This window comes from Schistocerca gregaria, chromosome 10, assembly GCF_023897955.1.
Source record: "Schistocerca gregaria isolate iqSchGreg1 chromosome 10, iqSchGreg1.2, whole genome shotgun sequence".
NCBI lineage: Eukaryota > Metazoa > Arthropoda > Insecta > Orthoptera > Acrididae > Schistocerca > Schistocerca gregaria.
The window spans coordinates 32,233,648-32,305,736 of record NC_064929.1 but is presented as its reverse complement, the minus strand read 5'-3'; the positions used below and the strand labels follow the sequence as shown (position 1 = coordinate 32,305,736).

At 47.9% G+C, this 72,089-nt stretch overlaps 11 non-coding genes across 11 annotated transcripts; all 11 read right to left on the bottom strand.

The window, feature by feature from the left end:
* Nucleotides 1-21,071: 21,071 nt before the first annotated feature.
* Trnat-agu (transfer RNA threonine (anticodon AGU)) lies at nucleotides 21,072-21,144 on the bottom strand. Its single transcript has one exon. It is a non-coding gene; the product is annotated as a tRNA-Thr (tRNA).
* Nucleotides 21,145-42,893: 21,749 nt separating this feature from the next.
* Nucleotides 42,894-42,966, bottom strand: Trnat-agu (transfer RNA threonine (anticodon AGU)). The gene has a single exon. It is a non-coding gene; the product is annotated as a tRNA-Thr (tRNA).
* Nucleotides 42,967-43,795: 829 nt separating this feature from the next.
* On the bottom strand, nucleotides 43,796-43,867 carry Trnat-agu (transfer RNA threonine (anticodon AGU)). The gene has a single exon. It is a non-coding gene; the product is annotated as a tRNA-Thr (tRNA).
* Nucleotides 43,868-44,204: 337 nt separating this feature from the next.
* Trnak-cuu (transfer RNA lysine (anticodon CUU)) lies at nucleotides 44,205-44,277 on the bottom strand. The gene has a single exon. It is a non-coding gene; the product is annotated as a tRNA-Lys (tRNA).
* A 2,544-nt stretch (nucleotides 44,278-46,821) lies between these two features.
* On the bottom strand, nucleotides 46,822-46,893 carry Trnat-agu (transfer RNA threonine (anticodon AGU)). The gene has a single exon. It is a non-coding gene; the product is annotated as a tRNA-Thr (tRNA).
* Nucleotides 46,894-47,230: 337 nt separating this feature from the next.
* Trnak-cuu (transfer RNA lysine (anticodon CUU)) lies at nucleotides 47,231-47,303 on the bottom strand. Its single transcript has one exon. It is a non-coding gene; the product is annotated as a tRNA-Lys (tRNA).
* Nucleotides 47,304-49,847: 2,544 nt separating this feature from the next.
* On the bottom strand, nucleotides 49,848-49,919 carry Trnat-agu (transfer RNA threonine (anticodon AGU)). Its single transcript has one exon. It is a non-coding gene; the product is annotated as a tRNA-Thr (tRNA).
* Nucleotides 49,920-50,256: 337 nt separating this feature from the next.
* Trnak-cuu (transfer RNA lysine (anticodon CUU)) lies at nucleotides 50,257-50,329 on the bottom strand. The gene has a single exon. It is a non-coding gene; the product is annotated as a tRNA-Lys (tRNA).
* Nucleotides 50,330-58,876: 8,547 nt separating this feature from the next.
* On the bottom strand, nucleotides 58,877-58,948 carry Trnat-agu (transfer RNA threonine (anticodon AGU)). Its single transcript has one exon. It is a non-coding gene; the product is annotated as a tRNA-Thr (tRNA).
* A 7,477-nt stretch (nucleotides 58,949-66,425) lies between these two features.
* Nucleotides 66,426-66,497, bottom strand: Trnat-agu (transfer RNA threonine (anticodon AGU)). The gene has a single exon. It is a non-coding gene; the product is annotated as a tRNA-Thr (tRNA).
* Nucleotides 66,498-66,833: 336 nt separating this feature from the next.
* Trnak-cuu (transfer RNA lysine (anticodon CUU)) lies at nucleotides 66,834-66,906 on the bottom strand. The gene has a single exon. It is a non-coding gene; the product is annotated as a tRNA-Lys (tRNA).
* Nucleotides 66,907-72,089: the final 5,183 nt, after the last annotated feature.

The following is a 72,089-nucleotide window of genomic DNA, read 5'->3' as shown; positions in this document are numbered from 1 at the left end:
CTCTACCAACTGAGCTACGCCCCATGCACGACCAAACTGCGCTATTCCCCATTCTTTGCGACTCTGATGCGCACGGACACGATGGTTGGTTGGTTTGTAGCGGTGAAGGGAGCAGAGTACAAAGGCGCGGACACGTTCATATACACAAAAGTTAAAAGTAGTTTCGATGCTCTGGTATTACAAATGCAAATTCCGTCTGTTTTTAACGTCTTAAATTGAAAGAGCCGTCACAAATTGCTCCGTTTTCACTCCTTGTCGACAATCATACAGCACCTGAGGTAACAAACACATCTCGAGCCCCATTGTGCACTCCATTATTCATGCCAACTCAGTGCCTCGCTCTTTACTACTGTGTACTAATCTTGTCGTCCAACTGCAAAACACTGGGCCACAACAAGTTTCCGCGTCTCCATTGCACTGCGCATACTACAAAACGCTCCCCAAACTTGGCACTCACCCACGCAGCCGACTTTTCCGACTTTCCACGACGCTCACGCAACGCTCACGCTAGTGACAGCATTATTTATAGTTCGACGTCGCGCCAAAGCGAATGAGCACATTTCGCCTACGGCTTAGGCCGCCCTCCTACTACGGCTGCTCGGTGTCTGCAGGCAGCGAGGGTCTGCTAGCTTCCTGTGTTCGCACCTATGTCATCTGTGCTTGCTTGTCAGAGACAGACTATCGCTAAACATACAACTCACTCCATGAATTGATTGCTACGGCATCCGTTATCAGCAGTCACAACTAGCAACACCAGTAGCAGCCGACTGCACGCAAAGAATAGGAATGTGCAGTGGGATTTACGTGAACTCGGCGCAAGGCAGATCTTTCCGACATAGGCTTGAGAATCTTACGGGAACACTTGTACTGTTTCTAAATAAAGTGGTGGCGTGGGAGGAGGGTGCTTCCCGCGCACTAATAACAGCACGCTTGCCAATTGTGGATGCTAATCATTCGCTTGTATCTTCCTAGACACATCTGCAGGCTGAGAATTATTCCACTTGCATGGCAAGGTGCGCATGTAGGTGTGTTACAAATTCTGGAGGCACTGGGTATTGATCCCAGTACCTCTCGCACACTAAGCGAGCGCTCTGCCATCTGAGCTACGCCCGCCCCCCACGCTACATACAGCCATATAGACGACACAGACCCTTGCACTCCCATTATTCAGCAGACAAACACTACTCTCTATGTATCCATTAGGGTGTACTTCAGGTTTCGTGCATTCTGTATCGAATCGTATTTGGCCACAATGAAAGTGGCACGTATAACGTTGAAAATAGAGTTCGGACACCGCTCTGAGTAAGACGAACGTGTTGTCCACCCTCTAGACTTCAATGAGGTTAAGCCGTGATACCTAAGACAGATCTGCACTCGATGACACCTCGATAACAGCCCGTCCCCACACTTACATCTTGCTCTCCTTACGTCAGTATACATCATATCAGTCTGTGACGCTGGCTTTGCAACATCTTGCGTGCCTTTAGGTTCGCCGCGAACAACACTTACAATGCACTGACCACAAAAATTGGAGGCGCCGCGGCTTGAACCCTGCACCTTACAAATACGAAGCGAACGCTCTACCAACTGAGCTACGCCCCAGGCACGACCAAACTGCGCTATTCCCCATTCTTTGCGACTCTGATGCGCACGGACACGATGGTTGGTTGGTTTGTAGCGGTGAAGGGAGCAGAGTACAAAGGCGCGGACTCGTTCATATACACAAAAGTTCCAAGTAGTTTCGATGCTCTGGTATTACAAATGCAAATTCCGTCTGTTTTTAACGTCTTAAATTGAAAGAGCCGTTACAAATTGCTCCGTTTTCACTCCTTGTCGACAATCATACAGCACCTGAGGTAACAAACACATCTCGAGCCCCATTGTGCACTCCATTATTCATGCCAACTCAGTGCCTCGCTCTTTACTACTGTGTACTAATCTTGTCGTCCAACTGCAAAACACTGGGCCACAACAAGTTTCCGCGTCTCCATTGCACTGCGCATACTACAAAACGCTCCCCAAACTTGGCACTCACCCACGCAGCCGACTTTTCCGACTTTCCACGAAGCTCACGCAACGCTCACGCTAGTGACAGCATTATTTATAGTTCGACGTCGCGCCAAAGCGAATGAGCACATTTCGCCTACGGCTTAGGCCGCCCTCATAGAGTGGATGCTCGGTGTCTGCAGGCAGCGAGGGTCTGCTAGCTTCCTGTGTTCGCACCTATGTCACCTGTGCTTGCTTGTCAGAGACAGACTATCGCAAAACATACAACTCACTCCATGAATTGATTGCTACGGCATCTGTTATCAGCAGTCACAACTAGCAACACCAGTAGCAGCCGACTGCACGCAAAGAATAGGAATGTGCAGTGGGATTTACGTGAACTCGGCGCAAGACAGATCTTTCCGACATAGGCTTGAGAATCTTACGGGAACACTTGTACTGATTCTAAATAAAGTGGTGGCGATGGAGGAGGGTGCTCCCCGCGCACTAATAACAGCACGCTTGCCAATTGTGGATGCTAATCATTCGCTTGTATCTTCCTAGACACATCTGCAGGCTGAGAATTATCCAACTTGCATGGCAAGGTGCGCATGTAGGTGTGTTAAAAATTCTGGAGGCAATGGGTAATGATCCCAGTACCTCTCGCATACTAAGCGAGCGCTCTACCATCTGAGCTACGCCCGCCCCCCACGCTACATACAGCCATATAGACGACACAGACCCTTGCACTCCCATTATTCAGCAGACAAACACTACTCTCTATGTATCCATTAGGGTGTACTTCAGGTTTCGTGCATTCTGTATCGAATCGTAGTTGGCCACAATGAAAGTGGCACGTATAACGTTGAAAATAGAGTTCGGACACCGCTCTGAGTAAGACGAACGTGTTGTCCACCCTGCAGACTTCAATGAGGTTAAGCCGTGATACCTAAGACAGATCTGCACTCGGTGACACCTCGATAACAGCCGGTCCCCACACTTACATCTTGCTCTCCTTATGTCAGTATACATCATATCAGTCTGTGACGCTGGCTTTGCAACATCTTGCGTGCCTCTAGGTTCGCCGCGACCAACACTTACAATGCACTGACCACAAAAAATGGAGGCGCCGCGGATTGAACCGTGGACCTTTCACATGTGAAGCGAACGCTCTACCAACTGAGCTACGCCCCAGGCACGACCAAACTGCGCTATTCCCCATTCTTTGCGACTCTGATGCGCACGGACACGATGGTTGGTTGGTTTGTAGCGGTGAAGGGAGGAGAGTACAAAGGCGCGGACACGTTCATATACACAAAAGTTCCAAGTAGTTTCGATGCTCTGGTATTACAAATGCAAATTCCGTCTGTTTTTAACGTCTTAAATTGAAAGAGCCGTCACAAATTGCTCCGTTTTCACTCCTTGTCGACAATCATACAGCACCTGAGGTAACAAACACATCTCGAGCCCCATTGTGCACTCCATTATTCATGCCAGCTCAGTGCCTCGCTCTTTACTACTGTGTACTAATCTTGTCGTCCAACTGCAAAACACTGGGCCACAACAAGTTTCCGCGTCTCCATTGCACAGCGCATACTACAAAACGCTCCCCAAACTTGGCACTCACCCACGCAGCCGACTTTTCCGACTTTCCACGCCGCTCACGCTAGTGACAGCATTATTTATAGTTCGACGTCGCGCCAAAGCGAATGAGCACATTTCGCCTACGGCTTAGGCAGCCCTCCTAGAGTGGCTGCTCGGTGTCTGCAGGCAGCGAGGGTCTGCTAGCTTCCTGTGTTCGCACCTATGTCATCTGTGCTTGCTTGTCAGAGACAGACTATCGCAAAACATACAACTCACTCCATGAATTGATTGCTACGGCATCTGTTATCAGCAGTCACAACTAGCAACACCAGTAGCAGCCGACTGCACGCAAAGAATAGGAATGTGCAGTGGGATTTACGTGAACTCGGCGCAAGGCAGATCTTTCCGACATAGGCTTGAGAATCTTACGAGAACACTTCTACTGTTTCTAAATAAAGTGTAGGCGGGGGAGGAGGGTGCTTCCCGCGCACTAATAACAGCACGCTTGCCAATTGTGAATGCTAATCATTCGCTTGTATCTTCCTAGACACATCTGCAAGCTGAGAATTATTCCACTTGCATGGCAAGGTGCGTATGTAGGTGTGTTAAAAATTCTGGAGGCACTGGGTATTGATACTAAGCGAGCGCTCTACCATCTGAGCTACGCCCGCCCCCCACGCTACATACTGCCATATAGACGAAACTGACCCTTGCACTCCCATTATTCAGCAGACAAACACTACTCTCTATGTATCCATTAGGGTGTACTTCAGGTTTCGTGCATTCTGTATCGAATCGTAGTTGGCCACAATGAAAGTGGCACGTATAACGTTGAAAATAGAGTTCGGACACCGCTCTGAGTAAGACGAACGTGTTGTCCACCCTCTAGACTTCAATGAGGTTAAGCCGTGATACCTAAGACAGATCTGCACTCGATGACACCTCGATAACAGCCGGTCCCCACACTTACATCTTGCTCTCCTTACGTCAGTATACATCATATCAGTCTGTGACGCTGGCTTTGCAACATCTTGCGTGCCTTTAGGTTCGCCGCGACCAACACTTACCTTGCACTGACCACAAAAAATGGAGGCGCCACGGCTTGAACCCTGCACCTTTCACATGCGAAGCGAACGCTCTACCAACTGAGCTACGCCCCATGCACGACCAAACTGCGCTATTCCCCATTCTTTGCGACTCTGATGCGCACGGACACGATGGTTGGTTGGTTTGTAGCGGTGAAGGGAGCAGAGTACAAAGGCGCGGACACGTTCATATACACAAAAGTTAAAAGTAGTTTCGATGCTCTGGTATTACAAATGCAAATTCCGTCTGTTTTTAACGTCTTAAATTGAAAGAGCCGTCACAAATTGCTCCGTTTTCACTCCTTGTCGACAATCATACAGCACCTGAGGTAACAAACACATCTCGAGCCCCATTGTGCACTCCATTATTCATGCCAACTCAGTGCCTCGCTCTTTACTACTGTGTACTAATCTTGTCGTCCAACTGCAAAACACTGGGCCACAACAAGTTTCCGCGTCTCCATTGCACTGCGCATACTACAAAACGCTCCCCAAACTTGGCACTCACCCACGCAGCCGACTTTTCCGACTTTCCACGACGCTCACGCAACGCTCACGCTAGTGACAGCATTATTTATAGTTCGACGTCGCGCCAAAGCGAATGAGCACATTTCGCCTACGGCTTAGGCCGCCCTCCTACTACGGCTGCTCGGTGTCTGCAGGCAGCGAGGGTCTGCTAGCTTCCTGTGTTCGCACCTATGTCATCTGTGCTTGCTTGTCAGAGACAGACTATCGCTAAACATACAACTCACTCCATGAATTGATTGCTACGGCATCCGTTATCAGCAGTCACAACTAGCAACACCAGTAGCAGCCGACTGCACGCAAAGAATAGGAATGTGCAGTGGGATTTACGTGAACTCGGCGCAAGGCAGATCTTTCCGACATAGGCTTGAGAATCTTACGGGAACACTTGTACTGTTTCTAAATAAAGTGGTGGCGTGGGAGGAGGGTGCTTCCCGCGCACTAATAACAGCACGCTTGCCAATTGTGGATGCTAATCATTCGCTTGTATCTTCCTAGACACATCTGCAGGCTGAGAATTATTCCACTTGCATGGCAAGGTGCGCATGTAGGTGTGTTACAAATTCTGGAGGCACTGGGTATTGATCCCAGTACCTCTCGCACACTAAGCGAGCGCTCTGCCATCTGAGCTACGCCCGCCCCCCACGCTACATACAGCCATATAGACGACACAGACCCTTGCACTCCCATTATTCAGCAGACAAACACTACTCTCTATGTATCCATTAGGGTGTACTTCAGGTTTCGTGCATTCTGTATCGAATCGTATTTGGCCACAATGAAAGTGGCACGTATAACGTTGAAAATAGAGTTCGGACACCGCTCTGAGTAAGACGAACGTGTTGTCCACCCTCTAGACTTCAATGAGGTTAAGCCGTGATACCTAAGACAGATCTGCACTCGATGACACCTCGATAACAGCCGGTCCCCACACTTACATCTTGCTCTCCTTACGTCAGTATACATCATATCAGTCTGTGACGCTGGCTTTGCAACATCTTGCGTGCCTTTAGGTTCGCCGCGACCAACACTTACAATGCACTGACCACAAAAATTGGAGGCGCCGCGGCTTGAACCCTGCACCTTACAAATACGAAGCGAACGCTCTACCAACTGAGCTACGCCCCAGGCACGACCAAACTGCGCTATTCCCCATTCTTTGCGACTCTGATGCGCACGGACACGATGGTTGGTTGGTTTGTAGCGGTGAAGGGAGCAGAGTACAAAGGCGCGGACTCGTTCATATACACAAAAGTTCCAAGTAGTTTCGATGCTCTGGTATTACAAATGCAAATTCCGTCTGTTTTTAACGTCTTAAATTGAAAGAGCCGTCACAAATTGCTCCGTTTTCACTCCTTGTCGACAATCATACAGCACCTGAGGTAACAAACACATCTCGAGCCCCATTGTGCACTCCATTATTCATGCCAACTCAGTGCCTCGCTCTTTACTACTGTGTACTAATCTTGTCGTCCAACTGCAAAACACTGGGCCACAACAAGTTTCCGCGTCTCCATTGCACTGCGCATACTACAAAACGCTCCCCAAACTTGGCACTCACCCACGCAGCCGACTTTTCCGACTTTCCACGACGCTCACGCAACGCTCACGCTAGTGACAGCATTATTTATAGTTCGACGTCGCGCGAAAGCGAATGAGCACATTTCGCCTACGGCTTAGGCCGCCCTCATAGAGTGGATGCTCGGTGTCTGCAGGCAGCGAGGGTCTGCTAGCTTCCTGTGTTCGCACCTATGTCACCTGTGCTTGCTTCTCAGAGACAGACTATCGCAAAACATACAACTCACTCCATGAATTGATTGCTACGGCATCTGTTATCAGCAGTCACAACTAGCAACACCAGTAGCAGCCGACTGCACGCAAAGAATAGGAATGTGCAGTGGGATTTACGTGAACTCGGCGCAAGACAGATCTTTCCGACATAGGCTTGAGAATCTTACGGGAACACTTGTACTGATTCTAAATAAAGTGGTGGCGATGGAGGAGGGTGCTCCCCGCGCACTAATAACAGCACGCTTGCCAATTGTGGATGCTAATCATTCGCTTGTATCTTCCTAGACACATCTGCAGGCTGAGAATTATCCAACTTGCATGGCAAGGTGCGCATGTAGGTGTGTTAAAAACTCTGGAGGCAATGGGTAATGATCCCAGTACCTCTCGCATACTAAGCGAGCGCTCTACCATCTGAGCTACGCCCGCCCCCCACGCTACATACAGCCATATAGACGACACAGACCCTTGCACTCCCATTATTCAGCAGACAAACACTACTCTCTATGTATCCATTAGGGTGTACTTCAGGTTTCGTGCATTCTGTATCGAATCGTAGTTGGCCACAATGAAAGTGGCACGTATAACGTTGAAAATAGAGTTCGGACACCGCTCTGAGTAAGACGAACGTGTTGTCCACCCTGCAGACTTCAATGAGGTTAAGCCGTGATACCTAAGACAGATCTGCACTCGGTGACACCTCGATAACAGCCGGTCCCCACACTTACATCTTGCTCTCCTTATGTCAGTATACATCATATCAGTCTGTGACGCTGGCTTTGCAACATCTTGCGTGCCTCTAGGTTCGCCGCGACCAACACTTACAATGCACTGACCACAAAAAATGCAGGCGCCGCGGATTGAACCGTGGACCTTTCACATGTGAAGCGAACGCTCTACCAACTGAGCTACGCCCCAGGCACGACCAAACTGCGCTATTCCCCATTCTTTGCGACTCTGATGCGCACGGACACGATGGTTGGTTGGTTTGTAGCGGTTAAGGGAGGAGAGTACAAAGGCGCGGACACGTTCATATACACAAAAGTTCCAAGTAGTTTCGATGCTCTGGTATTACAAATGCAAATTCCGTCTGTTTTTAACGTCTTAAATTGAAAGAGCCGTCACAAATTACTCCGTTTTCACTCCTTGTCGACAATCATACAGCACCTGAGGTAACAAACACATCTCGAGCCCCATTGTGCACTCCATTATTCATGCCAGCTCAGTGCCTCGCTCTTTACTACTGTGTACTAATCTTGTCGTCCAACTGCAAAACACTGGGCCACAACAAGTTTCCGCGTCTCCATTGCACAGCGCATACTACAAAACGCTCCCCAAACTTGGCACTCACCCACGCAGCCGACTTTTCCGACTTTCCACGCCGCTCACGCTAGTGACAGCATTATTTATAGTTCGACGTCGCGCCAAAGCGAATGAGCACATTTCGCCTACGGCTTAGGCAGCCCTCCCAGAGTGGCTGCTCGGTGTCTGCAGGCAGCGAGGGTCTGCTAGCTTCCTGTGTTCGCACCTATGTCATCTGTGCTTGCTTGTCAGAGACAGACTATCGCAAAACATACAACTCACTCCATGAATTGATTGCTACGGCATCTGTTATCAGCAGTCACAACTAGCAACACCAGTAGCAGCCGACTGCACGCAAAGAATAGGAATGTGCAGTGGGATTTACGTGAACTCGGCGCAAGGCAGATCTTTCCGACATAGGCTTGAGAATCTTACGAGAACACTTCTACTGTTTCTAAATAAAGTGTAGGCGGGGGAGGAGGGTGCTTCCCGCGCACTAATAACAGCACGCTTGCCAATTGTGAATGCTAATCATTCGCTTGTATCTTCCTAGACACATCTGCAAGCTGAGAATTATTCCACTTGCATGGCAAGGTGCGTATGTAGGTGTGTTAAAAATTCTGGAGGCACTGGGTATTGATTCCAGTACCTCTCGCATACTAAGCGAGCGCTCTACCATCTGAGCTACGCCCGCCCCCCACGCTACATACAGCCATATAGACGAAACTGACCCTTGCACTCCCATTATTCAGCAGACAAACACTACTCTCTATGTATCCATTAGGGTGTACTTCAGGTTTCGTGCATTCTGTATCGAATCGTAGTTGGCCACAATGAAAGTGGCACGTATAACGTTGAAAATAGAGTTCGGACACCGCTCTGAGTAAGACGAACGTGTTGTCCACCCTCTAGACTTCAATGAGGTTAAGCCGTGATACCTAAGACAGATCTGCACTCGATGACACCTCGATAACAGCCGGTCCCCACACTTACATCTTGCTCTCCTTACGTCAGTATACATCATATCAGTCTGTGACGCTGGCTTTGCAACATCTTGCGTGCCTTTAGGTTCGCCGCGACCAACACTTACCTTGCACTGACCACAAAAAATGGAGGCGCCGTGGCTTGAACCCTGCACCTTTCACATGCGAAGCGAACGCTCTACCAACTGAGCTACGCCCCAGGCACGACCAAACTGCGCTATTCCCCATTCTTTGCGACTCTGATGCGCACGGACACGATGGTTGGTTGGTTTGTAGCGGTGAAGGGAGCAGAGTACAAAGGCGCGGACACGTTCATATACACAAAAGTTAAAAGTAGTTTCGATGCTCTGGTATTACAAATGCAAATTCCGTCTGTTTTTAACGTCATAAATTGAAAGAGCCGTCACAAATTGCTCCGTTTTCACTCCTTGTCGACAATCATACAGCACCTGAGGTAACAAACACATCTCGAGCCCCATTGTGCACTCCATTATTCATGCCAACTCAGTGCCTCGCTCTTTACTACTGTGTACTAATCTTGTCGTCCAACTGCAAAACACTGGGCCACAACAAGTTTCCGCGTCTCCATTGCACTGCGCATACTACAAAACGCTCCCCAAACTTGGCACTCACCCACGCAGCCGACTTTTCCGACTTTCCACGACGCTCACGCTAGTGACAGCATTATTTATAGTTCGACGTCGCGCCAAAGCGAATGAGCACATTTCGCCTACGGCTTAGGCCGCCCTCCTACTACGGCTGCTCGGTGTCTGCAGGCAGCGAGGGTCTGCTAGCTTCCTGTGTTCGCACCTATGTCACCTGTGCTTGCTTGTCAGAGACAGACTATCGCAAAACATACAACTCACTCCATGAATTGATTGCTACGGCATCTGTTATCAGCAGTCACAACTAGCAACACCAGTAGCAGCCGACTGCACGCAAAGAATAGGAATGTGCAGTGGGATTTACGTGAACTCGGCGCAAGACAGATCTTTCCGACATAGGCTTGAGAATCTTACGGGAACACTTGTACTGATTCTAAATAAAGTGGTGGCGATGGAGGAGGGTGCTCCCCGCGCACTAATAACAGCACGCTTGCCAATTGTGGATGCTAATCATTCGCTTGTATCTTCCTAGACACATCTGCAGGCTGAGAATTATCCAACTTGCATGGCAAGGTGCGCATGTAGGTGTGTTAAAAATTCTGGAGGCAATGGGTAATGATCCCAGTACCTCTCGCATACTAAGCGAGCGCTCTACCATCTGAGCTACGCCCGCCCCCCACGCTACATACAGCCATATAGACGACACAGACCCTTGCACTCCCATTATTCAGCAGACAAACACTACTCTCTATGTATCCATTAGGGTGTACTTCAGGTTTCGTGCATTCTGTATCGAATCGTAGTTGGCCACAATGAAAGTGGCACGTATAACGTTGAAAATAGAGTTCGGACACCGCTCTGAGTAAGACGAACGTGTTGTCCACCCTGCAGACTTCAATGAGGTTAAGCCGTGATACCTAAGACAGATCTGCACTCGGTGACACCTCGATAACAGCCGGTCCCCACACTTACATCTTGCTCTCCTTATGTCAGTATACATCATATCAGTCTGTGACGCTGGCTTTGCAACATCTTGCGTGCCTCTAGGTTCGCCGCGACCAACACTTACAATGCACTGACCACAAAAAATGCAGGCGCCGCGGATTGAACCGTGGACCTTTCACATGTGAAGCGAACGCTCTACCAACTGAGCTACGCCCCAGGCACGACCAAACTGCGCTATTCCCCATTCTTTGCGACTCTGATGCGCACGGACACGATGGTTGGTTGGTTTGTAGCGGTGAAGGGAGGAGAGTACAAAGGCGCGGACACGTTCATATACACAAAAGTTCCAAGTAGTTTCGATGCTCTGGTATTACAAATGCAAATTCCGTCTGTTTTTAACGTCTTAAATTGAAAGAGCCGTCACAAATTGCTCCGTTTTCACTCCTTGTCGACAATCATACAGCACCTGAGGTAACAAACACATCTCGAGCCCCATTGTGCACTCCATTATTCATGCCAACTCAGTGCCTCGCTCTTTACTACTGTGTACTAATCTTGTCGTCCAACTGCAAAACACTGGGCCACAACAAGTTTCCGCGTCTCCATTGCACTGCGCATACTACAAAACGCTCCCCAAACTTGGCACTCACCCACGCAGCCGACTTTTCCGACTTTCCACGACGCTCAAGCCAGTGACAGCATTATTTATAGATCGACGTCGCGCCAAAGCGAATGAGCACATTTCGCCTACGGCTTGGGCCGCCCTCCTAGTGTGGCTGCTCGGTGTCTGCAGGCAGCGAGGGTCTGCTAGCTTCCTGTGTTCGCACCTATGTCACCTGTGCTTGCTTGTCAGACACAGACTATCGCAAAACATACAACTCACTCCATGAATTGATTGCTACGGCATCTGTTATCAGCAGTCACAACTAGCAACACCAGTAGCAGCCGACTGCACGCAAAGAATAGGAATGTGCAGTGGGATTTACGTGAACTCGGCGCAAGGCAGATCTTTCCGACATAGGCTTGAGAATCTTACGGGAACACTTGTACTGTTTCTAAATGAAGTGTAGGCGTGGGAGGAGGGTGCTTCCCGCTCACTAATAACAGCACGCTTGCCAATTGTGGATGCTAATCATTCGCTTGTATCTTCCTAGACACATCTGCTGGCTGTGAATTATTCCACTTGCATGGCAAGGTGCGCATGTAGGTGTGTTAAAAATTCTGGAGGCACTGGGTATTGATCCCAGTACCTCTCGGATACTAAGCGAGCGCTCTACCATCTGAGCTTCGCCCGCCCCCCGAAGAGTAATGTTGCTACATACAGCCATATAGACGACACAGACCCTTGCACTCCCATTATTCAGCAGACAAACACTATTCTCTATGTATCCGTTAGGGTGTCTTTCAGGTTTCGTGCATTCTGTATCGAATCGTAGTTGGCCACAATGAAAGTGGCACGTATAACATAGAAAATAGAGTTCGGACACCGCTCTGAGTAAGACGAACGTTTTGTCCACCCTCTAGACTTCAATGAGGTTAAGCCGTGATACCTAAGACAGATCTGCACTCGATGACACCTCGATAACAGCCGGTCCCCACACTTACATCTTGCTCTCCTTACGTCAGTATACATCATATCAGTCTGTGACGCTGGCTTTGCAACATCTTGCGTGCCTTTAGGTTCGCCGCGACCAACACTTACCATGCACTGACCACAAAAAATGGAGGCGCCGCGGCTTGAACCCTTCACCTTTCACATGCGAAGCGAACGCTCTACCAACTGAGCTACGCCACATGCACGACGAAACTGCGCTATTCCCCATTCTTTGCGACTCTGATGCGCACGGACACGATGGTTGGTTGGTTTGTAGCGGTGAAGGAAGCAGAGTACAAAGGCGCGGACACGTTCATATACACAAAAGTTCCAAGTAGTTTCGATGCTCTGGTATTACAAATGCAAATTACGTCTTTTTTTAACGTCTTAAATTGAAAGAGCCGTCACAAATTGCTCCGTTTTCACTCCTTGTCGACAATCATACAGCACCTGAGGTAACAAACACATCTCGAGCCCCATTGTGCACTCCATTATTCATGCCAACTCAGTGCCTCGCTCTTTACTACTGTGTACCAATCTTGTCGTCCAACAGCAAAACACTGGGCCACAACAAGTTTCCGCATCTCCATTGCACTGCGCATACTACGAAACGCTCCCCGAACTTGGCACTCACCCACGCAGCCGACTTTTCCGACTTTCCCCGACGCTCACGCTAGTGACAGCATTATTTATAGTTCGACGTCGCGCCAAAGCGAATGAGCACATTTCGCCTACGGCTTAGGCCGCCCTCCTAGTGTGGCTGCTCGGTGTCTCCAGGCAGCAAGGGTCTGCAAGCTTCCTGTGTTCGCACCTATGTCACTTGTGCTTGCTTGTCAGAGACAGAATATCGCAAAACATACAACTCACTCCATGAATTGATTGCTACGGCATCTGTTATCAGCAGTCACAACTAGCAACACCAGTAGCAGACGACTGCACGCAAAGAATAAGAATGTGCAGTGGGATTTACGTGAACTCGGCGCAAGGCAGATCTATCCGACATAGGCTTGAGAATCTTACGGGAACACTTGTACTGCTTCTAAATTAAGTGTAGGCGTGGGAGGAGGGTGCTTCCCGCGCACTAATAACAGCACCTCTCGCATACTAGGCGAGCGCTCTGCCATCTGAGCTACGCCCGCCCCCCCGAAGACTAATGGTGCTACATACAGCCATATAGACGACACAGACCCTTGCACTCCCATTATTCAGCAGACAAACACTACTCTCTATGTATCCGTTAGGATGTCTTTCAGGTTTCGTGCATTCTGTATCGAATCGTAGTTAGCCACAATGAAAGTGGCACGTATAACGTCGAAAATAGAGTTCGGACACCGCTCTGAGTAAGACGAACGTGTTGTCCACCCTCTAGACTTCAATGAGGTTTAGCCGTGATACCTAAGACAGATCTGCACTCGATGACACCTCGATAACAGCCGGTCCCCACACTTACATCTTGCTCTTCTTACGTCAGTATACATCATATCAGTCTGTGGCGCTGGCTTTGCAACATCTTGCGTGCCTTTAGGTTCGCCTCGACCAACACTTACCATGCACTGACCACAAAAAATGGAGGGGCCGCGGCTTGAGGCCTGGACCTTTCACATGCGAAGCGAACGCTCTACCAACTGAGCTACGCCACATGCACGACGAAACTGCGCTATTCCCCATTCTTTGCGACTCTGATGCGCACTGACACGATGGTTGGTTGGTTTGTAGCGGTGAAGGGAGCAGAGTACAAAGGCGCGGACACGTTCATATACACAAAAGTTCCAAGTAGTTTCGATGCTCTGGTATTACAAATGCAAATTCCGTCTGTTTTTAACGTCTTAAATTGAAAGAGCCGTTACAAATTGCTCCGTTTTCACTCCTTGTCGACAATCTACATCTACATCTACATCTACATCCGTACTCCGCAAGCCACCTGACGGTGTGTGGCGGAGGGTACCCTGAGTACCTCTATCGGTTCTCCCTTCTATTCCAGTCTCGTATTGTACGTGGAAAGAAGGACTGTCGGTATGCTTCTGTGTGGGCTCTAATCTCTCTGATTTTATCCTCATGGTCTCTTCGCGAGATATACGTAGGAGGGAGCAATATACTGCTTGACTCTTCGGTGAAGGTATGTTCTCGAAACTTCAACAAAAGCCCGTACCGAGCTACTGAGCGTCTTTCCTGCAGAGTCTTCCACTGGAGTTTATCTATCATCTCCGTAACGCTTTCGCAATTACTAAATGATCCTGTAACGAAGCGCGCTGCTCTCCGTTGGATCTTCTCTATCTCTTCTATCAACCCTACCTGGTGCGGATCCCACACTGCTGAGCAGTATTCAAGCATTGGGCGAACAAGCGTACTGTAACCTACTTCCTTTGTTGTCGGATTGCATTTCCTTAGGATTCTTCCAATGAATCTCAGTCTGTCATCTGCTTTACCGACGATCAACTTTATATGATCATTCCATTTTAAATCACTCCTAATGCGTACTCCCAGATAATTTATGGAATTAACTGCTTCCAGTTGCTGACCTGCTATTTTGTAGCTAAATGATAAGGGACCTATCTTTCTATGTATTCGCATCACAGTACACTTCGCTACATTGAGATTCAATTGCCATTCCGTGCACCATGCGTCAATTCGCTGCAGATCCTCCTGCATTTCAGTACAATTTTCCATTGTTGCAACCTCTCGATACACCACAGCATCATCTGCAAAAAGCCTCAGTGAACTTCCGATGTCATCCACCAGGTCATTTATGTATATTGTGAATAGCAACGGTCCTATGACACTCCCCTGCGGCACACCTGAAATCACTCTTACTTCGGAAGACTTCTCTCCATTGAGAATGACGTGCTGCGTTCTGTTATCTAGGAACTCCTCAATCCAATCACACAATTGATCTGATAGTCCGTATGCTCTTACTTTGTTCATTAAACGACTATGGGGAACTGTGTCAAACGCCTTGCGGAAGTCAAGAAACACGGCATCTACCTGTGAACCCGTGTCTAAGGCCCTCTGAGTCTCGTGGATGAATAGCGCGAGCTGGGTTTCACACGATCGTCTTTTTCGAAACCCATGCTGATTCCTACAGAGTAGATTTCTAGTCTCCAGAAAAGACATTATACTCGAACATAATACGTGTTCCAAAATTCTACAACTGATCGACGTTAGAGATATAGGTCTATAGTTCTGCACATCTGTTCGACGTCCCTTCTTGAGAACGGGGATGACCTGTGCCCTTTTCCAATCCTTTGGAACGCTTCGCTCTTCTAGAGACCTACGGTACACCGCTGCAAGAAGGGGGGCAAGTTCCTTCGCGTACTCTGTGTAAAATCGAACTGGTATCCCATCAGGACCAGCGGCCTTTCCTCTTCTGAGCGATTTTACTTGTTTCTCTATCCCTCTGTCGTCTACTTCGATATCTACCATTTTGTCAACTGTGCGACAATCTAGAGAAGGAAGCACAGTGCAGTCTTCCTCTGTGAAACAGCTTCGGAAGAAGACATTTAGTAATTCGGCCTTTAGTCTGTCATCCTCTGTTTCAGTACCATTTTGGTCACAGAGTGTCTGGACATTTTGTTTTGATCCACCTACCGCTTTGACATAGGACCAAAATTTCTTAGGATTTTCTGCCAAGTCAGTACATAGAACGTTACTTTCGAATTCATTGAAAGCCTCTCGCATAGCCCTCCTCACACTACATTTCGCTTCGCGTAATTTTTGTTTGTCTGCAAGGCTTTGGCTATGTTTATGTTTGCTGTGAAGTTCCCTTTGCTTCCGCAGCAGTTTTCTAACTCGGTTGTTGTACCACGGTGGCTCTTTTCCATCTCTTACGATCTTGCTTGGCACATACTCATCTAACGCATATTGTACCATGGTTTTGAACTTTGTCCACTGATCCTCAACACTATCTGCACTTGAGACAAAACTTTTGTGTTGAGCCGTCAGGTACTCTGTAATCTGCTTTTTGTCACTTTTGCTAAACAGAAAAATCTTCCTACCTTTTTTAATATTTCTATTTACGGCTGAAATCATCGACGCAGTAACCGCTTTATGATCGCTGATTCCCTGTTCTGCATTAACTGATTCAAATAGTTCGGGTCTGTTTGTCACCAGAAGGTCTAATATATTATCGCCACGAGTCGGTTTTCTGTTTAACTGCTCAAGGTAGTTTTCAGATAAAGCACTTAAAAATATTTCACTGGATTCTTTGTCCCTGCCACCCGTTATGAACGTTTGAGTCTCCCAGTCTATATCCGGCAAATTAAAATCTCCACCCAGAACTATAACATGGTGGGGAAATCTACTCGAAATATTTTCCAAATTATTCTTCAGGTGCTGAGCCACAACAGCTGCTGAGCCCGGGGGCCTATAGAGACATCCAATTATCATGTCTGAGCCAGCTTTAACCGTGACCTTCACCCAAATCATTTCACAATTCGAATCTCCGTCAATTTCCTTCGATACTATTGCACTTCTTATCGCTATAAACACGCCTCCCCCTTCACTGTCCAGCCTATCTCTGCGGTATACATTCCAATCAGAGTTTAGGATTTCATTACTGTTTACGTCTGGTTTCAGCCAACTTTCTGTTCCTAGTACTATATGGGCGTTGTGACCGTTTATTAATGAGAGCAGTTCTGGGACCTTTCTATAGACGCTTCTGCAGTTTACTATTAGCACATTAATATTGTTATTCCTTGTTGCATTTTGCCTACTCCTGCCTTGCCGCGTCTCAGGAGGCACCTGAGGTAACAAACACATCTCGAGCCCCATTGTGCACTCCATTATTCATGCCAACTCAGTGCCTCGCTCTTTACTACTGTGTACCAATCTTGTCGTCCAACTGCCAAACACTGGGCCACAACACGTTTCCGCGTCTCCATTGCACTGCGCATACTACGAAACGCTCCCAAAACTTGGCACTCACCCACGCAGCCGACTTTTCCGACTTTCCACGACGCTCACGCTAGTGACAGCATTATTTATAGATCGACGTCGCGCCAAAGCGAATGAGCACATTTCGCCTACGGCTTAGGCCGCCCTCCTAGTGTGGCTGCTCGGTGTCTGCAGGCAGCGAGGGTCTGCAAGCTTCCTGTGTTCGCACCTATGTCACCTGTGCTTGCTTGTCAGAGACAGACTATCGCAAAACATACAACTCACTCCATGAATTGACTGCTACGGCATCTGTTATCAGCAGTCACACCTAGCAACACCAGTAGCAGCCGACTGCACGCAAAGAATAGGAATGTGCAGTGGGATTTACGTGAATTCGGCGCAAGGCAGATCTTTCCGACATAAGCTTGAGAATTTTACAGGAACACTTGAACTGTTCCTAAATTAAGTGTAGGCGTGGGAGGAAGGTGCTTCCCGCGCACTAATAACAGCACGCTTGCCAATTGTGGTTGCTAATCATTCGCTTGTATCTTCCTAGACTCATCTGCTGGCTGTGAATTATTCCACTTCCATGGAAAGGTGCGCATGTAGGTGTGTTAAAAATTCTGGAGGCACTGGATATTGATCCCAGTACCTCTCGAACACTAAGCGAGCGCTCTACCATCTGAGCTACGCCCGCCCCCACGAAGACTAATGGTGCTACAAACAGCCATATAGACGACACAGACCCTTGCACTCCCATTATTCATCAGACAAACACTACTCTCTATGTATCCGTTAGGGTGTCTTTCAGGTTTCGTGCATTCTGTATCGAATCGTAGTTGGCCACAATGAAAGTGGCACGTATAACGTCGAAAATAGAGTTCGGACACCGCTCTGAGTAAGACGAACGTGTTGTCCACCCTCTAGACTTCAATGAGGTTAAGCCGTGATACCTAAGACAGATGTGCACTCGATGAAACCTCGATCACAGCCGGTCCCCACACTTACATCTTGCTCTCCTTACGTCAGTATACATCATATCAGTCTGTGACGCTGGCTTTGCAACATCTTGCGTGCCTTTAGGTTCGCCTCGACCAACACTTACCATGCACTGACCACAAAAAATGGAGGGGCCGCGGCTTGAACCCTTCACCTTCCACATGCGAAGCGAACGCTCTACGAACTGAGCTACGCCACATGCTCGACCAAATTGCGCTATTCCTCATTCTTTGCGACTCTGATGCGCACGTACACGATGGTTGGTTGGTTTGTAGCGGTGAAGGGAGCAGAGTACAAAGGCGCGGACACGTTCATATACACAAAAGTTCCAAGTAGTTTCGATGCTCTGGTATTACAAATGCAAATTCCGTCTGTTTTTAACGTCTTAAATTGAAAGAGCCGTCACAAATTGCTCCGTTTTCACTCCTTGTCGACAATCATACAGCACCTGAGGTAACAAACACATCTCGAGCCCCATTGTGCACTCCCTTATTCATGCCAACTCAGTGCCTCGCTCTTTACCACTGTGTACCAATCTTGTCGTCCAACTGCAAAACACTGGGCCACAAGAAGTTTCCGCGACTCCATTGCACTGCGCATACTACGAAACGCTCCCCAAACTTGGCACTCACCCACGCAGGCGACTTTTCCGACTTTCCACGACGCTCACGCAATGCTCACGCTAGTGACAGCATTATTTATAGTTCGACGTCGCGCCAAAGCGAATGAGCACATTTCGCCTACGGCTTAGGCCGCCCTCCTAGTGTGGCTGCTCGGTGTCTGCAGGCAGCGAGGGTCTGCAAGCTTCCTGTGTTCGCACCTATGTCACCTGTGCTTGCTTGTCAGAGACAGACTATCGCAAAACATACAACTCACTCCATGAATTGATTGCTACGGCATCTGTTATCATCAGTCACAACTAGCAACACCAGTAGCAGCCGACTGCAGGCAAAGAATAGGAATGTGCAGTGGGATTTACGTGAACTCGGCGCAAGGCAGATTTTTCCGACATAGGCTTGAGAATCTTACGGGAACACTTGTACTGTTTCTAAATTAAGTGTAGGCGTGGGAGGAGGGTCTTCCCGCGCACTAATAACAGCACGCTTGCCAATTGTGGTTGCCAATCATTCGCTTGCATCTTCCTAGACTCGTCTGCTGGCTGTGAATTATTCCACTTGCAAGGCAAGGTGCGCATGTAGGTGTGTTAAAAATTCTGGGGGCACTGGGTATTGATCCCAGTACCTCTCGCACACTAAGCGAGCGCTCTACCATCTGGGCTACGCCTGCCCCCCCCCCCCCCCCCTCGAAGACTAATGGTACTACATACAGCCATATAGACGACACAGACCCTTGCACTCCCATTATTCAGCAGACAAACACTACTCTCTATGTATCCGTTAGGGTGTCTTTCAGGTTTCGTGCATTCTGTATCGAATCGTAGTTGGCCACAATGAAAGTGGCACGTATAACGTCGAAAATAGAGTTCGGACACCGCTCTGACTAAGACGAACGTGTTGTCCACCCTCTAGACTTCAATGAGGTTAAGCCGTGATACCTAAGACAGATCTGCACTCGATGACACCTCGATAACAGCCGGTCCCCACACTTACATCTTGCTCTCCTTACGTCAGTATACATCATATCAGTCTGTGACGCTGGCTTTGCAACATCTTGCGTGCCTTTAGGTTCGCCGCGACCAACACTTACCTTGCACTGACCACAAAAAATGGAGACGCCGCGGCTTGAACCCCGGACCTTTCATATTCTAAGCGAACGCTCTCCCAACTGAACAACGCCCCATGCACGAACTAACTGCGCTATTGCCCATTCTTTGCGACTCTGATGCGCACGGACACGATGGTTGGTTTTTTTTGTAGCGGTGAAGGGAGCAGAGTACAAAGGCGCGGACACGTTCATATACGCAAAAGTTCCAAGTAGTTTCGATGCTCTGGTATTACAAATGCAAATTCCCTCTGTTTTTAACGTCTTAAATTGAAAGAGGCGTCACAAATGGCTCCGTTTTCACTCCTTGTCGACAATCATACAGCACCTGAGGTAACAAACACATCTCGAGCCCCATTGTGCACTCCATTATTCATGCCAACTCAGTGCCTCGCTCTTTACCACTGTGTACCAATCTTGTCGTCCAACTGCAAAACACTGGCCCACAACAAGTTTCAGCGTCTCCATTGCACTGCGCATACTACAAAACGCTCCCAAAACTTGGCACTCACCCACGCAGCCGACTTTTCCGACTTTCCACGACGCTCACGCTAGTGACAGCATTATTTATAGTTCGACGTCGCGCCAAAGCGAATGAGCACATTTCGCCTACGGCTTAGGCCGCCCTCCTAGTGTGGCTGCTCGGTGTCTGCAGGCAGCGAGGGTCTGGTAGCTTCCTGTGTTCGCACGTATGTCACCTGTGCTTGTTTGTCAGAGACAGACTATCGCAAAACATACAACTCACTCCATGAATTGATTGCTACGGCATCTGTTATCAGCAGTCACAACTAGCAACAACAGTAGCAGCCGACTGCACGCAAAGAATAAAAATGTGCAGTGGGATTTACGTGAACTCGGCGCAAGGCAGATCTTTCCGACACAGGCTTGAGAATCTTACGGGAACACTTGTACTGTTTCTAAATTAAGTGTACGCGTTGGAGGAGGGTGCTTCCCGCGCACTAATAACAGCACGCAAGCCAATTGTGGATGCTAATCATTCGCTTGTATCTTCCTAGACACATCTGCTGGCTGTGAATTATTCCACTTGCATGGCAAGGTGCGCATGTAGGTGTGTTAAACATTCTGCAGGCACTGGGTATTGATCCCAGTACCTCTCGCATACTAAGCGAGCGCTCTACCATCTGAGCTACGCCCGCCCCCCCCGAAGACTAATGGTGCCACATACAGCCATGTAGACGACACAGACCCTCGCACTCCCATTATTCAGCAGACAAACACTACTCTCTATGTATCTATGTCTTTCAGGTTTCGTGCATTCTGTATCGAATCGTAGTTGGCCACAATGAAAGTGGCACGTATAACGTCGAAAATAGAGTTCGGACTCCACTCTGAGTAAAACGAACGTGTTGTCCACCCTCTAGACTTCAATGAGGTTAAGCCGTGATACCTAAGACAGATCTGCACTCGATGACACCTCGATAACAGCCGGTCCCCACACTTACATCTTGCTCTCCTTACGTCAGTATACATCATATCAGTCTGTGACGCTGGCTTTGCAACATCTTGCGTGCCTTTAGGTCCGCCGCGACCAACACTTACCATGCACTGACCACAAAGAATGGAGGCACCGTGGATTGAACCCTTGACCTTTCACATGCGAAGCGAACGCTCTACCAACTGAGCTACGCCCAATGCACGACCAAATTCCGCTATTCCCCATTCTTAGTGACTCTGATGTGCACGGACACGAAGGTTGGTTGGTTTGTAGCGGTGAAGGGAGCAGAGTACAAAGGCGCGGACACGTTCATATACACAAAATTTCCAAGTAGTTTCGATGCTCTGGTATTACAAATGCAAATTCCGTCTGTTTTTAACATCATATCAGTCTGTGACGCTGGATTTGCAACATCTTGCGTGCCCTTAGGTTCGCCGCGACCAACACTTACCATGCACTGACCACAAGAAATGGAGGCGCCGCGGCTTGAACCCTCGACCTTTCACATGCGAAGCGAACGCTGTACCAACTGAGCTACGCCAGATGCACAACTAAACTGCGCTATTCCCCATTCTTTGCGACTCTGATGCGCACGGACACGATGATTGGTTGGTTTGTAGCGGTGAAGGGAGCAGAGTACAAAGGCGCGGACACGTTCATATACACAAAAGTTCCAAGTAGATTCGATGCTCTGGTATTACAAATCCAAATTCCGTCTGTTTTTAACATCATATCAGTCTGTGACGCTGGCTTTGCAACATCTTGCGTGCCTTTAGGTTCGCCGCGACCAACACTTACCATGCACTGACCACAAAAAGTGGAGGCGCCGCGGATTGAACCCCGGACCTTTCACATGCGAAGCGAACGCTCTACCAACTGAGCTACGCCCCATGCACGACCAAACTGCGCTCTTCCCCATTGTTTGCGACTCTGATGTGCACGGACACGATTGTTGGTTGGCTTGTAGCGGTGAAGGGAGCAGAGTACAAAGGCGCGGACACGTTCATATACACAAAAGTTCCAAGTAGTTTCGATGCTCTGGTATTACAAATGCAAATTGCGTCTGTTTTTAACATCATATCAGTCTGTGACGCTGGATTTGCAACATCTTGCGTGCCTTTAGGTTCGCCGCGACCAACACTTACCACAAAAAGTGGAGGCGCCGCGGCTTGAACTCTGGACCTGTCACATGCGAAGCGACCGCTCTACCAACTGAGCTACGCCCCATGCACGAGCAGACTGCGCTGTTCCCCATTCTTTGCGACTCTGATGGGCACGGACACGATGGTTGGTTGGTTTGTAGCGGTGAAGGGAGCAGAGTACAAAGGCGCGGACACGTTCATATACACAAAAGTTCCAAGTAGATTCGATGCTCTGGTATTACAAATGCAAATTCCGTCTGTTTTTAACGTCTTAAATTGAAAGAGCCGTCACAAATTGCTCCGTTTTCACTCCTTGTCGACAATCATACACCACCTGAGGTAACAAACACATCTCGAGCCCCATTGTGCACTCCATTATTCATGCCAACTCAGTGCCTCGCTCTTTACTACTGTGTACCAATCTTGTCGTCCAACTGCCAAACACTGGGCCACAAAAAGTTTCCGCGTCTCCATTGCACTGCGCATACTACGAAACGCTCTCCAAACTTGGCACTCACCCACGCAGCCGACTTTTCCGACTTTCCACGATGCTCACGCTAGTGACAGCATTATTTCTAGGTCGACGTCGCGCCAAAGCGAATGAGCACATATCGCCTACGCCTTAGGCCGCCCACCTAGTGTGGCTGCTCGGTGTCTGCAGGCAGCGAGGGTCTGCAAGCTTCATGTGTTCGCACCTATGTCAGCTGTGCTTGCTTGTCAGAGACAGACTATCGCAAAACATACAACTCACTCCATGAATTGATTGCTACGGCATCTGTTATCAGCAGTCACAACTAGCAACACCAGTAGCAGCCGACTGCACGCAGAGAATAGGAATGTGCAGTTGGATTTACGTGAACTCGGCACAAGGCAGATCTTTCCGACATAGGCTTGAGAATCTTACGGGAACACTTGTACTGTTTCTAAATGAAGTGTAGGCGTGGGTGGAGGGTGCTTCCCGCGCACTAATAACAGCACGCTTGCCAATTGTGGATGCTAATCATTTTCTTGTATCTTCCTAGACACATCTGCTGGCTGTGAATTATTCCACTTGCATGGCAAGGTGCGCATGTAGGTGTGTTAAAAATTCTGCAGGCACTGGGTATTGATCCCAGTACCACTCGCATACTAAGCGAGCGCTCTACCATCTGAGCTCCGCCTGCCCCCCCCCCCCTCGAAGACTAATGGTGCTACATACAGCCATATAGACGACACAGATCCTTGCACTCCCATTATTCAGCAGACAAACACTACTCTCTATGTATCCGTTAGGGTGTCTTTCAGGTTTCGTGCATTCTGTATCGAATCGTAGTTGGCCACAATGAAAGTGGCACGTATAACGTCGAAAATAGAGTTCGGACACCGCTCTGAGTAAGACGAACGTGTTGTCCACCCTCTAGACTTCAATGAGGTTAAGCCGTGATACCTAAGACAGATCTGCACTCGATGACACCTCGATAACAGCCGGTCCCCACACTTACATCTTGCTCTCCTTACGTCAGTATACATCATATCAGTCTGTGACGCTGGCTTTGCAACATCTTGCGTGCCCTTAGGTTCGCCGCGACCAACACTTACCATGCACTGACCACAAAAAATGGAGGCGCCGCGGCTTGAACCCTGGACCTTTCACATGCGAAGCGAACGCTGTACAAACTGCGCTATTCCCCATTCTTTGCGACTCTGATGCGCACGGACACGATGATGGGTTGGTTTGTAGTGGTGAAGGGAGCAGAGTACAAAGGCGCGGACACGTTCATATACACAAAAGTTCCAAGTAGATTCGATGCTCTGGTATTACAAATGCAACTTCCGTCTGTTTTTAACATCATATCCGTCTGTGACGCTGGCTTTGCAACATCTTGCGTGCCTTTAGGTTCGCCGCGACCAACACTTACCATGCACTGACCACCAGAAGTGGAGGCGCCGCGGCTTGAACCCCGGACCTTTCACATGCGAAGCGAACGCTCTACCAACTGAGCTACGCCCAATGCACGACCATACTGCACTATTCCCCATTCTTTGCGACTCTGATGTGCACGGACACGATGGTTGGTTGGTTTGTAGCGGTGAAGGGAGCAGAGTACAAAGTCGCGGACACGTTCATATACACAAAAGTTCCAAGTAGTTTCGATGCTCTGTTATTACAAATGCAAATTCCGTCGGTTTTTAACGTCTTAAATTGAAAGAGCCGTCACAAATTGCTCCGTTTTCACTCCTTGTCGACAGTCATACAGCACCTGAGGTAACAAACACATCTCGAGCCCCATTGTGCACTCCATTATTCATGCCAACTCAGTGCCTCGCCCTTTACTACTGTGTACCAATCTTGTCGTCCAGCTGCCAAACACTGGGCCACAACCAGTTTCCGCGTCTCCATTGCACTGCGCATACTACGAAACGCTCCCCAAACTTGGCACTCACCAACGCAGCCGACTTTTCCGACTTTCCACGACGCTCACGCAATGCTCACGCTAGTGACAGCATTATTTATAGTTCGACGTCGCGCCAAAGCGAATGAGCACATTTCGCCTACGGCTTAGGCCGTTCTCATAGTGTGGCTGCTCGGTGTCTGCATGCAGCGAGGGTCTGCAAGCTTCCTGTGTTCGCACCTATGTCACCTGTGCTTGCTTGTCAGAGACAGACTATCGCAAAACATACAACTCACTCCATGAATTGATTGCTACGGCATCTGTTATCAGCAGTCACAACTAGCAACACCAGTAGCAGCCGACTGCACGCAAAGAATAGGAATGTGCAGTGGGATTTACGTGAACTCGGCGCAAGGCAGATCTTTCCGACATAGGATTGAGAATCTTACGGGAACACTTGTACTGTTTCTAAATGAAGTGTAGGCGTGGGAGGAGGGTGCTTCCCGCGAACTAATAACAGCTCGCTAGCCAATTGTGGATGCTACTGTGTACCAATCTTGTCGTCCAACTGCCAAACACTGGGCCACAACCAGTTTCCGCGTCTCCATTGCACTGCGCATACTACGAAACGCTCCCCAAACTTGGCACTCACCAACGCAGCCGACTTTTCCGACTTTCCACGACGCTAACGCAATGCTCACGCTAGTGACAGCATTATTTATAGTTCGACGTCGCGCCAAAGCGAATGAGCACATTTCGCCTACGGCTTAGGCCGTTCTCATAGTGTGGCTGCTCGGTGTCTGCATGCAGCGAGGGTCTGCAAGCTTCCTGTGTTCGCACCTATGTCACCTGTGCTTGCTTGTCAGAGACAGACTATCGCAAAACATACAACTCACTCCATGAATTGATTGCTACGGCATCTGTTATCAGCAGTCACAACTAGCAACACCAGAAGCAGCCGACTGCACGCTAAGAATAGGAATGTGCAGTGGGATTTACGTGAACTCGGCGCAAGGCAGATCTTTCCGACATAGGATTGAGAATCTTACGGGAACACTTGTACTGTTTCTAAATGAAGTGTAGGCGTGGGAGGAGGGTGCTTCCCGCGCACTAATAACAGCTCGCTTGCCAATTGTGGATGCTAATCATTCGCTTGTATCTTCCTAGACACATCTGCTGGCTGTGAATTATTCCACTTGCATGGCAAGGTGCGCATGTAGGTGTGTTAAAAATTCTGGAGGCACTGGGTATTGATCGCATACTAAGCGAGCGCTCTACCATCTGAGCTACGCCCGCCCCCGCCCCCCCCACCCCGAAGACTAATGGAGCTACATAGAGCCATATAGACGACACAGACCCTTGCACTCCCATTATTCAGCAGACAAACATTACTCTCTATGTATCCGTTAGAGTGTCTTTCAGGTTACGTGCATTCTGTATCGAATCGTAGTTGGCCACAATGAAAGTGGCACGTATAACGTCGAAAATAGAGTTCGAACACCGCTCTGAGTAAGGCGAACGTGTTGTCCACCCTCTAGACTTCAATGAGGTTAAGCCGTGATACCTAAGACAGATCTGCACTCGATGACACCTCGATAACAGCCGGTCCCCACACTTACATCTTGCTCTCCTTACGTCAGTATACATAATTTAGTCTGTGACTCTGGCTTTGCAACATCTTGCGTGCCCTTAGGTTCTCATGCGACCAACACTTACCATGCACTGACCACAAAAAATGGAGGCGTCGCGGCTTGAACCCTGGACCTTTCACATGCGAAGCGAACGCTCTACCAAGTGAGCTACGCCCCATGCACGACCAAACTGCACTATTCCCCATTCTTTGCGACTCTGATGCGCACGGACACGATGGTTGGTAGGTTTGTAGCGGTGAAATGAGCAGAGTACAAAGGCGCGGACACGTTTATATACACAAAAGTTCCAAGTAGTTTCGATGCTCTGGTATTACAAATGAAAATTCCATCTGTTTTTAACGTCTTAAATTGAAAGAGCCGTCACAAATTGCTCCGTTTTCACTCCTTGTCGACAATCATACAGCACCTGAGGTAACAAACACATCTCGAGCCCCATTGTGCACTCCATTATTCATCCCAACTCAGTGCCTCCCTCTTTACTACTGTGTACCAATCTTGTCGTCCAACTGCAAAACACTGGGCCACAACAAGTTTCCGTGTCTCCATTGCACTGCGCATACTACGAAACGCTCCCCAAACTTGGCACTCACCCACGCAGCCGGCTTTTACAACTTTCCACGACGCTCACGCTAGTGACAGCATTATTTATAGTTCGACGTCGCGCCAAAGCGAATGAGCACATTTCGCCTACGGCTTAGGCCGCCCTCCTAGTGTGGCTGCTGGGTGTTTGCAGGCAGCGAGGGTCAGCAAGCTTCCTGTGTTCGCAACTATGTCACCTGTGCTTGCTTGTCAGAGACAGACTATCGCAAAACATACAACTCACTCCATGAATTGATTGCTACGGCATCTGTTATCAGCAGTCACAACTAGCAACACCAGCAGCAGCCGACTGCACGCAAAGAATAGGAATGTGCAGTGGGATTTACGTGAACTCGGCGCAAGGCAGATATTTCCGACATAGGCTTGAGAATCTTACGGGAACACTTGTACTGTTTCTAAATTAAGTGTAGGCGTGGGAGGAGGGTGCTTCCCGCGCACTAATAACAGCACGCTTGCCAATTGTGGATGCTGATCATTCGCTTGTATCTTCCTAGACACATCTGCTGGCTGTGAATTATTCCACTTGCATGGCAAGGTGCGCATGTAGGTGTGTTAAAAATTCTGTAGGCACTGGGTATTGATGCCAATACCTCTCGCATACTAAGCGAGCGCTCTACCATCTGAGCTACGTCCGCCCCCCGAACACTAATGGTGCTACATACAGCCATATAGACGACACAGACCCTTGCACTTCCATTATTCTGCAGACAAACACTACTCTCTATGTATCCGTTAGGGTGTCTTTCAGGTTGCATGCATTCTGTATCGAATCGTAGTTGGCCACAATGAAAGTGGCACGTATAACGTCGAAAATAGAGTTCGGACACCGCTCTGAGTAAGACGAACGTGTTGTCCACCCTCTAGACTTCAATGAGGTTAAGCCGTGATACCTAAGACAGATCTGCACTCGATGAAACCTCGATAACAGCCGGTCCCCACACTTACATCTTGCTCTGCTTACGTCAGTATACATCATATCAGTCTGTGACGCTGGCTTTGCAACATCTTGCGTGCCTTTAGGTTCGCCGCGACCAACACTTACCATGCACTGACCACAAAAAATGTAGGCGCCGGCGGTTTGAACCCTGGACCATTGACATGCGAAGCGAACGCTCTACAAACTGAGCTACGCCCCATAGACGACCAAACTGCGCCATTCCCCATTCTTTGCGACTCTGATGCGCACGGACACGATGGTTGGTTGGTTTGTAGCGGTGAAGGGAGCAGAGTACAAAGGCGCGGACACGTTCATATACACAAAAGTTCCAAGTAGTTTCGATGCTCTGGTATTACAAATGCAAATTCCGTCTGTTTTTAACATCATATCAGTCTGTGACGCTGGCTTTGCAACATCTTGCGTGCCTTTAGGTTCGCCGCGACCAACACTTACCATGCACTGACCACAAAAAATGGAGGCGCCGCACCTTGAACCCTGGACCTTTCAAATGCGAAGCGAACGCTCTACCAACTTTTTTTTATTTTTTATTTTTATATTTTTTTATTTTTTATTGATCGACGCAGAAGAAGTAAATTAAAATTTGTGCCACGGCCGGGACTCGAAACCGGGTCATCTTGCTTACTTTTTTTTTTTTTAATTTCTAATAAGACGCTACCCTTTTTTTTTATCTGGACAGGAAAGGAAAAACTACAAAAAAAAATGTCTATTTGCCTCCGCCACTTGTATTCTAACAAAAAAATTAAATTAAATGCACCTCTTCAGGCGTTGGCACCTATCTACACCTATTCCAAAACAACTAACCTATTACTGCAAAGGTGTAGGAAAGGAAGAAAGTAGGGGGGAAGAAACATAGAGAGTAGCGATAAAAAAATGAAATTTGTTGTGAACAGGAACTTTTTTTTTTAGTTTATTGTATTGCATTTTTGTTTTCTTTATTTCTCTTTGTTTTTTTTGTATGTATGTTTTTATTTATTCATTTTTTTGTATTATGGCAGTCGTTGCACCAGAATTCTAGGAGTCGCTTGCGCCGTCTGATTGGCGGAACATCCAAACGTGTCTTCTCGAAATTTTAGTGGGGATTCCGTGTGTAGTACGTTCAGAACATCATATCGGTAAAAAAGCATCAGCATCTCATGGCTTGGACGTTCCAGCTGGAAGGCGGGTCATGAAAGGCGCTCCGTAGAAAATTGGAAAAGAACTGCTTGTATCTGGGGTTGCGAACAAGTGCACAATGTCGATCGTTAAGGTACGTCCAATAACCTAGTTCTGATTTCTCATCGGGCCCAAAAAGGTAGCGGACTGTATGACCGCGTATCCAATTCACGGCATTAGTTTTTGTTGTGGGGTAATGAATCACATCCGGGAATAGAAGCGTCAGGAAAATAATCTGAGCAGGCGGCTGTCGGGTGAGGAAAGCCAGGATACGCTGCGCGAGCCTCCAGGCGTCAGCAGACGGACCACATGAGAACCGATGAGCGTCCGTGTCCTCTACACCACAGTGAACACAGAGTGGTGTGTCAGCAAGGCGGATGCGGTGCAAACGAGACTGGTTGACCTGTTTGCCATTGACGGTGATATACCAGGTGGACTGAACGCTGGTGTCGAAGTAACCAGCATGCACTGCTTTCCACACACGGCGCCATATGATCTGGGGAAACTTGTGTTCAATGGGGTTGGGGGTTTGACACATTTGTAAGGTGTCGTATACAGTCTTTGTCTGGAGTATACGGAGAAGGGGTAAGGAGTGCAGAATGTAACTGATTTCAAAGAAGAAGTACCGAAAGTGATAAAAGGGGGGTGGAATGTCGGATAACATGACCGGGGCTGACATGGAGACTGGTGCGTATTCACGCAAAAGCAGTCCGGTCAGGCTCGTCGGGCAGCGACGCCAGACTTTCAGTTGGGAGCTAACAAAAAGTGCGGTAACTCTGTCTGGCACATGGAATAAGCCCACTCCACCACGCTCCCGCGGGAGGGCAAGGGAGGAATATTGAACTTTAAATAACATCCCGGCACAGACAAAGGATCCCATCGCCATCAACATACGACGTGCGAGGGTAATCGGAACCGGGAACACTTGTGCCACATGGGGGATGCGTGAGGCGTGATAAACATTTATGTATTGCGTGCGCTGTATAATGTCGAGGGATCGAAGCCGGTGGTCCACAAGGCCAGCCCTGATCGTTTGTAGGAGACGTCGACCGTTGGTTGCCGCTGAGCGACGGAGGTCATTCATAAAATCAATGCCCAAACAGCGGACACTGGTGGCCACACTTAGAGGAGCGACAGATCTTTCTGGTAGACCCTCACCAATGAGCAGAACCTTCGATTTGGAAATGTTAAGAGAACTGCCCGATGCCTCCCCATAAGTCGTCACCCAAGTCAGAGCAGCGCGAACGTCGTCTTCATTGCGGAGGTAGAGGACTAGATCGTCAGCATAGGCTGTACAACAGAAGCGGTGCCCATGCAATGTCAGGCCCACCAGGCGTTGGCGAAGCCCCTGTAGGAGGGGCTCTAATGCCAAAGCATACAGTATCGTGGAAAGTGGGCATCCCTGTCGGACAGAGCGCTCGATCGCTAGAGGCGCGGTGAGGCGACCATTACAGAGTATTCTTGAAGTTGCGCCGCTCAAGAGCCGCATTACCACGGTGATTGTGCGAACCGGAAAACCCATGTGTTGGAGGACCGATTTCAGAAAAGTATGGTCGACAAGGTCGAAAGCTTGACGGAAGTCAAGCGATGCCAATGCGCCAGGTAAATGTCGCGAGCGCGCGAGCGCAATCATGTCCCTATAACGGCAAAGGGCCGTATGGATGTTGTTGTCACCGCCCAACGAAGTCTGATCAAGGGAGGTGACGGATCTTGCTGCCTTCTTGAGGCGTGAGGCCAACAAACGGGTGAAAATTTTCATGTCACTGTTGAGTAGAGTGATGGGCCGGTAATCACAGATCCGTGATCGCCCATGTGGCTTAGGGACCAGGATGATGACCCCATCAAGGAAGGTGGCTGGGATCATCGTTGTGGGTGACATCAATTCACGACAGATGGACGTCCAAGCAGGTCACAAAAGGTAGCTAAAATACTTGTAAAAGTCGAGGGGGAGGCCGTCAGGTCCAGGGGACTTGTTGGCAGCCCCCACCTTGATTGCATCTAGGACTTCATCAGAGGTCACTTGTTCCTGAAGTTCTTGAGCCACATCCTCTGGCATGGTGTTGACAGTCATTGCTGCCACCTCCTCAATTAAGGTCGGGGGATGAGGGACGGCAGCGAACAGTTGACGGAAATGAGAATAGAAAGCGTGACCAATGTCGCATTGCGTAGTGTGTCGTCGTCCTTCCGCATCTGTGAGATCGTGGATGAGGGTTCGACGACGACGTCGGCGTTCCCTGAGTAGGTGGTACATCGATGGCGTTTCATGAGGCATATGGTCACGGGTGCAGGATCTGACAATAGTCCCTTCTAAGCGCCGTCGCGTGAGGGAAGTGATCTGCGCTTTAGCACGATGCACCATCATCTGACGATCAGGAGAGAAGGCCATCGAAGTGCAGTCACGAAGGACTGCATAATAAAAGTCCATGGTGCTCGCTTGCCAGGCTTTGAAGTCTTTGCCATATCCTATCAGCGCCCTGCGCAGAGCTGGTTTCGCGCATGATACCCACCACGATAAGGTGGATGCGTAGGCGGGGCGACGACGATGACAGAGGGCCCACGCATCCTCAACGATTCGTCGGCAGTCAGGGACAGTCAGGTGGGAAACGTTGAATTTCCACAAGCCGCGGCTGTGCCACACTTGTTGGCGGGCGAGGACGACATCGCAGATGTAGGCGTCATGGTCAGAGAAAGCCAGAGGCCATACTTCGGCATGTCGAGTGTCGGCAGCAAGGGAACGTGTGAGGTATATACGATCGAGACGACTAGATGAATGCGCCGTATAATATGTGAAACCTGCACGGGTGCCATGCACCTTTGTCCATGTGTCAACAAGCTGGAGTCTGTCGATGATGACGGAGAGGGCCGCACAAGGGGAATGATGCGGTAATTGATCTTCAGGCCTTTGCGTGGAGTTGAAATCGCCACCGAGGACTATATCATCTAGGGGACCCTCAAACAGCGGCGTTACCTCGTCAGCAAAGAAAGTGTGTCGATCACGACGTCGACTGGAGCCGGACGGCGCATATACATTGAGGATACGGACGCCGAACAGCGTGAGAGCCATACCCCTAGCATTAGCAAGGTACACTACATCTTCAGCAGGGAGTCCAGAACGGAGGAGGATGGCAACTCCACTACCGTTGTCAGAAGCATGGGAGATGTGTGCCACGTAGCCAGTGGGGGCATGGAAATCGGCGACAAACACTTCTTGGAGGAGGGCAATGTCGACATCAGCAGCATAAATGGTCTCACGGAACATTGCCAGTTTATGGGGGGCCCGAATGGTGGCCAGATTCATCGTCGCTATGCGGTAATGTTGGGGGCGTGCTCCCACCATTGGCACAGATGTTCCGGCAGAGATGTCTGGCTGGCGTGTAACATCTGACGTAGTCACCGTTGTCGTAATCACTGGCTGGAAGGTGGGTCAGGCACCTCCATGGGGCACTGCCTGATGGGAGGACCACCATCTCGAACTGCTCCTTCGTCGATATCATCAGCCCAGGAGACTGGAACAGACGGTGAGCGACTGTCACACTCCTCGAGGGCGAGTTGTAGCGACGCTGCTGTAGTGGGGTCCAGGGAGGCACCCTCCTTGGAATCCGTCATATTCGTGTGAGATCGTTCTTCAGATGGGACATCAGGAGCAGCCTCTCCTGTCGTCAGAACGCTCGAAGGGAGATCACTGTCGTGTATCAGCTCCACTGCCTGTGATGCCACATGAAGAAGTGTGTCGTCAGATGGCGTTTGACTCCTCTTCTTCCGTTTTCTGGGCGACCGTTGCTTTCGGAGGTGCTGTTCTGAATCAGAATGTGGATGTTCGATGTCCGAGGTCGCGCCAGTCTGAAGAAAGGCAGAGGTAGGCACCGCATTCGCGTCGATGTCCATCGAGCTCTGGAGAGTTGGTGGTGTCGTAGCCGTCAGAGGAGATGGTGCCGGTGAGGCCATGGCAGCACCGTCATTTCCAGTGGGGAGTGCCGGGTGGAGAAGAGGTGCTTCCTGAAGTGACGCATCGGGGCTGTGTACGGCTGTGGCGTAGCTATCTGGTAAAGAAGCGGGCGTCACTTTGGGAGCTGAGTCACTGGTCGGGACCTGGAGCAAACGTCGGCGGAGACATTCTGACCGAACATGGCCCTCCTGTCCGCAACCGGCACAAGTCCGCGGCTGGCCATCATACATAACGATGGCTCGCACGCCACCTATCAGCAGATAGGATGGTACATGTTTGGAGAGTTCGATTTTGATTTGGCGGACACCATTCAACACGTTGTATGTCGTGAATGTCTGCCATTTCTCGGCGATGTGCCCCACAACATTGCCATAGGGTCGGAAAGCTTCGACGACCACATCATGCGGCACTTCGAAAGGGAGCTCAAAAACCCGGATTTTTCGAAGTCCGAAACCAGCGTGATCGACCGTCACCTCTCCAATATGCCCGACAGAATGTTTGAACTTGAGTCCGCGTGCGTATTGTCGAACTACGTTAGCACTCGCTTCCTCCGTCGTCATCTTAATATAGACGATGCTGCTAGTGATAGAGAAATGAATACCTATCACTTCCTGAGGGTCCAGACGTAGCTCTTCGCGAATGAATTGTTCAATTTCAAAAGCGCGTGGTCTAGCATGTTCAGCTTGGAATGTTACGTTAACTGTCGCTCGGTGGTAACAGTGCGCCATGAGGTGCAATAGAAATGGACGCTACACAACACGAAATACCGCGACGCGGAAGTAAACAAACTACGGTGCGCTGTCCGGCGCGCGGAGCCGGTCCGCACGCGACCACGGCCGAAAGCCGACTGCCAAATGAGCTACGCCCCATGCACGACCAAATTGCACGATTCCCCATTCTTTGCGACTCTGATGCGCGCGGACACGATGGTTGGTTGGTTTGTAGCGGTGAAGGGAGCAGAGTACAAAGGCGCGGACACGTTCATATACACAAAAGTTCCAAGTAGTTTCGATGCTCTGGTATTACAAATGCAAATTCCGTCTGTTTTTAACGTCTTAAATTGAAAGAGCTGTCACAAATTGCTCCGTTTTCACTCCTTGTCGACAATCATACAGCACCTGAGGTAAGAAACACATCTCGAGCCCCATTGTGCACTCCATTATTCATGCCAACTCAGTGCCTCGCTCTTTACTACTGTGTACCAATCTTATCGTCCAACTGCCAAACACTGGGCCACAACCAGTTTCCGCGTCTCCATTTCACTGCGCATACTACGAAACGCTCCCCAAACTTGGCACTCACCAACGCAGCCGACTTTTCCGACTTTCCACGACGCTCACGCAATGCTCACGCTAGTGACAGCATTATTTATAGTTCGACGTCGCGCCAAAGCGAATGAGCACATTTCGCCTACGGCTTAGGCCGCCCTCCTAGAGTGGCTGCTCGGTGTCTGCATGCAGCGGGGGTCTGCAAGCTTCCTGTGTTCGCTCCTATGTCACCTGTGCTTGCTTGTCAGAGACAGACTATCGCAAAACATACAACTCACTCCATGAATTGATTGCTACGGCATCTGTTATCAGCAGTCACAACTAGCAACACCAGTAGCAGCCGACTGCACGCAAAGAATACGAATGTACAGTGGGATTTACGTGAACTCGGCGCAAGGCAGATCTTTCCGACATAGGCTTGAGAATCTTACGGGAACACTTGTACTGTATCTAAATTAAGTGTAGGCGTGGGAGGAGGGTGCTTCGCGCGCACTAATAACAGCACGCTTGCCAATTGTGAATGCTAATCATTCGCTTGTATCTTCCTAGACACATCTGCTGGCTGTGAATTATTCCACTAGCATGGCAAGGTGAGCATGTAGGTGTGTTAAAAATCCTGGAGGCACTGGGTATTGATCCCAGTACCTCTCGCATACTAAGCGAGCGCTCTACCATCTGAGCTACGCCCGCCCCCGAACGCTAATGGTGCTACATACAGCCATATAGACGACACAGACCCTTGCACTCCCATTATTCAGCAGACAAACACTACTCTCTATGTATCCGTTAGGGTGTCTTTCAGGTTTCATGCATTCTGTATCGAATCGTAGTTGGCCACAATGAAAGTGGCACGTATAACGACGAAAATAGAGTTCGGACACCGCTCTGAGTAAGGCGAACGTGTTGTCCACCCTCTAGACTTCAATGAGGTTAAGCCGTGATACCTAAGACAGATCTGCACTCGATGAAACCTCGATAACAGCCGGTCCCCACGCTTACATCTTGCTCTCCTTACGTCAGTATACATCATATCAGTCTGTGACGCTGGCTTTGCAACATCTTGCGTGCCTTTAGATTCGCCGCGACCAACACTTACCATGTACTGACCCAAAAAATGTAGGAACCGCTGTTTGAACCCTGGACCATTGACATGCGAAGCGAACGCTCTACAAACTGAGCTACGCCCCATGCACGACAAAACTGTGCCATTCCCCATTCTTTGCGACTTTGATGCGCACAGACACGATGGTTGGTTGGTTTGTAGCGGTGAATTGAGCAGAGTACAAAGGCGCGGACACGTTCATATAAACAAAACTTCCAAGTAGTTTCGATGCTCTGGTATTACAAATGCAAATTCCGTCTGTTTTTTACATCATATCAGTCTGTGACGCTGGCCTTGCAACATCTTGCGTGCCTTTAGGTTCGCCGCGACCAACACTTACCATGCACTGACCACAAAAAATGAAGGCGCCGCGCCTTGAACCCTGGACCTTCCACATGCGAAGCGAACGCTCTACAAACTGAGCTACGCCCCATGCACGACCAAACTGCGCTATTCCCTATTCTTTGCGACTCTGATGCGCACGGACACGATGGTTGGTTGGTTTGTAGCGGTGAAGGGAGCAGAGTACAAAGGCGCGGACTCGTTCATATACACAAAAGTTCCAAGTAGTTTCGATGCTCTGGTATTACAAATGCAAATTCCATCTGTTTTTAACATCATATCAGTCTGTGACGCTGGCTTTGCAACATCTTGCGTGCCCTTAGGTTCGCCGCGACTAACACTTACCATGCACTGACCACAAAAAATGGAGGCGCCGCGGCTTGAACCCTGGACCTTTCACATGCGAAGCGAACGCTCTACCAACTTTTTTTTTTTAACTTAGGGAAAATAAAGAAAGTAAAATTTCTACTCAAGGGAAAGCTCGAACCAAGGACCTCACATTTCGCAGCTCTTTCTTGTAACCTTTTTTTTATCTATTTTTTTTTTTTTTACTACTTACACTACCCAAACACAAGTCCGGTAAAACTAACAAACAAAAATCCTTGGAAAAACTAAGACTAATTTGAAACACAAAAAACCTCTGAAGAAAAAAAAGAAGGCTTTGCCTGAAACATGAATATATGTCTTTACGATCTTTGATTATATGACGCAAACATCATTCTCAATGCAGCAAATCAGAGAATTGGATATAAGATAATGAATTTGGAAGAAAAATAAAAAAAAATTGTTTCCGCCCGGGATCGAACCGGGGACCTCCCGCGTGTTAGGCGGATGTGATAATCACTTTTTTTTGAGAATGCATAAAAAAACAAGGCAGCCATGCGCAAAAAGTTGCCAATAAAGTGAACTAAAAAGGGCCATCTTGCTCGCCGCGGTCACATTGGTAGGCGGGCGGCCAGGAACGGGCGGTCGTCATTACATTGGACATCACCAGCCACCAATCGTTGGAGCGCCCGGGGCCGCTGCACACAGCCAGAGACTGTTTCTGTTACCATAGGGGAATCGTGGAAAGATCACATCTACAAGTTAATGTCTTCTCACACCCTGCACACCCCAGCTGGATGGTGGGTCTATGAATGACGAACCCAAATAGTTCGCAAAAAGGTTCCGGTAATCCTGTCTGTTCGTTAAGACCAGAAACTCGTCGATCATATAGTACCATAAATCGAGGACGTGTTTGTCTCCATCGCGATATATGTAGTGTATCGCCATTCCTCGTACCCAATTAACCGCATTCATCCGGGTCATAGGGAAATAGACAGCGTCGGGATGAAAGAGTTCTTGGGGTAAAATCGAAACGTAGGGGCTGCGGGGCAGGAAAGCCAGGATCTGGCGGATCAGTTTCCAGCACTCACAGTTCAGTCTATGTTCGTCCGTGTCTAACGTCGTGCAACGAGGGCACACAGTTTCGTCAATTAGGTGAATGGCATGCAGCCGTTGTCGGGTTGGAAGTTTCTCGTTAACGACCACATACCACGTCGACCGCACGAAAGTAGACAGGAACGGCGCGTGGATGGCTCGCCAAACCGCGGCCAGTCGACCGTAGGGTGGCGCCGTACAATGTCGTTATCCGGAGTCTAGTGCTGGAGAGCACTATAATAAGTCTTCGCTGTCGGATTCCGTGTCTCCGATATAACCCGCAACACATAGCTATGCTCTACGAAAAACGTTGTAATATGTGACAGCGAGGGCGATAAATGTCCAACTGGTACCGGTGGGTACAGCGTACGTGGGGCCACTTCTTCAATCAGTAGGCCGGGGAGACTGGCTGTTGGTGAAAGCCAGAGTCGCCTCATGGAACGGAGATACAGTGCCAGCGCTCTGTGCTTGACGTGAGTGAGTCCAACACTGCCTTTGTCGAAGGGTAAAGTAAGCGTAACAAAACGGATCTTGAAAACAGCACCACCGTTCACCACGTGTCCAAACACTGCCTGTATCCTGGAAGCCATCGTGTCCGTCATCGGCAGTACATGGGCGTAATGGTTAAGGTGAGAAGCCATGTACACATTGACGTATTGGGCGCGTTGCAAAATGTTCAATGATCTGAATTTATTGAGACGAGCCTCTAAACAGAGTCGTCGTAAGACCATACGATACGTAAAGGCCACCGTGCGTTGTATTTGTCGATGGAGTGATATCCCTAAACACTTGAGCATCGGGACCTTTGTCAGAGGTACGGCCAGACCTGCAGGCATTCCTCGTCCTACCTCCATGTAGCGTGATTTCCGAAGGTTGAGCACACTGCCTGCCACCGCCCCATACTGGTGGAGCCAGGAAAACGCCGTGTGTATTTCGTCACCAGACCGTGCTAAGAACATCACATCGTCGGCGTATGCACCACATCGAAAAGGTTACAGAACGGAGGGTAAGTCCTTCCAAGCGTCGCCGTAGTCCGTGAAGAGCTGGTTCGAGGGCAACGGCGAAGAGCATGGCAGAAAGAGGACAACCCTGCGGGACGGACCTGTTGACACGGAAAGGGGCGGACCGACAGCCGTTGATCATAATCCTCGTGACAGCCCCATGGATCAATCGAAGCACAACAGACGTCGTCAGACGCGGGACACCGATGTGTTCCATAACAGCACGCAGGAAACCATGCTTAACGCGGTCGAAAGCATGGTCGAAGTCCAGCGCAACAAGAGCGCCTTGGAGGCTGCAAGTTTGCATGAGCGCCACCACGTCTCTATAGGTGCTTAAAGTCGTAAACACATTAGTGTCGCCCCTGAGGCAGGTTTGATCAGTGTGAATGGCCGCCATTACCGAAGGTTTGAGCCTCTCACGGAGCATGCGTGTCAACAGCTTATAGTCAGTGTTTAGCATTGTCAACGGGCGAAAATCAAGAGGGCGACGGCCTCCGCCGGGTTTGGGCACAGGGATCAAGAGACCCTCAGTAAAGTCAGATGGTACCTGAAAATCGGCGTCCAGGAGTTCACTGTACATCCTGACCCACATTGGGCCCATGAGATCAAAGAACCGCTTGTAAAATTCAAGAGGGAGGCCGTCAGGGCCAGGCGTTCTGTTGGGAGAGCCACGCAGCAGAGCCTCTCGCAGTTCTTCCAAAGTCACCGCCGACAAGAGCGTAGCATCATCTTGTAGGTTCCGAGAGACTGGTAGGTCAGATAGGACTTCCCTGACCCCTACATTCATGTGGGACTCCCTCTCGTAAAGAAGTTTATATGACTGTGTGACCTCTCGGACGATATCCATTTGTGCGTCAACTCGTCGCCCATCCTCCGTCTCGGTAATGAGATGCCTCTTGCGTCTTCTGCGTTCTTGAATGATATGGTGGAGGGAAGGTCGTTCACCACGAACATCATCAGTCGTCCTCGCTCGCACCCGCACACCCGCAAGACGTACGGCGTTGATACGAACTAATTGTGCCTTGACGCGTTGTACTCAGGCGACGGCGGTTGTACAGCCAGTTCGCGGAGAGCAGTATAGTAGAAATCAGTAGTCGCAGTATACCAGCGCGCTTGGTCGCGTCCATAGCTGACTAATGTTCGGCACAGTGCGGGTTTTGCACACCGTAACCACCATTGAAGTACAGAACGGTAGGCGGGTAAACGCCGGTGGCAATTGCTCCATGTGGACTCGACTGCGCGTCTGCAATTTATCTCATCAAGAAGGGCCACATTGAGGCGCCACGGACCCCTACTTCGGCGGACGCGCTGGTGGGGAAGGGTGAGAGTACACACATATGCGAGGTGATCCGTGAACGCTGCCGGCCACATCTCAGCGTCGACAACGGCCGATCGTAGGCCGCGGGTGACGTAGACTCGATCCAAACGGCTCGCAGAGTGACTAGTAAAGTAGGTGTGTGCTCGACGGTCGCCGTGTTGGATGATCCAGGTGTCCAACAAGGCCAAGTCCTGTACAAGTGCCTGGAGTGCCGGGCAGGTGGTATAGTGTGGCTCCTGGTCGGATGGGCGAAGCACACAATTAAAATCGCAGCCTACTACCAAGTGGTCGGTAGTGCCCTGGAAGAGCGGGGCTATATCTTCGGCAAAAAAGGTGCGCCGTTCTCTCCTTTTGCCGGTGCCTGAAGGAGCATATAAGTTCACCAGACGTACTGTACCAATCGTGAGTGCGACCCCCCGGGCCGACGGTAAATAGGAGACATCAGTGGCCATTATCCCTTCCCGCCGTACCTCCGCCGCCCACATCTGCATTCATAGTGTAGGCGTCATATCCGTAGGCATCGAGACAGAGTCCTGATCGGACTTCTTGAAGGAAAACAACGTCCAGATCCGCAGCGCGTAACGTATCCTTCAGCATACGGGTCTTGACATCAGATGTAATGCCATTGACATTGATCGTGGCGAGGCGGTATGCCTGGTCCATCAAGTCTCGGGAGGTGACCATGGTATGACAGGAGGGCAGTAGTCGTGACGTGGAGCGCCGGTCTTGCGAAGTGCTAGGCAGCGACGAGAGGTGCTCATGCTGCCCTAGGCGTCTGTCGCCGGCCGCGTAGACGCTGCCATCGGCATCGGTACATCGTCTTGGTCCTGTAACGCATCCTGCAACTCCATCTCCTGCGCCCAGTCGCCCAGGGACGTTGACACCACTGGATCTCGAGAGGCAGACGGAGGCAAGGGTGCATCCCCGGTGTCGGAGCTGCGGTGATCTCCCGCATCCCCATGTGGTCCAGGCCCAGCGGTAGTGGGAGAAGACGTCGAACCGTGTGAGACGGTAGGGTCGCATGTGTCGGCGCGGTGGAGCGGTTGAGGCACCTCGTCATCCAGCGGTGCCGCCTCGGGCTGTTCTACGTCGTCGGTTGTCTTGCGCCGCTTCTTATGACGCTTGGGTGATTTCTGCTTACGCTGCCGCGCCTCTGTTTCCGACGTAGGGCAAGGGGAGGACGCTGCATCCTGTGCATCAACTTCCATCGCACCGTCGGCGAGCCGTTGTGACGGTGCGCCGGGGTCCGACGAAAGGACATCAGTAGCATCAGCACTGAAAGACGCTTGGGGCTCCGTGGAAGCTACTGCAGGGTCCTCCAAAGCTCGCACCAATACAGTGGGGTCGTCATATACAGCTGGCGTCTCCCGTCTCGCCGCCGCAACATACGTAATCGGCAGAGAGGTCGGTGTCGACGGACGAATCTGGTCGGTCGAGGGTGTCTGCACGAGACGGCGTTGCAGGCATTCGGTACGCATGTGTCCCGTCTGTCCACAACCGGAGCAGGTTCTCGGCTGACCGTCGTAAATAATTATAGCCCTGCAACCAGCGATCGTGAGATACGAAGGAATATGGCGATGCAGGTCAATACGGACTTGTCGCACCCCGTTAAGGACAGGGTAGGTGTCGAAGGTCTTCCATTTTTCGGCCGTGTGGCCGAGAACTGTTCCATAGGGTCGAAGAGCAAGGGTGACCTAATCTGCTGGAACTTCAAAAGGGAGCTCAAACACGCGCATATTTTGGATTCCCAATCCAGCACGTTCAAGCGTCACCACACCCACGTTTCCGTCTGAGTGGCAGAACCGATAACCTGCCGTCGAGCGTCTGAGAAGTTTGTCACATGCTTCGTCGTCAGTGAACTTAAGATATACGACGCTGGAGACAATTGATAAGTGGATACCGATCAGCTCGTTAGGATCAACATGTATCACATCGCGTAAAAAACGCTGTACTTCGTGGGCCTTGGGTCTAGAGTACGTAGTGTCGAACTGCAGCTTGATCGTGGCTTTCCGATACGAAAGAGCCATCGTGTGTCAGGAACATGACGGCAATACGTAACACTAGCGCGCCGGCGCGGTAAACAACAACACACCCGGAAACGCGACACGGAGCGGCCGGGACGTACCGCACCGCTCCACAGCCAAAGGCCGAATTGCCAACTGAGCTACGCCCCATGCACGACCAAATTGGCTATTCCCCATACTTTGCGACTCTGATGCGCACGGACACGATGGTTGGTTGGTTTGTAGCGCTGAAGGGAGCAGAGTACAAAGGCGCGGACACGTTCATATACACAAAAGTTCCAAGGAGTTTCGATGCTCTGGTATTACAAATGCAAATTCCGTCTGTTTTTAACGTCTTAAATTGAAAGAGCCGTCACAAATTGCTCCGTTTTCACTCCTTGTCGACAATCATACAGCACCTGAGGTAACAAACACATCTCGAGCCCCATTGTGCACTCCATTATTCATGCCAACTCAGTGCCTCGCTCTTTACTACTGTGTACCAATCTTGTCGTCCAACTGCAAAACACTGGGCCACAACAAGTTTCCGCGTCTCCATTGCACTGCGCATACTACGAAACGCTCCCCAAAATAGGCACTCACCCACGCAGCCGACTTTTCCGACTTTCCACGACGCTCACGCTAGTGACAGCATTATTAATAATTCGACGTCGCGCCAAAGCGAATGAGCACATGTCGCCTACGGCTTAGGCCGCCCTTCTAGTGTGGATGCTCGGTGTCTGCAGGCAGCGAGGGTCTGCAAGCTTCCTGTGTTCGCACCTATGTCACCTGTGCTTGATTGTCAGAGACAGACTATCGCAAAACATACAACTCACTCCATGAACTGATTGCTACGGCATCTGTTGTCAGCAGTCACAACTAGCAACACCAGTAGCAGCCGACTGCACGCAAAGAATAGGAATGTGCAGTGGGATTTACGTGAACTCGGCGCAAGGCAGATCTTTCCGACATAGGCTTGAGAATCTTACGGGAACACTTGCACTGTTTCTAAATTAAGTGAAGGCGTGGGAGGAGGGTGCTTCCCGCGCACTAATAACAGCACGCTTGCCAATTGTGGATGCTAATCATTCGCTTGTATCTTCCTAGACACATCTGCTGGCTGTGAATTATTCCACTAGCATTGCAAGGTGCGCATGTAGGTGTGTTAAAAATTCTGCAGGCACTGGGTATTGATCCCAGTACCTCTCGCATACTAAGCGAGCGCTCTACCATCTGAGCTACGCCCGCCCTCCGAAGACTAATGGTGCTACATACAGCAATATATACGACACAGACCCATGCACTCCCATTATTCAGCAGACAAACATTACTCTCTATGTATCCGTTAGGGTGTCTTTCAGGTTTCGAATATTCTGTATCGAATCGTAGTTGTCCACAATGAAAGTGGCACGAATAACGTCGAAAAAAGAGTTCGGACACCGCTCTGAGTAAGACGAACGTGTTGTCCAGCCTCTAGACTTCAATGAGGTTAAGCCGCGGCTTGAACCCTGCACCTTTCACATGTGAAGCGAACGCTCTACCAACTGAGCTACGGCCCATGCACGACCGAACTGCGCTATTCCCCATTCTTTGCGACTCCGATGTGCACGGACACGATGGTTGGTTGGTTTGTAGCGGTGAAGGGAGCAGAGTACAAAGGCGCGGGCACGTTCATATACACAAAGGTTCCAAAGGTTACAAATGCAAATTCCGTCTGTTTTTAACGTCTTAAATTGAAAGAGCCGTCACAAATTGCTCCGTTTTCACTCCTTGTCGACAATCATACAGCACCTGAGGTAACAAACACATCTCGAGCACCATTGTGCACTCCATTACGACGACGACGACGACGACCGCGAGAGGCTCTGAGATTTGTGAGAAACACATCTATAAAATGTAATTGAGACTGCCTCGTCCCACATTATGCCGTATCGCTTTGGCAAATGCTTTATCTGCGCCATTCGCCTTAATCACATCTGAGAGTAATTCTTAATAAAACGCGTGTCGCTAATTGTTCGTCATCACAGATACTGTTTGCTATACGGCCAGGACGCGCTACTGATTTCCAAAATAAGTCTTCCACCTGTGAGAATGGAACTCACGACCCCTGGTTTACTAGACCAGTGCTCTACCACTGAGCTAAAGAGGCGCGGCCTAGCGGCACTTTAGCGTAGTTTGTCCGTACGGTCGACTGAATCATCAGACTTCAGCTGACAACACTTCATATTTTCAACTAATATTTGCAGCTATGGCGACCCATTACTGCTTGGCTACACATCTGACACGTAGCCGATGTTCTCTCCAAACAAAACCACTTGCACTTCAGAACATGACTTTCACACATGTCTACAAAATCACCTTTACTTTCAAATACAGTTCCTTGCGACTGATGGAGACGTAGGCAAATTATAAAGTTGCTATTTCCATTACATCACGTTAATCAGAAAAACGGTAATTTAAATGTGCAGCGGAAAAAAATTCCGTTCTGCCCAGCGTAGGACTCGAACCCAAGACCCTGTGATTAAGAGTCTCATGCTCTACCGACTGAGCTAGCCGTGCTAACTCGTTGGATACCTGCTGGGTAGCAGATCACACAGTACTCGTTTGGGTTGGTTGGTCCCATACAGAATCCCTCCATGCTGCCTAATGTTTTCCTAACGTCACACTCGTCACGTACTTCACTTTTATTTCATAATCATTTCTGAGAGGTAAAGGAGTTGCATGACAATCTGCAGAGCTAGCGGCGTCAAAATTAACACACATATTGATGTGACTCAAAAGCTGAACGAGTTACTTTCCGACGTTGTTTTAGATGTGCAAGTGCCAGTCAAAACTCGCGGTGACGGCACTCTGCCGACCATTTCGCTAGTTAACACCGGTCTTGTTGTGTGTGTTTCAAGCTCAAGACCATCTCCAAGCACAAAATGGTACACAGCAACATGAAGACGGTTTTGAACTGCTCAATTGCTACATTAAAACGGTACGTTTCTTTTTCAGAACTGGAAAAACACGATCATGACACGATTCGAACCTGCAATCTTCGCATCCGAAGTCCAACACCTTATCTATTAGACCACACCGTCACTGACGAACAAGTATAACTAATATACGACTCATGTCGAAACGCTCACACCCCCTGAGGAATTGTGTTTTCGTTCCACACAGGCGCTGCCCCTTGCTCTATCCCACCAATTCGTTACATTCAACCTCTTACGAGATCGACCAAATATAGAATGGCAAACAAGACCACACACTTTGTGCATTCGGAATCGAAGGCAGGGTGTCCCTCGCCGCATTTGCTACGTTGGCCATTTGCCACTTCTGCAGAAACGGCGGCGGCGACGCCGACGACGACCGCGAGAGGCTCTGAGATTTGTGAGAAATACATCTATAAAATGTAATTCAGACTACCTCGTCCCACCTTATGCCGTACCGCTTTGGCAAATGCTTTATCTGCGCCATTCGCCGTAATCACATCTGAGAGTAATTCCTAATAAAACGCCTGTCGCTAATTGTTCGTCATCACATATACTGTTTGCTATACGGCCACGACGCGCAACTGATTTCCAAAACTCGTCTTTCTCCTGTGAGGATGGAACTCACGACCCCTGGTTTACTAGACCCGTGCTCTACCACTGAGCTAAAGAGGCGCGGACTAGCGGCAATTTTGTGTACTTCGTCCGTACGGTCGTCTGAATCATCAGACTTCAGCTGACAACACTTCATATTTTCAACTAATATTTGCAGCTATGTCGACCCATTACTGCTTGGCTACACATCTGACACGTAGCCGATGTTCTCTCCAAACAAAACCACTTGCACTTCAGAACTTGACTTTCACACATGTCTACAAAATCACCTTCACCTTCAAATACAGTTTCTTGCGACTGATGGTGTCGTAGGCAAATTTTAAAGTTGCTATTTCCATTACATCACGTTAATCAGAAAAACGGTAATTTACATCTGCAGCGGAAAAAAATTCCGTTCCGCCCAGCGTAGGGCTCAAACCCACGACCCTGTGATTAAGAGTATCATGCTCTACCGACTGAGCTAGCCGTGCTAACTCGTTGCATACCTGCTGGGTAGCAGATCACACAGTACTCGTTTGGGTTAGTTGGTCTCATACAGAATCCCTCCATGCTGCCTAATGTTTTCCTAACGTCACACTCGTCACGTACTTCACTTTTATTTTATAATCATTTCTGAGAGGTAAAGGAGTTGCATGACAATCTGCAGAGCTAGCAGCGTCAAAATTAACACACATACTTGATGTGACTCAAAAGCTGAACGAGTTACTTTCCGACGTTGTTTTAGATGTGCAAGTGCCAGTCAAAACTCGCGGTGACGGCACTCTGCCGACCATTTCGCTAGTTAACACCGGTCTTGTTGTGTGTGTTTCAAGCTCAAGACCATCTCCAAGCACAAAATGGTACACAGCAACATTCAGAAGGTTTCGTACTGCTCAATTGCTACATTAAAACGGTATGTTTCTTTTTCAGAACTGGAAAAAACACAACTGTGACAGGATTCGAACCTGCAAATCTTCGGATCCGAAGTCCAACGCCTTATCTATTAGGCCACACCTTCACTGACGACCAAGTATAACTTATATACGACTCATCTCGAAACGCTCACACCCCCTGAGGAATTGTGTTTTCGTTCCACACAGCCGCTGCCCCTTGCTCTATCCCACCCATTCGTTACATTCAACCTCTTACGAGACCGACCAAATATAGACTGGCAAACAAGACCACACACTTTGTGCATTCGGAATCGAAGGCAGGGTGTCCCTCGCCGCATTTGCTACAATGGCCATTTGCTACTCCTGCAGAAACGGCGGCGACGACGACGACGACGACGACGACGACGACGACGACGACCGCGAGAGGCTCTGAGATTTGTGATAAATACATCTATAAAATGTAATTCAGACTGCCTAGTCCCTCCTTATGCCGTACCGCTTTGGCAAATGCTTTATCTGCGCCATTCGCCTTAATCACATCTGAGAGTAATTCTTAATATAACGCTTGTCGCTAATTTTTCGTCATCACAGATACTGTTTGCTATACGGCCACGACGCGCAACTGATTTCCAAAATAAGTCTTCCACCTGTGAGAATGGAACTCACGACCCCTGGTTTACTAGACCAGTGCTCTACCACTGAGCTAAAGAGGCGCGGCCTAGCGGCACTTTAGCGTAGTTTGTCCGTACGGTCGACTGAATCATCAGACTTCAGCTGACAACACTTCATATTTTCAACTAATATTTGCAGCTATGGCGACCCATTACTGCTTGGCTACACATCTGACACGTAGCCGATGTTCTCTCCAAACAAAACCACTTGCACTTCAGAACATGACTTTCACACATGTCTACAAAATCACCTTTACTTTCAAATACAGTTCCTTGCGACTGATGGAGACGTAGGCAAATTATAAAGTTGCTATTTCCATTACATCACGTTAATCAGAAAAACGGTAATTTAAATGTGCAGCGGAAAAAAAATCCGTTCTGCCCAGCGTAGGACTCGAACCCAAGACCCTGTGATTAAGAGTCTCATGCTCTACCGACTGAGCTAGCCGTGCTAACTCGTTGGATACCTGCTGGGTAGCAGATCACACAGTACTCGTTTGGGTTGGTTGGTCCCATACAGAATCCCTCCATGCTGCCTAATGTTTTCCTAACGTCACACTCGTCACGTACTTCACTTTTATTTCATAATCATTTCTGAGAGGTAAAGGAGTTGCATGACAATCTGCAGAGCTAGCGGCGTCAAAATTAACACACATATTGATGTGACTCAAAAGCTGAACGAGTTACTTTCCGACGTTGTTTTAGATGTGCAAGTGCCAGTCAAAACTCGCGGTGACGGCACTCTGCCGACCATTTCGCTAGTTAACACCGGTCTTGTTGTGTGTGTTTCAAGCTCAAGACCATCTCCAAGCACAAAATGGTACACAGCAACATGAAGACGGTTTCGAACTGCTCAATTGCTACATTAAAACGGTACGTTTCTTTTTCAGAACTGGAAAAACACGATCATGACACGATTCGAACCTGCAATCTTCGCATCCGAAGTCCGACACCTTATCTATTAGACCACACCGTCACTGACGAACAAGTATAACTAATATACGACTCATCTCGAAACGCTCACACCCCCTGAGGAATTGTGTTTTCGTTCCACACAGGCGCTGCCCCTTGCTCTATCCCACCAATTCGTTACATTCAACCTCTTACGAGATCGACCAAATATACAATGGCAAACAAGACCACACACTTTGTGCATTCGGAATCGAAGGCAGGGTGTCCCTCGCCGCATTTGCTACGTTGGCCATTTGCCACTTCTGCAGAAACGGCGGCGGCGACGCCGACGACGACCGCGAGAGGCTCTGAGATTTGTGAGAAATACATCTATAAAATGTAATTCAGACTACCTCGTCCCACCTTATGCCGTACCGCTTTGGCAAATGCTTTATCTGCGCCATTCGCCGTAATCACATCTGAGAGTAATTCCTAATAAAACGCCTGTCGCTAATTGTTCGTCATCACATATACTGTTTGCTATACGGCCACGACGCGCAACTGATTTCCAAAACTCGTCTTTCTCCTGTGAGGATGGAACTCACGACCCCTGGTTTACTAGACCCGTGCTCTACCACTGAGCTAAAGAGGCGCGGACTAGCGGCAATTTTGTGTACTTCGTCCGTACGGTCGTCTGAATCATCAGACTTCAGCTGACAACACTTCATATTTTCAACTAATATTTGCAGCTATGTCGACCCATTACTGCTTGGCTACACATCTGACACGTAGCCGATGTTCTCTCCAAACAAAACCACTTGCACTTCAGAACTTGACTTTCACACATGTCTACAAAATCACCTTCACCTTCAAATACAGTTTCTTGCGACTGATGGTGTCGTAGGCAAATTTTAAAGTTGCTATTTCCATTACATCACGTTAATCAGAAAAACGGTAATTTACATCTGCAGCGGAAAAAAATTCCGTTCCGCCCAGCGTAGGGCTCAAACCCACGACCCTGTGATTAAGAGTATCATGCTCTACCGACTGAGCTAGCCGTGCTAACTCGTTGCATACCTGCTGGGTAGCAGATCACACAGTACTCGTTTGGGTTAGTTGGTCTCATACAGAATCCCTCCATGCTGCCTAATGTTTTCCTAACGTCACACTCGTCACGTACTTCACTTTTATTTTATAATCATTTCTGAGAGGTAAAGGAGTTGCATGACAATCTGCAGAGCTAGCAGCGTCAAAATTAACACACATACTTGATGTGACTCAAAAGCTGAACGAGTTACTTTCCGACGTTGTTTTAGATGTGCAAGTGCCAGTCAAAACTCGCGGTGACGGCACTCTGCCGACCATTTCGCTAGTTAACACCGGTCTTGTTGTGTGTGTTTCAAGCTCAAGACCATCTCCAAGCACAAAATGGTACACAGCAACATTCAGAAGGTTTCGTACTGCTCAATTGCTACATTAAAACGGTATGTTTCTTTTTCAGAACTGGAAAAAACACAACTGTGACAGGATTCGAACCTGCAAATCTTCGGATCCGAAGTCCAACGCCTTATCTATTAGGCCACACCTTCACTGACGACCAAGTATAACTTATATACGACTCATCTCGAAACGCTCACACCCCCTGAGGAATTGTGTTTTCGTTCCACACAGCCGCTGCCCCTTGCTCTATCCCACCCATTCGTTACATTCAACCTCTTACGAGACCGACCAAATATAGACTGGCAAACAAGACCACACACTTTGTGCATTCGGAATCGAAGGCAGGGTGTCCCTCGCCGCATTTGCTACAATGGCCATTTGCTACTCCTGCAGAAACGGCGGCGACGACGACGACGACGACGACGACGACGACGACGACGACCGCGAGAGGCTCTGAGATTTGTGATAAATACATCTATAAAATGTAATTCAGACTGCCTAGTCCCTCCTTATGCCGTACCGCTTTGGCAAATGCTTTATCTGCGCCATTCGCCTTAATCACATCTGAGAGTAATTCTTAATAAAACGCGTGTCGCTAATTGTTCGTCATCACAGATACTGTTTGCTATACGGCCAGGACGCGCTACTGATTTCCAAAATAAGTCTTCCACCTGTGAGAATGGAACTCACGACCCCTGGTTTACTAGACCAGTGCTCTACCACTGAGCTAAAGAGGCGCGGCCTAGCGGCACTTTAGCGTAGTTTGTCCGTACGGTCGACTGAATCATCAGACTTCAGCTGACAACACTTCATATTTTCAACTAATATTTGCAGCTATGGCGACCCATTACTGCTTGGCTACACATCTGACACGTAGCCGATGTTCTCTCCAAACAAAACCACTTGCACTTCAGAACATGACTTTCACACATGTCTACAAAATCACCTTTACTTTCAAATACAGTTCCTTGCGACTGATGGAGACGTAGGCAAATTATAAAGTTGCTATTTCCATTACATCACGTTAATCAGAAAAACGGTAATTTAAATGTGCAGCGGAAAAAAATTCCGTTCTGCCCAGCGTAGGACTCGAACCCAAGACCCTGTGATTAAGAGTCTCATGCTCTACCGACTGAGCTAGCCGTGCTAACTCGTTGGATACCTGCTGGGTAGCAGATCACACAGTACTCGTTTGGGTTGGTTGGTCCCATACAGAATCCCTCCATGCTGCCTAATGTTTTCCTAACGTCACACTCGTCACGTACTTCACTTTTATTTCATAATCATTTCTGAGAGGTAAAGGAGTTGCATGACAATCTGCAGAGCTAGCGGCGTCAAAATTAACACACATATTGATGTGACTCAAAAGCTGAACGAGTTACTTTCCGACGTTGTTTTAGATGTGCAAGTGCCAGTCAAAACTCGCGGTGACGGCACTCTGCCGACCATTTCGCTAGTTAACACCGGTCTTGTTGTGTGTGTTTCAAGCTCAAGACCATCTCCAAGCACAAAATGGTACACAGCAACATGAAGACGGTTTTGAACTGCTCAATTGCTACATTAAAACGGTACGTTTCTTTTTCAGAACTGGAAAAACACGATCATGACACGATTCGAACCTGCAATCTTCGCATCCGAAGTCCAACACCTTATCTATTAGACCACACCGTCACTGACGAACAAGTATAACTAATATACGACTCATGTCGAAACGCTCACACCCCCTGAGGAATTGTGTTTTCGTTCCACACAGGCGCTGCCCCTTGCTCTATCCCACCAATTCGTTACATTCAACCTCTTACGAGATCGACCAAATATAGAATGGCAAACAAGACCACACACTTTGTGCATTCGGAATCGAAGGCAGGGTGTCCCTCGCCGCATTTGCTACGTTGGCCATTTGCCACTTCTGCAGAAACGGCGGCGGCGACGCCGACGACGACCGCGAGAGGCTCTGAGATTTGTGAGAAATACATCTATAAAATGTAATTCAGACTACCTCGTCCCACCTTATGCCGTACCGCTTTGGCAAATGCTTTATCTGCGCCATTCGCCGTAATCACATCTGAGAGTAATTCCTAATAAAACGCCTGTCGCTAATTGTTCGTCATCACATATACTGTTTGCTATACGGCCACGACGCGCAACTGATTTCCAAAACTCGTCTTTCTCCTGTGAGGATGGAACTCACGACCCCTGGTTTACTAGACCCGTGCTCTACCACTGAGCTAAAGAGGCGCGGACTAGCGGCAATTTTGTGTACTTCGTCCGTACGGTCGTCTGAATCATCAGACTTCAGCTGACAACACTTCATATTTTCAACTAATATTTGCAGCTATGTCGACCCATTACTGCTTGGCTACACATCTGACACGTAGCCGATGTTCTCTCCAAACAAAACCACTTGCACTTCAGAACTTGACTTTCACACATGTCTACAAAATCACCTTCACCTTCAAATACAGTTTCTTGCGACTGATGGTGTCGTAGGCAAATTTTAAAGTTGCTATTTCCATTACATCACGTTAATCAGAAAAACGGTAATTTACATCTGCAGCGGAAAAAAATTCCGTTCCGCCCAGCGTAGGGCTCAAACCCACGACCCTGTGATTAAGAGTATCATGCTCTACCGACTGAGCTAGCCGTGCTAACTCGTTGCATACCTGCTGGGTAGCAGATCACACAGTACTCGTTTGGGTTAGTTGGTCTCATACAGAATCCCTCCATGCTGCCTAATGTTTTCCTAACGTCACACTCGTCACGTACTTCACTTTTATTTTATAATCATTTCTGAGAGGTAAAGGAGTTGCATGACAATCTGCAGAGCTAGCAGCGTCAAAATTAACACACATACTTGATGTGACTCAAAAGCTGAACGAGTTACTTTCCGACGTTGTTTTAGATGTGCAAGTGCCAGTCAAAACTCGCGGTGACGGCACTCTGCCGACCATTTCGCTAGTTAACACCGGTCTTGTTGTGTGTGTTTCAAGCTCAAGACCATCTCCAAGCACAAAATGGTACACAGCAACATTCAGAAGGTTTCGTACTGCTCAATTGCTACATTAAAACGGTATGTTTCTTTTTCAGAACTGGAAAAAACACAACTGTGACAGGATTCGAACCTGCAAATCTTCGGATCCGAAGTCCAACGCCTTATCTATTAGGCCACACCTTCACTGACGACCAAGTATAACTTATATACGACTCATCTCGAAACGCTCACACCCCCTGAGGAATTGTGTTTTCGTTCCACACAGCCGCTGCCCCTTGCTCTATCCCACCCATTCGTTACATTCAACCTCTTACGAGACCGACCAAATATAGACTGGCAAACAAGACCACACACTTTGTGCATTCGGAATCGAAGGCAGGGTGTCCCTCGCCGCATTTGCTACAATGGCCATTTGCTACTCCTGCAGAAACGGCGGCGACGACGACGACGACGACGACGACCGCGAGAGGCTCTGAGATTTGTGATAAATACATCTATAAAATGTAATTCAGACTGCCTAGTCCCTCCTTATGCCGTACCGCTTTGGCAAATGCTTTATCTGCGCCATTCGCCTTAATCACATCTGAGAGTAATTCTTAATATAACGCTTGTCGCTAATTGTTCGTCATCACAGATACTGTTTGCTATACGGCCACGACGCGCAACTGATTTCCAAAATAAGTCTTCCACCTGTGAGAACGGAACTCACGACCCCTGGTTTACTAGACCAGTGCTCTACCACTGAGCTAAAGAGGCGCGGCCTAGCGGCACTTTAGCGTAGTTTGTCCGTACGGTCGACTGAATCATCAGACTTCAGCTGACAACACTTCATATTTTCAACTAATATTTGCAGCTATGGCGACCCATTACTGCTTGGCTACACATCTGACACGTAGCCGATGTTCTCTCCAAACAAAACCACTTGCACTTCAGAACATGACTTTCACACATGTCTACAAAATCACCTTCAAATACAGTTTCTTGCGACTGATGGAGTCGTAGGCAAATTTTAAAGTTGCTATTTCCATTACATCACGTGAATCAGAAAAACGGTAATTTACATCTGCAGCGGAAAGAAATTCCGTTCCGCCCAGCGTAGGGCTCGAACCCAAGACTCTGTGATTAAGAGTCTCATGCTCTATCGACTGAGCTAGCCGTGCTAACTCGTAGGATACGTGCTGGGTAGCAGATCACACAGTACTCGTTTGGGTTGGTCGCTCCCATACAGATTCCCTCCATGCTGCCTAATGTTTTCCTAATGTCACACACGTCACGTACTTCACTTTTATTTCATATTCATTTCTGAGAGGTAAAGGAGTTGCATGACAATCTGCAGAGCTAGCAGCGTCAAAATTAACACACATACTTGATGTGACCCAAAAGCTGAACGAGTTACTTTCCGACGTTGTTTTAGATGTGCAAGTGCCAGTCAAAACTCGCGGTGACGGCACTCTGCCGACCATTTCGCTAGTTAACACCGGTCTTGTTGTGTGTGTTTCAAGCTCAAGACCATCTCCAAGCACAAAATGGTACACAGCAACATTCAGACGGTTTCGTACTGCTCAATTGCTACATTAAAACGGTATGTTTCTTTTTCAGAATTGGAAAAACACGACCCTGACACGATTCGAACCTGCAATCTTCGTATCCCAAGTCCAACGCCTTATCTAGTAGACCACACCGTCACTGACGACCAAGTATAACTTATATACGACTCATCTCGAAACGCTCACACCCCCTGAGGAATTGTGTTTACGTTCCACACAGCCGCTGCCTCTTGCTCTATCCCACCCATTCGTTACATTCAACCTCTTACGAGACCGACCAAATATAGACTGGCAAACAAGACCACACACTTTGTGCATTCGGAATCGAAGGCAGGGTGTCCCTCGCCGCATTTGCTACGATATCCATTTGCTACTTCTGCAGAAACGGCGGCGACGACGACGACGACGACGACCGCGAGAGGCTCTGAGATTTGTGAGATATACATCTATAAGATGTAATTCGGACTGCCTAGTCCCACCTTATGCCGTACCGCTTTGGCAAATGCTTTATCTGCGCCATTCGCCTTAATCACATCTGAGAGTAATTCTTAATAATACGCCTGTCGCTAATTGTTCATCATCACAGATACTGTTTGCTATACGGCCACGACGCGCAACTGATTTCCAAAATTCGTCTTCCTACTGTGAGAATGGAACTCACGACTCCTGGTTTACTAGACCAGTGCGTTACCACTGAGCTAAAGAGGCGCGGCCTAGCGGCAATTTTGTGTACTTCGTCCGTACGGTCGTCTGAATCATCAGACTTCAGCTGACAACACTTCATATTTTCAACTAATATTTGCACCTATGGCGACCCATTACTGCTTGGCTACACATCTGACACATAGCCGATGTTCTCTCCAAACAAAACCACTTGCACTTCAGAACATGACTTTCACACATGTCTACAAAATCACCTTCAAATACAGTTTCTTGCGACTGATGGAGTCGTAGGCAAATTTTAAAGTTGCTATTTCCATTACATCACGTGAATCAGAAAAACGGTAATTTACATCTGCAGCGGAAAGAAATTCCGTTCCGCCCAGCGTAGGGCTCGAACCCAAGACTCTGTGATTAAGAGTCTCATGCTCTATCGACTGAGCTAGCCGTGCTAACTCGTAGGATACGTGCTGGGTAGCAGATCACACAGTACTCGTTTGGGTTGGTCGCTCCCATACAGATTCCCTCCATGCTGCCTAATGTTTTCCTAATGTCACACACGTCACGTACTTCACTTTTATTTCATATTCATTTCTGAGAGGTAAAGGAGTTGCATGACAATCTGCAGAGCTAGCAGCGTCAAAATTAACACACATACTTGATGTGACCCAAAAGCTGAACGAGTTACTTTCCGACGTTGTTTTAGATGTGCAAGTGCCAGTCAAAACTCGCGGTGACGGCACTCTGCCGACCATTTCGCTAGTTAACACCGGTCTTGTTGTGTGTGTTTCAAGCTCAAGACCATCTCCAAGCACAAAATGGTACACAGCAACATTCAGACGGTTTCGTACTGCTCAATTGCTACATTAAAACGGTATGTTTCTTTTTCAGAATTGGAAAAACACGACCCTGACACGATTCGAACCTGCAATCTTCGTATCCGAAGTCCAACGTCTTATCTAGTAGACCACACCGTCACTGACGACCAAGTATAACTTATATACGACTCATCTCGAAACGCTCACACCCCCTGAGGAATTGTGTTTACGTTCCACACAGCCGCTGCCTCTTGCTCTATCCCACCCATTCGTTACATTCAACCTCTTACGAGACCGACCAAATATAGACTGGCAAACAAGACCACACACTTTGTGCATTCGGAATCGAAGGCAGGGTGTCCCTCGCCGCATTTGCTACGATATCCATTTGCTACTTCTGCAGAAACGGCGGCGACGACGACGACGACGACGACGACGACCGCGAGAGGCTCTGAGATTTGTGGGATATACATCTATAAAATGTAATTCGGACTGCCTAGTCCCACCTTATGCCGTACCGCTTTGGCAAATGCTTTATCTGCGCCATTCGCCTTAATCACATCTGAGAGTAATTCTTAATAATACGCCTGTCGCTAATTGTTCATCATCACAGATACTGTTTGCTATACGGCCACGACGCGCAACTGATTTCCAAAATTCGTCTTCCTACTGTGAGAATGGAACTCACGACTCCTGGTTTACTAGACCAGTGCTCTACCACTGAGCTAAAGAGGCGCGGCCTAGCGGCAATTTTGTGTACTTCGTCCGTACGGTCGTCTGAATCATCAGACTTCAGCTGACAACACTTCATATTTTCAACTAATATTTGCACCTATGGCGACCCATTACTGCTTGGCTACACATCTGACACATAGCCGATGTTCTCTCCAAACAAAACCACTTGCACTTCAGAACATGACTTTCACACATGTCTACAAAATCACCTTCAAATACAGTTTCTTGCGACTGATGGAGTCGTAGGCAAATTTTAAAGTTGCTATTTCCATTACATCACGTGAATCAGAAAAACGGTAATTTACATCTGCAGCGGAAAAAAATTCCGTTCCGCCCAGCGTAGGGCTCGAACCCAAGACTCTGTGATTAAGAGTCTCATGCTCTATCGACTGAGCTAGCCGTGCTAACTCGTCGGATACGGGCTGGGTAGCAGATCACACAGTACTCGTTTGGGTTGGTCGCTCCCATACAGATTCCCTCCATGCTGCCTAATGTTTTCCTAATGTCACACACGTCACGTACTTCACTTTTATTTCATATTCATTTCTGAGAGGTAAAGGAGTTGCATGACAATCTGCAGAGCTAGCAGCGTCAAAATTAACACACATACTTGATGTGACCCAAAAGCTGAACGAGTTACTTTCCGACGTTGTTTTAGATGTGCAAGTGCCAGTCAAAACTCGCGGTGACGGCACTCTGCCGACCATTTCGCTAGTTAACACCGGTCTTGTTGTGTGTGTTTCAAGCTCAAGACCATCTCCAAGCACAAAATGGTACACAGCAACATTCAGACGGTTTCGTACTGCTCAATTGCTACATTAAAACGGTATGTTTCTTTTTCAGAATTGGAAAAACACGACCCTGACACGATTCGAACCTGCAATCTTCGTATCCCAAGTCCAACGCCTTATCTAGTAGACCACACCGTCACTGACGACCAAGTATAACTTATATACGACTCATCTCGAAACGCTCACACCCCCTGAGGAATTGTGTTTACGTTCCACACAGCCGCTGCCTCTTGCTCTATCCCACCCATTCGTTACATTCAACCTCTTACGAGACCGACCAAATATAGACTGGCAAACAAGACCACACACTTTGTGCATTCGGAATCGAAGGCAGGGTGTCCCTCGCCGCATTTGCTACGATGGCCATTTGCTACTTCTGCAGAAACGGCGGCGACGACGACGACGACGACGACGACGACCGCGAGAGGCTCTGAGATTTGTGAGATATACATCTATAAAATGTAATTCGGACTGCCTAGTCCCACCTTATGCCGTACCGCTTTGGCAAATGCTTTATCTGCGCCATTCGCCTTAATCACATCTGAGAGTAATTCTTAATAATACGCCTGTCGCTAATTGTTCATCATCACAGATACTGTTTGCTATACGGCCACGACGCGCAACTGATTTCCAAAATTCGTCTTCCTACTGTGAGAATGGAACTCACGACTCCTGGTTTACTAGACCAGTGCTCTACAACTGAGCTAAAGAGGCGCGGCCTAGCGGCAATTTTGTGAACTTCGTCCGTACGGTCGTCTGAATCATCAGGCTTCAGCTGACAACACTTCATATTTTCAACTAATATTTGCACCTGTGGCGACCCATTACTGCTTGGCTACACATCTGACACATAGCCGATGTACTCTCCAAACAAAACCACTTGCACTTCAGAACATGACTTTTACACATGTCTACAAAATCACCTTCAAATACAGTTTCTTGCGACTGATGGTGTCGTAGGCAAATTTTAAAGTTGCAATTTCCATTACATCACGTTAATCAGAAAAACGGTAATTTACATCTGCAGCGGAAAAAAATTCCTTTCCGCCCAGCGTAGGGCTCGAACCCAAGACTCTATGATTAAGAGTCTCATGCTCTACCGACTGAGCTAGCCGTGCTAACTCGTTGGATACCTGCTGGGTAGCAGATCACACAGTACTCGTTGTGTTGGTTGCTCCCATACAGATTCCCTCCTTGCTGCCTAATGTTTTCCTAACGTCACACTCGTCACGTACTTCACTTTTATTCCGTAATCATTTCTGAGAGTTAAAGGAGTTGCATGACAATCTGCAGAGCTAGCAGCGTCAAAATTAACACACATACTTGATGTGACTCAAAAGCTGAACGAGTTACTTTCCGACGTTGTTTTAGATGTGCAAGTGCCAGTCAAAACTCGCGGTGACGGCACTCTGCCGACCATTTCGTTAGTTAACACCGGTCTTGTTGTGTGTGTTTCAAGGTCAAGACCATTTCCAAGCAGAAAATGGTCAACAGCAACATTCAGACGGTTTCGTACTGCTCAATTACTACATTAAAACGGTATGTTTCTTTTTCAGAACTGGAAAAACACGACCGTGACACGATTCGAACCTGCAATCTTCGGATACGAAGTCCAACGCCTTATCTATTACGATACACCGTCACTGACGACTAAGTATAACTTATATACGACTCATCTCGAAACGCTCACACCCCCTGAGGAATTGAGTTTACGTTCCACACAGCCGCTGCACCTTGCTCTATCCCACCCATTCGTTACATTCAACCTCTTACGAGACCGACCAAATATAGACTGGCAAACAAGACCACACACTTTGTGCATTCGGAATCGAAGGCAGGGTGTCCCTCGCCGCATTTGCGACGATGGCCATTTGCTACTTCTGCAGAAACGGCGGCGGCGACGACGACGACGACGACGACGACGACGACCGCGAGAGGCTCTGACATTTGTGATAAATACATCTATAAAATGTAATTCAGACTGCCTCGTCCCACCTTACGCCGTACCGCTTTGGCAAATGCTTTATCTGCGCCATTCGCCTTAATCACATCTGAGAGTAATTCTTAATAAAACGAGTGTCGCTAATTGTTCGTCGTCACAGATACTGTTCCTATACGGCAACGACGCGCAACTGATTTCCAAAATTCTTCTTCCTCCTGTGAGAATGGAACTCACGACTCCTGGTTTACTAGACCAGTGCTCTACCACTGAGCTAAAGAGGCGCGGGCTAGCGGCAATTTTGTGTACTTCGTCCGTACGGTCGTCTGAATCATCAGACTTCAGCTGACAACACTTCATATTTTCAACTAATATTTGCAGCTATGGCGACCCATTACTGCTTGGCTACACATCTGACACATAGCCGATGTTCTCTCCAAACAAAACCACTTGCACTGCAGAACATGACTTTTACACATGTCTACAAAATCACCTTCACCTTCAAATACAGTTTCTTGCGACTGATGGAGACGTAGGCAAATTTTAAAGTTGCTATTTCCATTACATCACGTTAATCAGAAAAACGGTAACTTACATCTGCAGCGGAAAAAAATTCAGTTCCGCCCAGCGTAGGGCTCGAACCCAAGACTGTGATTAAGAGTCTCATGCTCTACCGACTGAGCTAGCCGTGCTAACTCGTTGGATACCTGCTGGGTAGCAGATCACACAGTAGTCGTTTGGGTTGGTTGCTCCCATACAGATTCCCTCCATGCTGCCTAATGTTTTCCTAATGTCACACTCGTCACGTACTTCACTTTTATTTCATAATCATTTCTGAGAGGTAAAGGAGTTGCATGACAATCTGCAGAGCTAGCAGCGTCAAAATTAACACACATACTTGATGTGACTCAAAAGCTGAACGAGTTACTTTCCGACGTTGTTTTAGATGTGCAAGTGCCAGTCAAAACTCGCGGTGACGGCACTCTCCGACCATTTCGCTAGTTAACACCGGTCTTGTTGTGTGTGTTTCAAGGTCAAGACCATCTCCAAGCAGAAAATGGTCAACAGCAATATTCAGACGGTTTCGTACTGCTCAATTACTACATTAAAACGGTATGTTTCTTTTTCAGAAATGGAAAAACACGACCGTGACACGATTCGAACCTGCAATCTTCGGATCCGAAGTCCAACGCCTTATCTATTTTTTTTATTGCTACATTAAAACGGTATGTTTCTTTTTCAGAACTGACAAAACACGAGCGTGACAGCATTCGAACCTGTAGTCTTCAGATCCGAAGTCCGACGGCTTATCAATTTTTTTTCTCCTTGACCACTTTTTTTTGGCGCCTTGGACCGCTTTTTATTGTTTTTTATAAGGATGCATATCAGTAGGCGCATGACGGGGACAACGAGGGCAGGGGTCAAAGAACTCGAGGCCTGGCCACGATGCCCTAACCATCACTCCCACCGAATGGCTCCTTCAGTGCATTTTAATTGTTATAGAAAAGCGGGTATAGTCGTGTATATTTTTCGCCTGCTCTCTTTATTGTGGTAAGGAGCGCTGGTTGTACGACATCTGGGGGTGAGATCCCATTGCAAAGCCGTCATTCGCGTTTTCAGTCAACAGACATTCGAGTAAGAAACATGTGATTATACTGCAATATACAGCGAGCATTTATGAGACACTTATTGGGGGGCAGACGTAACATGAATGGTTAAAAGAAGAGGCATTTCCTTCATCTTAAACGTAGATTCCGACTTCACTTCTTCATTACCCCTAAAATAGTACATTTAGTGTTAGACTGAGCGCTTTAACCAACGCCTATTCGTTCGAATAAAATGATCAACATGTTTCCATATATTTTCCTGTGGTCTGCATGTTGCTGAATGTTGCTGTACTCCATCTGCATAAAAAGCTTGAATTCCGTTTCGTCGTCACCACCTATTTTATTGATAATGTAATGGACAAACTGTCCCATTAACCAGTGTATTGCATTATTTGTGGTTTTCGGGTAATATTTAGTTTCAGGTCTGAAAAGCACCATAGGAGTAATAGAATTGGATGACGTTCGTTGCAGTAATGCAAGACTTTTCCTGAGCCAATGCCAATTGTTGAGATTTCCAGCACACATAAATCTATGAATCACAGTGTCAACTAGTTTACATTTCTGACATAACGGGGTTTCAGCTTTCCCAATTTTATAAAGCCGCTCGTTGGTGCTGACAATATTATTGACGGCTTTGTACCATGCCGTTACCACATCTGAATTGAGCCCGTTAAAACTAATATTCTCCCAAATTGCATCCCAGTTGTGACTCATATATTTCGTGGCAATTTTATTTTGTCCTTCATATTGTTGTCTTTGTCTCATGATATCTCTGGCTGTAATGTGCAGTGAAGTTCTGAGTTTCTCGTTAACATAGCTCAATTCTGTGTACAAGATCCTAACGTATCGCAGTCGGGGGTTAATTTTTTGTACGTCTGCCGGTGGTTGAAGGCTTTCTGGTTGGACACATTTAAACAATTGTGTAGTAATACTGCCGGGGTTGGCGTGAAATATGTTTAAAGACCTTTTTATGAAAAGCGCAGAAGCTTTATTGCGTATGTCTACCAGTCCGAGGCCTCCATTTCTAGGATGTAAAGTCGCAGTTCTTAGGTTAACCCTGACGATTTCCCCCTTCCATAAGAAATTTGCAACCCACGACATTATTTTCTGAGCTATCAACTTCGGCAAGGAAAAAACTTGTGCCATATAAAATACCTTTGAGAGAATGCATAAGTTAATGAACCTGACCCTCTGAACCTGGTTCATAAGTCGTTTTGAGTTCTCAATAAGTCCCCCTTGAATCTTTGTTAAAACCTCTTTCCAATTGAGGGCTGTCATCCTCATTGGACATGCCGTCAGGATTGTCCCCAGGGTTTTATGGGTGGTAACGGACTTCGCCCAATCGCTGTGTATCCGTTCAAGACCCCGCATTCCCAGGATTGTACTTTTATTTTAGTTTGCTGTCGCACCCGATGCGCGGCAGTAGTTTTTAAGAATGGCCCCTAGTCGAATTACATCATCTTGCCCTCTTATGACGACACCAACATCGTCAGCATAGGCTCTCACTACAGTTTTCCTGCCAGTTATAGTTATGCCCTTTAACCTTTCATGAACACTTCTTAAAAAGGGCTCTAACGACACAACAAACAAAAACATAGATAAGGGACTTTCCTGTGGGATGCCGCCGTTTATTTGAATTTGCGGCGTCAGCTGACAGTTGACAGCTAATTTAGCGTTCAGACCAGTAGCAACGTTTTTATAACATTAACTGTTTTGTGGACGAGTCCCATTTTTGTCAGTACCTCAAATAGGAAGCGGGGATTCACCGAGTCGAAAGCCTTAGTAAAATCTATAAAAAGTAAAGCACATTTGATGGAAACCGATGCTAAGGCGATGATGTCTCTATATTCAGAAATCGTATTGAAAATACTTCTATTTGCTGCACATGACTGATGTTGACTAATTAATTTGTCGGTCAGAGGGGAAAGGCTCTTGTTTAAAATCCTGCATACTATTTTGTAGTCAGAGTTTAAAAGTGTAATAGGGCGGTAATTGTTTAAACTTTTCGTCCCTTTGTTTTTCGGTAGAAGTACAATTTTGCTGTCTTTAAAATCTGCAGGTATCGTCTGCTCGTTATAAATCTCATTGACAATGCATGTAAACGTGTCACCAATTAAAAACCAGAACTTTCTGTAAAATTCTACAGGGAGTCCGTCGGGTCCAGCAGATTTATTCACCGGGGACTTGGTTATTGTCTCACGAACCTCTTCGTTACTGACTTCAGAAAGGATATCGTCGTTTTCAGAACTTGTCAATTGTGGGGATAAAACACTGAGAAACTCTTGCAGAGACCCCTCGTGAGGTGGGCTGGAGGAATATAATGCATAGTAGTACTGGTATACTGCATTTAGAATCTCCTTCTGAGACGTCAGTGTTGTCCCATTGGGGGTTTTAAGTTCACTAATAACAGTGCGTCGCCTATTCTTTGCATGCCGAAGCAGATGATATAAGGATGTTGTTTCATCATCTACCACCGACTTCGCCTTTGACTTCAGTTTTAAACCTTCCATCTGTTGTCTTTTAATGGCGAGTAATTTCGCTTTGGTGTGTCTGATGTCTTGTAATCTAATGGTTGACACGTTTGCCTGTTCATAGCGGTCTCGCAACAAACTGTAATAAAATTCCATACTGTTTTTTAACTCCCACGCTCTTTCTCTGCTGTATCTGATACACACTTTTCTCAGTCTCGGCTTTGCAACCTTAATCCACCAGTCTAATACTGTGGGGTGCCTCTCGATCGACCGCAGACATAAGGTCCACGCATCCGATAACCGCGTCTGCCAAATCTTGCTCTTTTAAGAGAGAGACATTTAGATGCCACTGGTTCCTAAAAATCTGAATCGGCTGTGGAGCTAAATTAATGCACGCCTTCATACTGCAGTGGTCACTAAAATATACAGGTACGATTTCTGAATTTAGTAGACATCTTTCCAAGTTTTGGGAAACATAGATTCTGTCTATTCTACTGCGCGAAGTCTGTGTTATATACGTATATTCAACCTTCGTTGGATATTTTAGTTCCCATGCGTCCTTTAGTTTTAGGTTGGTTACTAGGCGTTTAAGTTCTAAAGAACCGTTAAAATGTGGTTGTTGATCTTTACGATTTAACACACAGTTAAAATCACCGCCCATTATAAAACTGTTTGGGTGTCGACGTAATAAATATATAAGTACCTCTTTATAAAATGCTGCCCTGTCCTGTCTATTACTATTTCCTGAGGGCGCGTATAAGTTAATCAATGTGGTACCTAAAACGTTAATACTATTTGCCCTTCCAGATTCCAACCGCTCCAATTGAGATACGGGAATCCCTTCCCTGAGCAGAACCGCTGTTCCTGTATGTGTGTCACAAGATACGTTAACAATTGCGGTGTATCCTGGTATTACAAATTCCGTCGTTACAACCTCCTGTAGCAAAGCGACATCGGTTCCAGAGACATACAAAAATTCCTTGAGAGCAGCTAACTTTAATGAGGTTCGAATTTTATTTATATTGATCGTTGTGATAGAGTATGCTTGCATCTCTAACTTGCTACTGGCCACCGACAATGTTGGTCAAAAAACTGTTGTACTTTTGGTATGCTGAAATCCGGTTTAGAACTACAGTCATTCAGAACTTGGTAGCAGTCCTAGTAACACGGTCGCTAAACGTTAGTTTGTCTGCCATTGTCATCCCGCACCTTAGTACTGAGGGGCTGGTCGACATTGAGTGTGTCAGGAGGCTCATCTGGAGCACCTTCTCTGACAATTTCATATCGTATATTTTTCTGTGATTTTACGGCTGACTTGTCCGCTTTTTGTTTGGCTTGGGTGCGAGAAACAGTAAGATTCGGTTGTGGTTTTAGCGTACGGCGGTGGACGCCTTGAAAACCCTGACCTGATTTTGTTGTGGCAACACTCGACGCGGCCGCTTCAGCAGCAGTGTCTAGAGAGACCTGGTTTGTAAACACTGCCTGCTGTTTACATGCTACCTTCGGTTGTTGTGACGCTTGCGACGGTGTTTGCTTATTTTCCGTTTCAGGAGTAAACACTTTCACCTGTTTACACTCTGGTGCCGGTTGCTGTGCTGTTGCGGTGTCGCGTTGTTGTTGTTCTACCGCTTCCGCGAACTTCCCGTCGGTAAACAGCTGATTATCGCTGTTTACAGCTGGGCAAGTTGTCACTGCTTGGGGGACTTCTACTTTCTTGCTGTCGGCAGCTGCCGTTGCATTTTCTGGCAGTGAGCGAGATGTATCAGAAACTGCAATTAAATCTACTTGCATTCCGTCTTGGGGCACATGCAAATTTTCATCGCCAGCTTTCTGTTTACGTACAGCAGGAGATTGTCGGGAGGTGTCATCATGAGAATGATCATCTGTATGTTCATGTGGGGCCGGCCGCGGTGGTCTCGCGGTTCTAGGCGCTCAGTCCGGAACCGTGCGACTGCTACGATCGCAGGTTCGAATCCTGCCTCGGGCATGGATGTGTGTGATGTCCTTAGGTTAGTTAGGTTTAATTAGTTCTAAGTTCTAGGCGACTGATGACCTCAGACGTTAAGTCGCATAGTGCTCAGAGCCATTTGAACCATTTTTTTGTTCATGTGGTCGTTTCTTGGTTAGTACGTCTAACTCACGGGCAGAGGAATCACAATTGAAGCGTGTTACCAGGGGTGGAAAATCACTGCCATCAACAGCAATAGTTCCAGTACTAGGTACAGAATCCGAACCCTCACGCTGTTTGGCTGTGTTATCGGTTGCCAAAACTTCGCTCAAGGTCATCTTGCGGCGTTGGACTATATGTGTTTTTAGAACAAAGACACGACGCAGACAGTCCTGCCTTAAATGACCCGATTCATTGCATATATGGCACGTAGGGGTTTGACCAGTATAAATCACGTGTGCTTTACGCCCGTCAACAGTTATATGAGATGGGATATTCGTCTTTACTTCCATCTCTACCGAACGAATACCATTGAAGCTCTGAATTTTAAATTGCTTCGACCAACGTTCGTTAACTATATCCTTTACCTCACCATATTGAGACAGGGCAACCTTGATTTTCTCATTATCTATCTCGATAGGTAAATTTAACACCCGCACAGATCTATAAAGAGCATCAGCTCTCCTGATAGCCACTTTACTTGTAGTGCCGTCTCTATGCAAAAATTCGACATGATACCCGAATTTTCCAATAATTTTATCGACCGAAACGGGATACAAAAACTTTACGAAAACACAGTAGTTGTCAGTATCTAGCTGAGTGGTATGCACCATATAAGAATTTATGCCAAGCACCTGATCAAGCCAATCATGAATTTCCAGAGCAGTCGGCTGAACACGTCGTGTTTCCTTAGCGAAGGCAAAAACCAGCGTATTCTTCCTCACAGTTGTAGCCATGGTATGCAGTAATCAAGGGGAGATTCTGGTAATTACCGAAAACTCCACAAACGACAAATAATCGTCGGTAGAAAACACAAAAACAGAACACAGGAGGCAGAAAAAACACGAGTTACACACGAAGAAAATCACAAAACTCAAAAACACCGAAACACAAAGGTAAACACTGGCGAAACACTGTCTACACGCAGCAACGGTGACACGTCCGTACGCGTCGGCAGCTAGAGCCAGAAAACCGAATCTATTAGGCCACACCGTCACTGACGACCAATTATAACTTATATACAACTCATCTCGAACGCTCACACCCCCTGAGGAATTGTGTTTTCGTTCCACACAGCCGCTGCACCTTGCTCTATCCCACCCATTCGTTACATTCAACCTCTTACGAGACCGACCAAATATAGACTGGCAAACAAGACCACACACTTTGTGGATTCGGAATCGAAGGCAGGGTGTCCCTCGCCGCATTTGCTACGATGGCCATTTGCTACTTCTGCAGAAACGGCGGCGGCGGCAGCGGCGACGACGACGACGACGACGACGACGACGACGACCGCGAGAGGCTCTGAGAGTGTGAGAAATACATTTATAAAATGTAATTGAGACTGCCTCGTCCCACCTTATGCCGTACCGCTTTGGCAAATGCTTTATCTGCGCCATTCGCCTTAATCTCATCTGAGAGTAATTCTTAATAATACGCCTGTCGCTAATTGTTCGTCATCACAGATACTGTTTGCTATACGGCCACGACGCGCAACTGATTTCCAAAATTCGTCTTCCTCCTGTGAGAATGGAACTCACGACCCCTGGTTTACTAGACCAGTGCTCTACCACTGAGCTAAACAGGCGCCGCCTAGCGGCACTTTTGCGTACTTCGTCCGTACGGTCGTCTGAATCATCAGACTTCAGCTGACAACACTTCATATTTTCAACTAATATTTGCAGCTATGGCGACCCATTACTGCTTGGCTACACATCTGACACGTAGCCGATGTTCTCTCCAAACAAAACCACTTGCACTTCAGAACATGACTTTCACACATGTCTAAAAAATCACCTTCACCTTCAAATACAGTTTCTTGCGACTGATGGAGACGTAGGCAAATTTTAAAGTTGCTATTTCCATTACATCACGTTAATCAGAAAACGGTAATTTACATCTGCGGCGGAAAAAAATTCCGTTCCGCCCAGCGTAGGGCTCGAACCCAAGACCCTGTGATTAAGAGTCTCATGCTCTACCGACTGAGCTAGCCGTGCTAACTCGTTGGATACCTGCTGGGTAGCAGATCACACAGTACTCGTTTGGGTTGGTTGCTCCCATACAGCGTCCCTCCATTCTGCCTAATGTTTTCCTGACGTCACACTCGTCACGTACTTCACTTTTATTTCATAATCATTTCTGAGAGGTAATGGAGTTGCATGACAATCTGCAGAGCTAGCAGCGTCAAAATTAACACACATACTTGATGTGACTCAAAAGCTGAACGAGTTACTTTCCGACGTTGATTTAGATGTGCAAGTGCCAGATAAAACTCGCGGTGACGGCACTCTGCCGACCATTTCGCTAGTTAACGCCGGTGTTGTTTTGTGTGTTTCAAGCTCAAGACCATCTCCAAGCAGAAAATGGTCAACAGCAACATTCAGACGGTTTCGTACTGCTCAATTGCTACATTAAAACGGTATGTTTCTTTTTCAGAACTGGAAAAACACGACCGTGACAGGATTCCAACCTGCAATCTTCGGATCCGAAGTCCAACGCCTTATCTATTAGGCCACACCGTCACTGACGAACAAGTATAACTTATATACAACTCATCTCGAAACGCTCACACCCCCTGAGGAATTGTGTTTTCGTTCCACACAGCCACTGCCCCTTGCGCTACCCCACCCATTCGTTACATTCAGCCTCTTACGAGACCGACCAAATATAGACTGGCAAACAAGACCACACACTTTGTGCATTCGGAATCGAAGGCAGGGTGTCCCTCGCCGCATTTGCTACGATGGCCATTTGCTACTTCTGCCGAAACGGCGGCGGCGACGACGACGACGACGACGACGACCGCGAGAGGCTCTGAGATTTGTGAGAAATACATCTATAAAATATAATTCAGACTGCCTTGTCCCACCTTATGCCGTACCGCTTTGGCAAATGCTTTATCTGCGCCATTCGCCTTAATCACATCAAAGAGTAATTCTTAATAAAACGCCTGTCGCTAATTGTTCGTCATCACAGATATGTTTGCTATACGGCCACGACGCGCAACTGATTTCCAAAATTCGTCTTCCTCCTGTGATGATGGAACTCACGACACCTGTTATACTACACCAGTGCTCTACCACTGAGCTAAAGAGGCGCCGCCTAGCGGCACTTTTGCGTACTTCGTCCGTACGGTCGTCTGAATCATCAGACTTCAGCTGACAACACTTCATATTTTCAACTAATATTTGCAGCTATGGCGACCCATTACTGCTTGGCTACTCATCTGACACGTAGCCGATGTTCTCTCCAAACAATACCACTTGCACTTCAGAACATGACTTTCACACATGTTTAAAAAATCACCTTCACCTTCAAATACAGTTTCTTGCGACTGATGGAGACGTAGGCAAATTTTAAAGTTGCTATTTCCATTACATCACGTTAATCAGAAAACGGTAATTTACATCTGCAGCGGAAAAAAATTCCGTTCCGCCCAACGTAGTGCTCGAACCCAAGACCCTGTGATTAAGAGTCTCATGCTCTACCGACTGAGCTAGCCGTACTAACTCGTTGGACACCTGTTGGGTAGCAGATCACACAGTACTCGTTTGGGTTGGTTGCTCCCATACAGAGTCCCTCCATTCTGCCTAATGTTTTCCTGACGTCACACTCGTCACGTACTTCACTTTTATTTCATAATCATTTCTGAGAGGTAATGGAGTTGCATGACAATCTGCAGAGCTAGCAGCGTCAAAATTAACACACATACTTGATGTGACTCAAAAGCTGAACGAGTTACTTTCCGACGTTGATTTAGATGTGCAAGTGCCAGATAAAACTCGCGGTGACGGCACTCTGCCGACCATTTCGCTAGTTAACGCCGGTGTTGTTTTGTGTGTTTCAAGCTCAAGACCATCTCCAAGCAGAAAATGGTCAACAGCAACATTCAGACGGTTTCGTACTGCTCAATTGCTACATTAAAACGGTATGTTTCTTTTTCAGAACTGGAAAAACACGACCGTGACAGGATTCCAACCTGCAATCTTCGGATCCGAAGTCCAACGCCTTATCTATTAGGCCACACCGTCACTGACGAACAAGTATAACTTATATACAACTCATCTCGAAACGCTCACACCCCCTGAGGAATTGTGTTTTCGTTCCACACAGCCACTGCCCCTTGCGCTACCCCACCCATTCGTTACATTCAGCCTCTTACGAGACCGACCAAATATAGACTGGCAAACAAGACCACACACTTTGTGCATTCGGAATCGAAGGCAGGGTGTCCCTCGCCGCATTTGCTACGATGGCCATTTGCTACTTCTGCCGAAACGGCGGCGGCGACGACGACGACCGCGAGAGGCTCTGAGATTTGTGAGAAATACATCTATAAAACATAATTCAGACTGCCTTGTCCCACCTTATGCCGTACCGCTTTGGCAAATGCTTTATCTGCGCCATTCGCCTTAATCACATCAGAGAGTAATTCTTAATAAAACGCCTGACGCTAATTGTTCGTCATCACAGATACTGTTTGCTATACAGCCACGACGCGCATCTCATTTCCAAATTCGTCTTCCTCCTGTAAGGATGGAACTCACGACCCCTGGTTAGTTAGACCAGTGCTCTACCACTGAGCTAAAGAGGCGCGGCCTTGTTGCAATTTTGCGTACTTTATCCGTACGGTCGTCTGAATCATCAGACTTCAGGTGACAACACTTCATATTTTCAACTAATATTTGCAGCTATGGCGACCCATTACTGCTTGGCTACACATCTGACACGTAGCCGATGTTCTCTCCAAACAAAACCACTTGCACTTCAGAACATGACTTTCATACATGTCTACAAAATCACCTTCACCTTCAAATACAGTTTCTTGCGACTGATGGAGACGTAGGCAAATTTTAAAGTTGCTATTTCCATTACATCACGTTAATCAGAAAAACGGTAATTTACATCTGCACCGGAAAAAAATTCCGTTCCGCCCAGCGTAGGGCTCAAACCCACGACCCTGTGATTAAGAGTCTCACGCTCTACCGACTGTGCAAGCCGTGATAACTTGTTGGATACCTGCTGGGTAGCAAATCACACAGTACTCGTTTGGGTTGGTTGGTTCCATACAGAAAGCCTCCATCCTGCCTAATGTTTTCCTAACGTCACTATCGTCACGTACTTCACTTTTATTTCATAATCATTTCTGAGAGGTAAAGGAATTGCTTGACAATCTGTTGAGCTAGCGGCGTCAAAATTAACACACATACTTGATGTGACTCAAAGCTGAACGAGTTACTTTCCGACGTTGATTTAGATGTGCAAGTGCCAGACAAAACTCGCGGTGACGGCACTCTGCCGACCATTTCGCTAGTTAACGCCGGTGTTGTTTTGTGTGTTTCAAGCTCAAGACCATCTCCAAGCAGAAAATGGTCAACACCAACATTCAGACGGTTTCGTACTGATCAATTGCTACATTAAAACGGTATGTTTCTTTTTCAGAACTGGGAAAACACCACCGTGACAGGATTCGAACATGCAATCTTCGGATCCGAAGTCCAACGCCTTATCTATTAGGCCACACGGTCACTGACGACCAAGTATAACGTATATACGACTCATCTCGTAACGCTCACACCCCTGAGGAATTGTGTTTTCGTTCTACACAGCCGCTGCCCCTTGCTCTTTCCCACCCATTCGTTACATTCAACCTCTTACGCGACCGAACAAATATAGACTGGGAAATAAGACCACACACTTTGTGCATTCGGAATCGAAGGCAGGGCGTCCCTCGCCGCATTTGCTACGATGGCCATTTGCTACTTCTGCAGAAGCGGCGGCGGCGACGACGTCGTCGAAGACGACGACGACGACGACGACCCCGAGGGGCTCTGAGATATGTGAGAAATACATCTATAAAATGTAATTCAGACTGCCTCGTCCCACCTTATTCTGTACCGCTTTGGCAAATGCTTTATCTGCGCCATTCGCCTTAATCACATCTGAGAGTAATTCTTAATATAACGCTTGTCGCTAATTGTTCGTCATCACAGATACTGTTTGCTATACGGCCACGACGCGCAACTGATTTCCAAAATTCGTCTCCCTCAAGTGGGGATGGATCTTAGGTCCCCTGTTTTACTAGACCAGTGCCCTACCCCTTTTTTTCTTTTTTTAAAGCGCAACTTATTTATAAAATTTATCTTTTTCCTGTGAGGATGGAACTTACGACCCATGGTTTATTAGACCAATTCTCTATCACTTTTTTTGTTTTCTTTGTTTACCATCTTTTTCTTGTTGTTTCAATTTATTTTTCCTTTCTTTTTTTGTGTATTACTTGATATGCCATTGTTTAAAATTTAGGGGTGACACTCAGATTCAGGCCTGCGGAAACAAAGCGGGCAGGTGTCGAAACCCGAGGCCTGGCCACGATGACTCCACCGTCGTGTTTCCGAATGTCACCTGTACTACGGCGTCGTACTTTCCCCTACTGTCTCGGTTCTTGGTCTCACGTTTGTTTTTCTTGTTCGTCTTAAATATCCACGAAAACTTCAGTCCAGGTTTAGAAAAGTAGTTTACAGAAAGGTGGCAAATCCAGAAACAGTATATAGGAAATCGGCTAACACAGGCGACCTTAGCCAACACCCTCCCTTTCTAATGTCAGGCTAAGCATATTTCCAAAATCTTCACGGAGTCGTGGCATGCGCAATCTGTTCCAGTAAGCAGTAAGAATGTACTGTCGAAACGTTAGGTGTTCATACTCTTCATGACAACTAATAACAAAATGTACGAAGTGTCCAAGCAACCACATAACGGTATTGAGCTTCGTTCGCGGATAAAAGGAAGAATCGGGCCGTACGATGATGTCAATGGTATAAGCCGTTTCGGCAGTCCTAGTGACAAAAGCCAGTTGTTTCCTGAGCCAAATCCAATTAGCAAGGTGCCCACTGCAGATGAATCGATGCTCAAGTGTGTCCACTAGACCACACCGAGTGCAGTTGTCCGTGTCAGAAAGACCAATACGGTGCAGTCGTACGTTGGTGGGGAACAAACCATTAACTACCCTACACCACGTGGACGCCACAGCCATAGTGTGGATCGGCAGACTAACATTCTTCCAGACGTTCTTCCAGGACACTGATGGAGACGCCAGTTCGATTGGATTGGGACCGGCCAGCCCCTCCCAACGGGCACTCAAGCTCTTGGTCGTTGGCACCGGTCGTCGCAAGAAGACGTCACC